Source organism: Hoplias malabaricus, chromosome Y, assembly GCF_029633855.1.
Source record: "Hoplias malabaricus isolate fHopMal1 chromosome Y, fHopMal1.hap1, whole genome shotgun sequence".
Lineage (NCBI taxonomy): Eukaryota > Metazoa > Chordata > Actinopteri > Characiformes > Erythrinidae > Hoplias > Hoplias malabaricus.
Genome location: NC_089820.1, coordinates 65966189 through 66038277, shown reverse-complemented (window position 1 = coordinate 66038277; position 72089 = coordinate 65966189). Strand labels below are relative to the sequence as shown.

Below are 72089 nucleotides of genomic sequence, written 5' to 3'. Positions count from 1 at the left end.
TGAAAGACAGCAGTAGACTTTGATGGTAAATGCAGCCATATGCTTATGTCTGGGCTTGTAAATATATTTGTTAAAGCCAGCATGTTGCGCATGAAACAAACCCACAATGCACTACAGCAGTGTACTTATGAAGCTCTTCCTCCACTAGGGGGACTTTTCAGCTAGAAATACAGCCACTCCAGTATATCATGTATGAATTGAAATGGAAATTATAATGCTTTAATAATAAGAAGAGTATGTGACTGAAACTGTTCTCTTTCAATTGTTATTCTTCTGATTTGAGAGTGATCACTCCAGTCCTGCTGCTGTGGTCCAGTGTGTTAAAGCAGTGTGTGTGTGTGTGTGTGTGTAGGTGGAGGTGGACTGGGAAAAAATCCAGGCCAAGATTGATATGGAGTTAGCCAAAGAGAGAGAGCGCGCAGCCAACCCGTCCATCAGGAGCAGCATCGCTCGCCGCTGAACATTCGCTTTCCAGAATCCATCCCAGGACTCTAGCACCTGATCTGGGACGAGAACCCGGACGCTGCCGAAGACAGAACCCAACTGAACTGGTTACTTCAGAGCAGCCTTGCACTAAATACATCCACCATGGGAATGTAAATATAAAAGGGGCGCTCATACGGTCTCTGTCTTCTCCACCTGTAGTTTACTATCCGTGGGTGTAGTTTCGATAAAGGCCCTTGTAGTTTGTTAAAGAACGAAGCAGCTAAAGGTGAGGTGGAAAATAGTTTTTAAAAACATTCCAAATTACACTACAGAGCAAAATCAGAGTCCACTTATTGTTTATTTAATTACTAGTCAAAATACCAATGAAGTCCAGTGATTCATTAATTAGTGTCAAGAAAAATGAATATTTAATATATATTTAACCAAACATTTGAGGTCTGGGTCCTGGGGTGGTCAGTCTATTGTTCTAAATACACCAGCAGCTTCTTTGTATGATTTGGAAATGTTCCTCGTTTGTTCTCAGTGAAGACTCCTTGACAGGTTCAGACCAGTAGCGCTGGGTTGGGCTCCCACAGTGGAAGACTGGACAGAAACATAACACATACCATATGTCTACACTTATCTAATGAAAAAATACTATCCTCTCCTTTAAAACTTAAATGAAATAATATTAAGTGCAGTCTGTGACTTTGGCTTAGTACAGGATACACTACTTGTTTAATACATTTCTGACACACGCCTAGTTTTTGTTTTGTTTTGTTTTTGTAAATGATCAAATGTGCATTATACATGTTATTTTTGTGAGATTTTTGCAGAACACAGCGATTTAAAGTAAACCAAAGCCTTATTTATAGAAAGTGGAAAACATATGGTGTGTAAAAGCGATAAACTAAACACACACATCAGCTTGTGTTTACAGTGGTGAAGAGAGTGAACGAACAGAAGCAGCGTCCCTTAATTCCTCTTCGCCGTGGTTGTTTGAAATGTGTTGGCCCTGCAGCCTGCCCCAAAGTCAGCCCTCCAGCCCACCATTGCACCTAATCCATCTCCACACACTTTAAATCCTCTTCTCTCCATCACTTTTTCTCCTCCTTTCATCTCTCATTCTCTCCATCTTTTGTTCTCACGTTAAATGTGCCCTTGTTTTTTTTTATTTTATTGTTTATTTCTTGAGCCCCTTCCTCTCTAAACAATGAAACAAGTTTTTTTTTACATATTTTCAGAGGAAAACCTTGTTTTGGAAAACAAAAAGATAAAAAATAAATAATTATTTACATCATAAAACTGTTTTTCTCTGTTGGAAGCCAGCGTAAAAACGTAAGTTATATTTTTACATTTGTTGCATCGTGATCAGTTGTTTCCCTCCGTGTTGTCTTCTGTTGTTATTGTTTCTGCACTAAACCAGTTTTAAAAATGGCTCCCCCATGTGGGGGACTCTATGAAGCATAAACTGGTTTCCTCAGTGACAACAAAACACTTATTGTTCTTTTTTCTTCATCGTCTGAGAATTATACTTTTATACAAAATGTGTAAAAATAAATAAACTTCATAAATGTTTGCTACATTGTACTGATAAAACTGAAGCTTTGTTCCTTTAAGTCTCGTTCATCTCCTACTACATCCTGAATGAAGATGTTGCTTTGCTGACAAGTCCTCAGATGATCTGTGACATCTAAAACGAATGGCTTCCTTCAGGATCATCGTTTCAATCGAATTACAGTGAAGCATTTGTGGTTGGTCTTGTGCTCCAGACTCACTTTCATCAAGCCCTGTCACTTCCGAGATAATCGTTAGAGATTACTTAAGCAGAGAAATGGGAGACGGAGGGGGTTATCGTCTGAATAACATCCACTGTTCTGTTGATCATGTTCAACAGCTTTGCGAAGCGTGGACGGAACATACAAGAGATGATTTAAACATGATTTCCGATGTATTTTATGCTAGCGTCTAGCGTACACTTACTGCTTACATTTGTTTATGACCAGGGTTAGTGTTTGTTCTGAATCTGTATTTCACCTCCTTTGTTGCAGTATTACCTTCTTCTGAGAAAGTGGGTACGCTAGATTTTGGAACATTGCTGTGAGGATCTGATTGCATTCAGCCACAACTTTAGTGAGGATGTTGGATGATTAGTTCTGGATCACAATCATCCTTAAGGTACTGAATAGTGCCCTATCACTAAGAGAACACATTTTCATTACTCCACAACTTAATGCTGTGGATTTTATACCCCTCTGGCTAACATATGTCATTGGGCATGATGTCCCTAAGCTCATGTACAGCAGCTCCAGAGCCTCCCATTGTCTGTAGGGATTATGCAAACTGCATGAGCACCGTTAAACATCTTTCCACACAATGGGTGCACTTAAAATAGCACTTAAAGGTTTTATGTGAGGGTACCAGGAAGAATGCTGGATAAGCTGTGTCTTCAAATGGCTGGTCATATCATTCATTCATTATCTGTAACCCTTATCCAGTTCAGGGTCGCAGTGGGTCCAGAGCCTACCTGGAATCATTGGGCGTGAGGCAGGAATACACCCTGGAGGGGGCCAGTCCTTCACAGGGCAACACACACTCACACATTCATGCACACACTCACACCTATGGACACTTTTTGAGTTGCCAATCCACCTACAAACGTGTGTTTTTGGACTGTGGGAGGAAACCGGAGCACCCAGAGGAAACCCACGCAGACACAGGGAGAACACACCACACTCCTCACAGACTCTCACCCGGAGGAAACCCACGCAGACACAGAGAGAACACACCACACTCCTCACAGACAGTCACCCGGAGGAAACCCACGCAGACACAGGGAGAACACACCACACTCCTCACAGACAGTCACCCGGAGGAAACCCACGCAGACACAGGGAGAACACACCACACTCCTCACAGACAGTCACCCGGAGGAAACCCACGCAGACACAGAGAGAACACACCACACTCCTCAGAGACAGTCACAGAGCAGGAATCAAACCCACAACCTCCAGGACCCTGGAGCTGCCAACTGCAACACTACCTGCTGCACCACCATGCCGCCCTGGTCATATCATGTTAATTCACATTATTAATTATTATACAATCTCATGGTATGTCACTTGAAATAAAACATATTCAGACCTTCTTGTGTTTGCCTCTCGTTAAACCTGAGGCCTGTGCAGTGTCATAGAAACTTAGACCTGCATTAGACCAGAATCAACAAGAAAGCCAAGACCGGCTGGAGAATTAGTCATGGTATGGTCTTTAAATGAAATTAAATAGAGTCATTTAATGCCGGACACATGCAACAAGACTTTACAAGCAAGGGTTAGGGTCATAGACAAATCTCTAATGTCTGAATACATTTATGAGAGTTTTGCAAGAGTAGTGTCGCACCGTATGGCGTGAAGTCGTCAGGACCGCTGTTCGTCAGGTCAGTCTGTTTCTCTTCTTCATGTTCCGACAACGCCCCAGTCTCTGCAAAATCAGTTCTTGTCTTTAGATGTGAGAGCGGGTCAGGCGTTTCAGAGCTATATGGTGTGTGTGTTGTAATGTAATTGCAATTTACCATACAACAGAAGACCCTCTGACATGTAAATGCAATGAGTTTTAAGTCGCAGCTCATGATTTTGAAAAGATTTGTTGCAGAAGAGGATTGTCTTTGAGTTGTGAGTAATGGTGAAGTGAGCACGAGCCTGGCAGCTGATGTCTCTCTGATCCGCAGGGTTAGTGATATTTTAAAACACCTTTAAAAGCACTTTTTAGGGCTGTCTCCAGCCTTCGGATCAGCTGTTCCACCTCTGGCAGAAATAGGTCCTCTAATGGGTCGTAATGCCCATTGATCCGAGCTCTCTTTTTGTTTGGTTTGGCCGGGGAAAGGCATATTAAATAACTGCAGTGTGGGCACAAACTGGGAAGTTTGATATGGATCGGCTCGTTTATTCGCAAAGACAATTTTAAACTCGATAACATCCACAGGTCTCGTAACCTGATCCCTGTATTTCTGAGTAATGCATTACTGTTGCATCGTGCGTTGCTTCCTTGTTTTCTTGAATGATTCATTGCAAAAATGTGCTAGAGCAACGTGATACAGAGACCTGGAAATTACAGTTGACTGAACTACAGCAGGTGGGTGACATCAAGGGGAATTCCGGCCATTTTTTAAAAGATTTCAACATTATTCAGTGGGAACCCAGTCCATGTGTCATTTAGAGAAACACTTGAGCTACTTCCAAAGGCAACAAACTCCCTTTAAATCGCCATATTTTCAGATGAAAGAGGCATTGATAGACATTTGTATGAACGTTGTAATTCTTTGGGATATTTTTACATAAAACCTTTACACGTAAATATGTGATGACGATTAAACTCGGAACCATCTGAAACGTTCTCCTTAACTATGCAGAGTCCATCTGTGCAATGAGAATAACAGTTTCCTCCGTCTGCTACAGAGCGGCGTCTCTTTTAGAGAGCCCTCTGTTTTTGAGAGAGGGACCCTAACAGTTAGTGAGGAGGGAATCCTCTTGGGAAAGACCTGTCTCCTTTTAGTAGACGGACCAGAAGAATTCTTAATTCTGTTTATTGAAGTCCCTTCTGAGTTGGACACACCAGCTCCTTTTTCGTCTGTCCTTTGCTTCCCATTAAACAAAAGCTGGTTTGATTCCATTGTTTTTATTCTCTCTGTGGCATCTGCATCTGTTTGGGATCCAGAGCTAATCATCTAACAGTGCCTTGAAAGTCCTCACAAGAGTGTTTCATCATTTAGTGTAGAGCCTTCCACGGAGGAGATGAAGCTGCTGCTTCGGCAAGTGGTGGCACACTCTTTATAGTCGTGTGTTCAGATTAAATTCTAGAAAAGTAGTTGTCCACAAACCTTTGGTTGCTTCATGTTTTGTGTTTTCCTGAAACTCCTAGAATCTACAAACAGAACTGGGGAAAACAATGATCCCTGCTGTAAAACAATCACTGAAAGCTGTGATAAAATAGCCACATGCTGTTTTGTGATTTATATGTTGCCCACGAAGATAATTAATTCTTAAACTTAAAAAGGTCCGAGAGGGACCCTGTCCAATACGTTATAGGTTCCTTGAAGGAGCCTTGCATTACTATGAAGAGCTCATTCATTCATTATCTGTAACCCTTATCCAGTTCAGGGTCGCGGTGGGTCCAGAGTCTACCTGGAATCATTGGGCGCAAGGCGGGAATACACCCTGGAGGGGGCGCCAGTCCTTCACAGGGCAACACACACTCACACACATTCACTCGCACACTCACACCTACGGACACTTTGGAGTCACCAATCCACCTACCAACATGTGTTTTTGGACTGTGGGAGGAAACCGGAGCACCCTGAGGAAACCCATGCGGACACAGGGAGAACACTACTCACAGACAGTCACCCGGAGCAGGACTCAAACCCACAACCTCCAGGTCCCTGGAGCTGTGTGACTGCGACACTACCTGCTGCACCACCGTGCTACTATGAAGAGCTTCCAGATGATATTGAACATGACAGAATTCATCAAGAGTCCAGTCTTTAACTGTTTAATAGCCACAGTTTTTCCCTTTTACAGAAAGTGAAAAAGACTGCAACATTTGTATGAAAATGAAACATCGCTGAACTGTTTGACAGAATGAAAACACGAGTTCAGTAACTTCAGCAGAGGTGGGGTTAGGCTTTAGTCCTTCAGCAAACAGCTAAGGTTTGTTATCACTGTGAGACGTGCTAATGTTATTGTTTTATTCCTCATCCATGTCTTTGTTGGTTTTATATTTGTGTTTTTAGAACGAAGCGAGCACAGCTGGGGTTAATGATCACCTAATGATGAACTCGCGTGAAGCAAATATATGTTGCCTTCAAGTCCTGTGGAGAATATCTTAATTAAGGGATGAGCGCCACCACAGTGCTATGTTTGGACTGTAAACAAACCCTAGACATTCCTAGTTGTGTGTGTGTGTGTGTGTGGTGGGGGGGGGGGGGGGGGGGGTTAATAACAAAATGTCCTGGTGCCAAAACACTCAGAAGGGGAAAACAGCAGCGGGCAGGGATCATTTTAATCCAGCCAACATCACGTAACGTTTTATTCACCTTGTTGACATCACAAACCCGAACTTATAAGCAGTGACTTCTGAGCACGACATGAAGGTAGCACTCACAACCACCCCACATCCTCCCCGTTCCTGTTATCGCCGTTCATCACAACACCATACGGTTCAAATGAACATGATCTTGGTGGTCAACAGCAATGGGACGAGTTGTTAGTGACACCCCACCTCCTCCTCAACTCTGACAATTGGGAATCATTGAAAAATCTGTTTCCCACTTGAGAATGAATAAAAAAAACGTGCCATGCTCATTGTAAAACAAAATTTGTCCTCTGCATTTAACCTGTGGCAGTAAACACACACACACACAAGGGATTAAGCGCAGTGAACGCACACAACCAAGGCACCAAGGGCACTTCAGTCGTGGATGTTACTGCAGGTTGTGGGAATCACACAGGGGACGGTCTGATCCCAGGCCTGCTCCTTTAATCTTTTGGCCGTAGCTGCCACCATGGCGTCTTGATGTTGTTGTTCTTGTGTAATGTCCTCCAGGGACCTGAAGGCAGCATTAACCACAGTGGACAGTTTTACAGTGAGCTCAGTAAACTTCATTATTGTTAATATATTTTCTCAGTTTCCTAACTTTTTTTCTACAGTTTGTTTCAGTGTATTTCCGAGGACCTGACGACCGTGGACTTCCCTCAGTCCCTCACAGACGCCTCCAGTAGCTCCTGGTTCCTCAGCTGTCAGTGGATTTCAGTAGTTAGAACCCGGCAGCTGTTTTCCAGAGGTTAGTTGTGTGTTCTCCCGTAGGTCCTCATGAATCATCCCGATTATTCTCCAATCCACGGTCTGTTTCAGTTCTGCACCCCGCAGCTTGTTTATTTTATTTTTTTATTTATTAATGTGTTTTTTTTCCTCCTCCAATTGTCCCCGTCACTGTTCACACGGAGTGCGTGGAGCTCCTGGTGTGTCTCGCGCCTCTCCGTGTTTCCTGTAGAAGGTTCTCATCCGAGCGTCCTTCCCCGAGTCCCTCGTTCTCGCGCTCCCGATGCTGCTGCTGCTGCTGCACGCTCTCCTCGTACGTCGGCGGATGTTTGAGCTCGTCGTATGTGGGAAGGCGCGGAGGCGGCGGCGGTGGCGGCGGCGGCTCGATCCACGCGGAATCAGGCGTCAGCAGCGTGTCCCGGGACTCTCGAGCTCCCTCTCGCCGCACGCGGGGCCGCGGACACAGCACGCGCTGCACGGCGTATCCCGCAGCGAAGAGCAGCAGCAGCAGAAGCACGCCCGAGAGGCGGCGCGCGAGCCAACCGGCGCCCGACACGAAGTCGCGCGCAGCCGACGCGGCCGCCGCCGATGTCGCCGCGGTGCTGTTGTTACTCGTGCGCGCGCAGCAGCTCTCTCGCTCGCTGCAGCGCGCGTCCCCGCAGTCGCGCGATGCCGATGTCTGGCACGCGCGCAGCGCGAGCGCCGCCAGCACGGCAAAGCGTGCCCCCATCGCGAGTCACGGATCCGTCTTCAGACGTCTTCCTCGCGAGCTCGCCGTCCGTCTGCTCTCGCGCTCGTCAGCAGTGTGGTGGCGGTGGTGGATCTGCTGCATCCCTCTCCGTCTCTCGCGCGGTCCCGTCCCCCCGTCCCGTCCAGAGCACAGCGCGAGGAGGGGCTACGTCACAGGCGCTGTGTTAAAAATGCATGGAGTGCACGCGCTGCCCGGCGAGTCGTGCACGAGAGGCACCTGCTAGAAACCCAGCGCATGTTCACGAGTGTGTTCTCTCTCTGCTGCACTAACAACGGACTGAACATTGCTGTGAGGACGATTGCACCACATTTAACTACATCAACATCAGTGACGTCAAGTGCTGACATGATGGTGGTGGTGGTGGTGGGGGGGGGGGTTCTGGTTTATAAACCCCCCTCAGACTCATCCCTGAGGAACTGAATGAAGCTCAGTCACTCCAGAGAACACCGTTCCACTGCCCCCCAGCACTCAGCACTTTATATTTGATATATTTGATCACATACGCAGCCAGAACCATTTATACCGACCCATCAGCCAAAACATTAACACCACCTCCTTATTTCAACACTCATTGACCACCCAGGAGCACTCTGCATACTTTCTTTTCAGTGCACCCCCTTCAGCGCTCAGGACCCCCACAGAGCAGGTGTGATGTGGTGGTGGATCATTCTCAGCGCTGCAGTGACACTGACGTGGTGGTGGTGTGTTAGTGTTTGTTGTGCTGGTGTAGAGTGGATCAGACACAGCAGTGCTGCTGGAGTTTTTAAACCCTGTGTCCACTCTCTGTCCACTCTGTGAGACACTCCTCCCTCGTTGGTCCACCTTGTAGATGTAGAGTCAGAGACAGTAGCTCATCTGTCGCTGCACAGTGTGTGTCGCTCGTCCTCTAGTCCTTCATCAGTGACACAGGACGCTGTCGGCTGGATGTTTTTGGTCGGTGGACTGTTCTCAGTCCAGACACTGAGGGGTTTAAAAACTCCAGCAGCACTGCTGTGTCTGATCCACTCTACACCAGCACAACACACACTAACACACCACCACCACGTCAGTGTCACTGCAGCCCTGAGAATGATCCACCACCCAAATCAAATCATACCCGTCCTGTGAGGGTCCTGTCTAGGGAGGATCATGGAAAATGCTTGTATTACAAAGGGTACGAGACCATGATTTGAGACACAGCTAAAAGTGGCCTCTCTCTGTGTGAGAAGGATGGCCCAACCGCGTGTATAATGTTCTCCTCAGAGTGTGTTGAACCCCAGTGATGCCTTCAACTCCCATCATGCCGGGTGCCTCCATGTGAGGTGGCTCTTTGCTGTTTCCCTCGTTTCTGCTCAGAGATGCTCCAGTCGATGCTGGCTTCTCATAAACGGAGCTGATGTACAACTCGGCAAACTGGATTACAGGAGCATTACCCTGTAGAATACACTGGAACCAAATGAAAGCAGCCGCTCTGATTTGCGCCAGATCAGATTTCTCACATCTATCTTTCCCAATTAGTGAAACATGATACAGGCAGCGTCATCGTATGACCAACGAAACCGACACAACCAACACAAGTCTACGTTCTGGGCCTGAGTTGATGTAACGCCTTTAGCATCAGGACGATGGAGACTCCACCTTCCTCCGGTCAGCCCTCCTCTCTCCTTCGCTCTCACTCTGGGAGCTGACCGTACATCAGACCCTAATTGGACTGCCTTCTTTTGTTTTTGTCTTTTCCTGGAATGAAAAAAAAAAAAAAATCACCGCTCTCTCTCCTAATGGGGAAAAGCCACCAAGTGATGCTTGTGGCTTGTTTTGGAAGCAGACTCAGACAAATGTGTTCACGCCCAAGGAAAGTGGAATTAGTCTCTAAATGTGACGCTGGGGATGGATATTTAAAAAAAAGAAAAAAGGAAAAAAATGTCCTCACCTCTTTGAAGAAGTCCATCTGCTGCGCCGTGTTTGGGAAATGCTTTGGACATCGTTTTGTAACCTGAACACTTGGAGATAACCCGGGAATGGTATTTCGTGATCAAGACGCAAAGAATGAATCATCTAACACCATCCAGCATCAGTACGTGACCGCACTCGTGTTCTCACGTCAGCAAATCCCAGCGTGTCTCAGCATCAGGTGTAAAGCCTTTTCAGAAAAGTAGAAGCTCTTACTATGGTAAAACGAGCAAGTGTCCACAAACTTAAGGCCATAGTGTGTATTCGCGAACCAGTCTGAGTCTCTGCAGCATGGTTAGACAGTGACTAGCTTCCCTCTTCTTCCCTTCCTCTGTCCAGACAAAGCCAGGCTCATATCTGGACTCGGAGGGAGTGGATAGGTTTGCCGTCTAATGACAGCGGGTCGGATAAATCCTGTAACGGTTCTGCTTGACTCATTACATCAGAGCTCTTCAGTCAGATGTTCCTGTTCCTTCAGGTGGATCTGAACTGTTGAAGCAGAGGCTGTGGATGTGAGGTAACTGCAATGAAATGGAAGAAAAGGCTCTGAAACTGGAATTCAACACCATCTGAATGACCTCTGCCTTTAGTGTGTGGTCATAGTGTTTTGGTTTCATTTTCAGTGACGGTGTGGTGGTGTGTAAGTGTGTGCTGCGCTGGTTCCAGTGTAGTTCCTCTTCGGTTCACCTGGTAGATGTAAAGTCAGAGACAGTAGCTCATCTGTTACTGCACAGTTTGTGTTTGTCGTCCTTTAGTCCTTCATCAGTGACACAGGACGCTGTCGGCTGGATGTTTCTGGTTGGTGGAATATTGTCAGTGCAGCAGTGACACCGAGTTGTTTAAAAACTCCAGCAGCTACTGCTGTGTCTGATCCACTCGTTCCAGCACAACACACAGTAACACACAACCACCATGACAACGTCTTTGGCAATGTTATATGTATGATACAGTGGGGGATGCTGGTCTTTTAAGGAGGGGAAGCTCAATCTCGGCCTACATCATGAATTGTGTGGGTTTATTTATACGTAAATTCTACCCTCCGTTCCTTTTTAAGAAAATGATCTGTGACCCTGTCGTACCAACAAGGCGTCTTTTCCAGGGACTTGACTAGTGTCCTCTCTATGGCCAGCAGAGCTAGGCTGCTTAAACGGCCTTGGCCCATGTGAAGTGTGTCCGCCTGTGAGTGCTTTGTGACGGTGGAGGGGCTCAGCAGCACCCGCTGGACAGAAACTGTGATAGAAGTCAGAAAGAGTGATAGAAGTCAGTCTCCAAACACAAGCAGCTACAAAAAACCCCACCAGAAACAGAAGCTCGATTTGTCGCTAGTCGTTTTTAACAAAGAAAGAAAATGTAATGCTCCCACGGATCTTTACACCAAAGGATCGCTGATTTGCTCATTTCGCTGTCAATCAAAAAGGGATTCAGCCTCAGACAGATCATCCAATCATCATGCAGAAGCTGAGCGTCCGGGCCAGCCGAGGCCAGCCCACTGCCCCATAGACCCCCAGAGACGCTGAGCGTCCGATGGGCGGGACAAAGCCCAGCATTTATCCAATGACTCGTCTCGTTTCGCTGCACTTCGCTGCTTCACTATTGAACTCTGTGGACACTCAGCGTCCTCACTGTTTAAAGCACTGTGAAGCTGCGGGAATGATTGAGAGGAAAGCCGTGTCTTTACCAGTGATAAGAAGCTGATTCTGAACAAAAGTTGAGTGCGTTGTAGTGAATATTTATTCAATGACATGTACACAACAGTATATATTTGATCACTTATTTTTTGACATTTTAGGGGAAGCTGAGCTACCCTTGCAGTCTTAGAGCAATCACCTCTGGTATGATAGTAGCAGAGGTAGAACTGAGAGATTCAGATTCAAAGATTCATAGCCTTGAATGTTCCCAGACAAGTCGTCTTAGCAAGAGTCCAGTGATATCATCCACTGTAGTCGAGCTTGAAAGCAACTATTAAACCAACACCAAATACTGTCTTCTGACTAATGCAAAGAAAAAAAAAAGCCAGTGGTCAGAATCTCATAAGATTTAATACAGAGCCTCTGGTAGTGCTTTCTTGCCACTGCAGTCGTTAAGAAGTCATCATTGAGGTCACATCCTGCCTTCCACCCACACTGAGTCCTCTCTCTCTCGCTCGCTTTTGTGGGAAGCATTGAGTTCAGCTTATCTGGCTGTAAATCTCTCTCCTCCGCAGTGTCAGGCTCAGTGCAGGGGGATTCCCGCCCCCCAAGGGAGCCTGAGTTCAGAAGAAAGGGTAAACCTCCGGAATAGAGGATGGGTGGAGGGCAGGAGGGGGTCCGAGGATCGCCCTGAGATCACAGGGTCAGAGAGACACCGTTTCCTCTCTTCTGAATAACCCTTTGCCCAGCTGGACTCAGTGACTCAGCCAGGGATTTTATTCAGTTTCAGTGTCTGTGAATGCTTCCTCGGTCCAGTCCAGATTCACTATGTACATTTATTGCACTCACACAACATCTTCAGAAATGAAGATGTCTCTAATCTGTTTTATTTGCTTTTCTATTATATACATTTGGTCCTGTAACCGGGTTCTTTTTTTAGTCCCTGCTCTCTTGTCGAGTAGGGACTAAACCGTTGCGTGTAAACCTTGCAGAGCGCTGATCGTCCAGAGAGAGTCGTCACTCTACGCCACGCAACGCAGACGACCAGCACCAACTCTCCATCTGTAAAATCTCCAGCTGCAGCAGAGATCACGTTTGTTTTTATCCGACTCACGACGGCAGCTCGTAAAATGACGCCGTGGTCTTTTGAAGAGGTTCAAACGCTCCTTGGATCGGTGGCCGAGGAAAGAATCCAGCGAGAGCTGGACGCTGCAACAAGGAAGGAACAAACTCTACTGATCTGTGTTCAGTCCCAAACAACAACATAAACACCTGAATACACAATGAGTAAACAGCCCTTAATGTGGTTTCTAAATCCTGCTGTTCCCATTAGAGACGGGGTTTTTAGACGACACCTGTGGTAGTGGGAAACCAAAGAGAGAGCCCAGTAGAGCAGGTATTCCTGTAGCAGTAATAGTTTATGTCCTTCTAGGAAAGCATTACAATACATCCTGGAACAATTCTGTGAGAATTAGATGCCATTCGGGAACTGATGTTGGAGGATTAGTTCTGGTTTGCAACTCCAGCACATCCCAAAAGTGACTAAATAGTGCAGCGTCATTCCTGAGAATGCATTTCCACTGCTCCACAGCCCAATGACCGAGGATTTACACCCCTCTGGCCAATATTTGGCATTGGTCACGGTTACCTTACACTCATATACAGCTGCTCCAGACCATCCGGTTTCGTTTCATTACATTTCATGCTTTTTTTTATAGGGATAATACCAACTGAACCCCAAAATGCACTCTAGGAATACACAGAGAACATCAGAGTATGTGTTACTCTTTAATTACAGTAGTATATAAGCAGTATGGGTTTTTTACTACCCACATAGACCAAGCAGATTCACACTACACTGCTTGAAGGATGCAACGCCCCCCTCATCAAGACCCCCAAACGTCCCTCCAACTGTTTCAAATAACACCCTAATTACAATTCCATGTATTAAAAGACAATGGGAGTTTCTATAATGGACCGGATGGGGCACAGAAATGATGTAGCGGTAGATGCTGGTATTTTCCTGACCTTAAACATCCAGTATACTGACACCTAGGGGCCCGGATGTGTCTGAGATTCTGTAGTAAATCTATATTACACATGGCTGCCGCAAATACGGGACACGCTCTATGGACCATAAAGTGCTTCATGTAATAAAATGACAGGCTTAGTTTGGTTCTGTTCACGTTCTTTAGTTCTAGCTGATCACTGATGATTGACGATCACAGAGAGAGAGAGAGAATCCGCTGCACACTGTACGCTTCACTGAGATAGGGGAGAGATAATGTGTGTCACTGAGAGCTGCTCTGTGTTTGCAGGATATCGATCCTCAGCTCTTGATTGTCCTCGAGGTTGGAGCTCTCCCATGAGGATTCTCTGCTCTCAGCTTTTCCTCCTTATTTTCTCTCCCTCACATTTTGCTTGTAAATAGGGGTGTTTTTTTAAGGCATGGGTTTAAGAGAAGTCCCAATGGTTAAATATTCACTGTACGTTCATCAATTTGTAGATGCCCATTAACGTTTTATGAGTGCATGTGTGTGGACATGGGTTTTCAGTTGTATCTCCACCGAACTGGACCGAATCAGCTGCATATGAGTCTAAATTCACCATGCACAGTGCCTGTTGTGGGCTGCAGGGCTATAACCCCCAGCACTGGGCTGTGAAGCAGTGGAGCTGCATTCTCTGGGATGATGCATCTCCATCCTGTGTCTGTGGGATTAGTTTAAACGTCTTTGGGAGACCGAATGTGTCCCAGACTATTTCCAAAGCCAGAGAAAAGCCTTCCCCCACTTATGCCCTTGATATGATGTCATATTTCTTATTGTCATATGTTTTATTCATGTGGAAATTATGTGCATGTATTGACTATTGGCTATTGGCGTAAAAATAGCCAGCTAATAGCTTTGAATGAGTTGTAGAATTCTCTGTACTCCTCTCCAACTCTCTCTCTCTCACACACACACACACTCACATGCACACACTATACTCCCTGAGAGAGAGAAGATCCACTCCTTTTCTCTTGCCAAGTGTGTGATCGATAGGAAAGCCCTTGATCCTCTCCTTGCCCAACTCTCCCTCTCAGAACTCCTCAGAGAGAGAGAGAGAGAGAGAGAGAGAGGAAAGCAAAAAGCGAAAAGCTCAGTTATGGATTTTCTCTAGGTTTTATTTTCAACAACACTGAAGCACAGCTGCAGAAGGGGATTGTGGGTACAAAAAGCTTCAGAGTACTGTCCCCATGTGACCCCAACCAGCCTGTTGGAGTCACCGCTTCACAGAGTTGTGGATCCTGACGGGGGCTCAGCATCTACACTTCATTTACAACCCAAAACATTACGCACTGTACAATTAACCCCTTATATTAAGCCTAAACCTCATAACACATTGAAACTACATTAAACTAAGAAAACCCAGTGTTTATAAAGCTGACGTTTGTGCGATGTTTGGTCACTGTGCAGCATCTCGCTAGTCCTAATCAAAACGGGATGGCAATGGGTGAAATGTGATTCACCCTTCAAGTTTATATATTAACACTTTACAGGCCTAGTTCACAATTGTAATCAAGAGACGCTAGTGCCACCTGGCGGTAGATCGTTCGCCTGCTGGCCACATTTGTGGATCAGGCTGCATTTGTGTTTGGAGCGGGTGAAATCCGAAAAGAAAGTCTCAAAATCCAAAAACCCGCGAGAGGAAATGAACAAATAAACGTCACAAAAAAAAGGAGAGTGACTCGATTCATAAATACAACACTTTCACAAATACATTGCAAATTCGAGACTTCGACTTTACAAATATATTAAATGTAAATTTAAACAAATGTATTTACTTTCGCGTAAAATTATGATAAATCTGTGAAAAACAAAAACATATTTATGAATGTAACTGTATTTGTACAAACTGCAGACCGTGAGACAGGGATGTATTTACATTTACGCTTTTGTAAAGTATTTTGAGACTAATCTCTCTCCATAAACACTGACTTGTTTTTGCTGTTTCGAATCACTTATAAAGGCTAAGCAGCAGCTCTATGAAAGTGTCAAACAAATAAATACAGTGGAGTTTGAGTTCCTAACTTGTGTTTATTGAGAGTCAGAAAACATGTTATTTCTTACTAATTGAAGGAATAAGGTTTAAAAGACCGTTGGTCCCCCCTCCCCCCCACTGGTGTTGGGAAACTCTAATAGGCGTCTTGCCTGTGACGTAGATGGTGGACAACAACTCTAGAAGTTGCACTTAATTTAATGCAAAATGAGGAAAAGGTGTGTTGTTTTTGGCTGCAATCATTCAATGTACAGTGGGACATCTGTGCACAAATGGCCCAAAGATCCCAAAATATCCAGAAAATGGACTAAATTTGTCCACTTTAAACGGGCACTTTGGAAAGGACCATCCGCTCACTCCGTTATCTGTAGCTCATTTCACTGGCACTTTTCCAACAATATGGGCATGTAAGGACACCAACGAAAGGTGTTCAAGAGCCTCTGTAACATGGAGGTAAACAGGGTGAGGACACTCACTTCGCCTGTTTTAGTTGGTGTTAGTTAACGTTAGCTTGACTCGCTAAACTCGGTGTCTCAGATTATACTCGGCTACGTAGCTGCATTACGGAGGTTTATAGTGTCGGATGAATTCGAGTTCGACTTCGATCACATTTACAAGAATAACGGTACCTCTACATTTGAGTTTAGCTTATTGCTAGGCTATTGTCATGAATAATGTTGGTTATTTAGCTAGATACTGTCATAACAGTCGGTCATAACGGTGTTTTACCGCGGCGTTGTTCAGCTGTTGTCCACCAGTGACGTCACGGTCGCGTTCGAGAATTTCCGTAGCGAGCTCGGGTTTTTCCGTCAATTTAATAAAATTGTCAGTTTTAAAGCAAATTAAGCTGCTATTTTCATTTTAATTCATACTTATATCTGTCAGTAACTACAACAATGTGGAATATTCACGGAGGTCCATTAAGTGGTGCTTAGCCTTTAAGGTGGAAATGTCTCCAAACTCAGGAGACGGCTACCTGTATTACAGAACATTACATTACAACTTCAGTTACAAAGGGGTTTCTGTGGTAATTCAGACAGTGAATAACAGACAAGTTATACTTCAGCCATAAACAAACAACTGTAGGCATTCACCCTCAAACATACCGTTCCACCTTAAAAGACGCGCAGTTTAAAGCTGCGTTTCCCCACAGTCGTAGACGTAGTACTTAATTTACTCCACAGATTGTTTTACTTCAGTTAAGCTACAGGTTGTGGTGTGGCGACACCTGGTGTTCAAAACTGACTGATTAAAGTAGGCCTTAAGTCAAGTTCCCCTCAGAAGTGAACCTGACAGATGCAGGCCAGGGCTATAGTTGTCCAACTCTTGTCTTCAGATAACCACAGGCAATATGACCGTTTAACAGAGCCCCATGGTTTAATATAAATGTAAACATACACTTACAGTATTTATTACAGGCTCTTAGTCATTGTTAGTTACAGTGCTGTTCACATTAGAGAAGGGAGAATAGGAATAGCACAAAGGACTGATTCTTATGGTGTGGTGTGCGCACCCTGAGGTGAACTGAGCATTTGTTTGCTACACTGTATTCAGTGTACATCTACGGAAGCATGGAACCCCCAGCTCTACCATCATTAACAAGTTTGTCAAAGACACCGATGGTAGACTGCAGTAAGCAGCAGGAGAGTAGCTTCCACCCTGTGTACATTAACAGAGCTGTGGTGGAAAGAGCGGATAGCTTCAAGCAGAACCTGCCCCTGAAATCTGCAGCTTCAAAAGCGTCCTCATGGGGAACATCACAGTCTGGTTTGGGAACGTCAGGACAGGGTGGGGGTCTCCCATGGGCGGGACATTCAGCTGAGCATGTCGTCATTACTGGGGGTCATAAACTGCAGATCATCTGCAAAAAACAGTGCTGGACCAAGGCCCAGAGGATTGTGAAAGACCCCATTCATCATCCCAACAGTGGACCCTTCTCTGTTGCGTGCTTTAGCTCCCTGAATTTCAAATAGAAATTCTTTAAACTATGGACAATAAAATTTGAAAGTAAAATCAGAACCACCCCATCCAACCATCAGACTCATTACATGGGGCATTTTTATTGGACATTGATAACTCACACTACAAGCTACTTCCCGCTCAATGTTGCACACACTTTTGCAGACTTTGCCTTCACTCTTATTGTTCTTTTACATTTCTCTGAATATATGTGTTATTTAATGTTTATTTGACCATTTAATATTTTCCACTTATATATTTTTAATCTCCTTAACACTGTTTTGAAGAATTAACCTTAACTGACCCTGAAGATCTGAATGGCTGGTGTTTACGGGAGAGAGGAGCCCTGTTGGATAGAAAAGCGCGGGCTTTTAACCCCGCCCCCGTTCTTCAGAGCAGGCAACATTGTTCTGATTGGCGGAGGCCGGTGAGCGCTGATCAGTGGGTCATACGGATAGACTGGTGTCACCTATCAACATTTAATGGCGTTAATCCGAGTGTCATTGAGATCTTAATGTGTTCACGATGCGGTTGTAAGTTGCGAACGTCGTGCGGGGAGCTGTGTTTTTGAAAACCTCTCTGATTTTCAAACGTATTCTTCAAACCTGTTCCTTCGGAGTGAGTATAGAAAAGCCAGAGTGAGTGGGGCGAGATTAAACGATAGTTAAGATGCACGTAAAAGCGAACAGACGAAGTTAAGCGTTTGAACGAGGAGCTTTATCGCGGGAGGTGGATGCTGAGGTAAAAAGCTCACCTTGCCGGGGTTTTCCCACATTTCTTCCACAGGTATGGTACCACACCACAATTCTAGAGCTATTTCTCCTCATATTTATCTCCAAATGGGAAAATAAACATCTCCACGTATTAAAACCAGCCTCTTCTTGTTCGGACGATGGTCGCAGACATGGCCAATTTCGGCGAAACAAAGGAAGCTGAAGATGGGTAAGTTGAGCTGTTATCTTTCCGATGTTTATATCTTTTTCCCTTGTGTGTGACCTAATAAATAATTAGTAACACTTCAGCAGTTGTTATTAAGATGTAAATATCGCTAAAATCCAAGAGCTCGCGCGTTCCTTTATGTTCTGACGTACATTTTTGTTGCCCATACTTAAAAAATCCGAATTTAGGGCTTATTTTTTAGCAATTTTCTGCAATGTTTACTTCTGTTTAAACTCACATTTATCTTCTAATACTCCAGTGCTGCTATTCGGTTGATGGTAAACAGCCACATACAATCCAACTGACCTTAAATCGGTTATTTCCTTCTTGAGGTGAAGGTACTCAAAGAAATTAGCACCAAATGTGTAATAGCGCGCTTATAATTGCGTTTAATATGTTTATGTACGCCATGTTGTTTTTGACTGTCACCTTGCACTTCCATCATCCTCAGCACAGTCTGCTGTACCCTCCTCTGTGTGGATTATTGAGGTTCAGTAACACACTATTATCTTGTAATTACCGAGAAATCCCGGCACTGTCTATTTTGCAAGAACGTGCTCTTTTTGGTTTGTCTTGGAATAGTGGAATTTAGAGACTCTTAGAGCTAGGACACCTAGTCGGGGTGATGTAAGTTCATGATGAGTTTGTAATTATAATAAAAATAAACTTTCATACATTTTATTGAAGAAACATGCATTATAATTTCCCTTTATTCACACAGCCATTTAAACAATGCTCTGGTGTTTTTAATAGTTATGTTTTAATTGGCACTGTAATAATAATATCCCTGGATAGTGTGACCAGACGTCCTCTTTTACCCGGACATGTCCTCTTTTTCAGAATTTCACAAACGTCCGGGATTTTGTTTTTCTAGAGCTTACATAGAACTTCGAGAAGCGTTTCGTTCACAAACTAGCCCCGCCCTCCCCTACTCCGATTGGTTCGCTTGAGTGAGAAGGGGGCGTGGTGAAGTAGCCTAGAATCTTCTGATTGGACGGTCTGACTGTAGAGCTACCGTTATTGGTCGATAACCTTCTCTGTAAACATTTAATTGGTCAGTCTGCACGTCAGTAGTCCTTTTTTACGTCAGGCAAAGCTCATGTACCTACCCTCATCTCCAGCAGCTATGCCGAAACGTAAATGTAAGTTCTCGGATGAATTAAAAAAGAAATTCCCATGTGTAGCAAATAAAGGTGTAAAGGACATAAAAGCACACATAGGTTCAGCTAAGAATACAACGGCAGCGACCAGACGTGTCCTCTTTTTCACCATCTCAGATCTGGTCACCCTATCCTTGGGTTTAATAAGAAATAAGACCATAATATCTAGTATTAGTTGAATAGAATTTATTTTTTGCTCTGGAAAACTGGAAAAAATATTCAAAATTGAATAAAAATAGGAATCTATAATGTGCTTATTTTCTTGAAGCTTTTTTTGTACCATGTTTAATGACAAAACTCCAGTGGCTGAACGACTCGATTTTATTTTATAAACATAAACACATTTAGAATTTGATACCTACATCACACACAAGGCTCATTAACACGGTTGAATATGTGTGATCTTCAAGCCCTCAGACGGCACTGCATGTGAAAAAGCTGTAGTGCTGTGGTAAATATAGCCACATGAGCTTGGGAGTAGAAGAAGTCCTTGGTTCTTGCAGCAAGACGAATCCAGGCCTCGTTCTGCACACGCTACCGCAGCATAGCGTCATAGACACAGTGTGAGCGTGGCCTTGACTTGGTCCTGTGGTCCAGATTTGTCCCCAGGACATTGTGAAGAGGACACGGTGGAGATGTCTTGTATCAAGTGAGAACTTGAATAAATTCCCCTCTCAAAAAGACAGACATTATTCTGCTGATCCAGAATACACAGTTAAACAGTGTCATTAAAAGGAAGGGTGATGAAACACTGTAAACTTAATTGGAGCATGTTGCAGGCATCGGAAACTAAATATATACAAAATACACGCAGATTGCTCAGTGATAACATAGGGAATATTGTTACTTTATATAAGGAAATATATTTCTTTGTTGTTAAATAAAGCATCGAGAGAATGAACACATAACAGCTTCTTATTTATATCACATTTATTTACATTATTAAATGCTCCAGTGTTTGTAGTAAAGGCGTAGTTGTGATTATTGAATCGTTTTACGTATTGAGTTTATGTATTTGGCTTTATGTATGAGTAGCTTTAACAAACAAACAATTATTTTACCCACCCCCTGTAGTTACTCAATAATAAATCTTAGGATTAATCACTGGGTTTAACAGATTATAATAAGTGTATTGACTGACAGACCAGTCCAAAAATAGACTCCTTGTCTGTCGTATTGAACAACAATCCTCTCTGACTCACCTGTGCTGCAGGTAGATGGAAACCTGAGAGCATGTGACATCACATATTCAAATACACACGCACCTGACATTGTAACTCCAGCTGATATTGGACACCTTTGTGTGTTCTCTGTATTGTGTCCTGTGCCCCGTGTGGCTTTGGGTTTACGTTTACATTTACGTCTAGGGCATTTCGGCAGATGCTCTTATTCAGGATGCTATGTGGTTGAATCACAGAATACCTCAGGGGGGCGCCAGTCCTTCGCAGGGTGACACACTCACACACATTCACTCACACCTTTCACACCTATGGACACTTTTTTTTTAGTAGCCAGTCCATCTACCATCGTGTGTTTTTGGACCTTTGGAGGGAACCCACTCGGACACAAGGGGAAGACACAGTGGAAACAAAAATATCATAATGGAAATGTGATTAAAAATGAGTAAAAGTCCACAGATGCTGAATTTGTTTGAATATCTTCCTCAATTTTTGTTTTATAAGTAAAAAGGTAAAAAAGCCTGGTATCTACTGACTCTTCACTACAAGCTAAACACAGTAGGGGTGGAAGAGGTAAGAATGTGAGAGACGTTAGGGAGAGCAAAGGAGAAATATATATGAAGAAAAAAGGATAAAAAACTCGATGCTCCACATTGTTTAATGTGTCATTTAACGCCAAAATCTGAAGACTCCAAAGGGCTGTCATAGAGTACACGATTACATAAGTGCAGAGTATCATATACAAGGAACTAGACCAGTATTACATTCACATTACACCAACAATGGGTAGTCGGGTTGTTATGTTTATTCGCTGTAGGCTGTGTACTGTATCTCAGGCTCCAACGGCCTGTGGTTTTATCTTCCTTTGACAGAGACTAGTGAAACAGGAGGTCCATGCAAATACTCTGGTCAGATCTGACTCATACTTCTCACACGGCAGTTCAGGTCTCCTTCACAAAAGAACAGTCTAGTTGTACGCTGTAGTGAAGGTTTAGTTCCTTATTGGTGTTGTGTTTAGGCCTTTCACAGTTGTTAAAAATGTAGTTTATCGGTAATAAACAGGTGAAGAGTTGTGTTTGGTTGCGTGTGTGACCCTGTGCTCTTGGGGTAATGTAGGAGGCATGGGGCAGAACACCTGTGCGGAGCAGATTTATTAGAAGCAAACACTCAGAGTCTTCATCATCAGGTCAGAACACAGACGGACAGAAACACAGGCAAATCCGAGATCCAAACCGCAGACACACAGCACTCAGAATTCACAGGTAGGATCAGGTGGGAAACAGACCATATTCTTTATTTATTCACTGCGTAGATGATTAGCACGGGAAGTCAGAGAGAGTATTTTAGTGGTTGTTAGTTGTCACAAATCATACACGGATATTTTCTGAATGGAAATAGCTGAAAATGTCTTCTGCAGAGAAAAAGCAACAAACATTTTCTGATTTTTTTATAATAGAAAAACATAAAATATGGCAAATTATTTGCACAGGCCACTATTGAAGGAACAGTAGGTAGCATTTTAAACTCAGCTCTGTCGTTGCTAATCTGGGCTCAGCACTGCAGAAAATTCACTGTGTAACTTTTGGAGGAGGGTCGGAAATCACCTGCTCTTCCCTCCTCCTCTTCCTTGATTTCATGACTATAAAAATGAATTAAGCTACATTCTACAGATGTAGCAGGACTCCAGGAGCAAAAAAACTAAATACAGTGGAGCCTCTACTAACGAACTTTCCAAGATACAAACCGGGCATTTGAATATTTTTTGCCTCCACCAACGAACCACGACTCTAGAAACGAACCCGAGCCTCCTCCGAGCCGGCGGCTGGAAATGGCCCCTGACCCCAATAGGCGAGTCTCCCAGCGCCCCCCAGACTTGAGTGAGATTTTAAGATTAGCACATTGTAGCTTTAGCAATTTAGCATTAGTGTAAATAGCAGACATCGAAATTCGTGCTCAGTTACGCCGTATCTACACTTCGTCTCCCCACATTCACCGCCTACTCTCCGTTATTCCCCCCACCCCCCACCTCCCGTCATACAGCCAGTGCCTGTGTTACTCCTCCAGCCAGTCGTCACGTCTCCAAGGTAGCGATGTGTAACCACTTACAACTTTATTATTTCTTTTTTATCACTGTTTCCACTGTGTTTCTCTTTTATTCTTAGTAACACTACATGTATTTTTTTACTAATTTGAGAGTGTTGTAAACATATATCAGTGCAAAAAGGGTGACTTCCGGGGTGGGGTCTGGAACCCATTCAATGCTTTTCCATTATTTTAAATGGGGAAAACTGACTCGAGAAACGAACTTTTCTACTTACGAACCGCGTCACGGAACGGATCAAGTTCGTAGGTAGAGGTTCCACTGTAATGTTCCTTTAATTATTAGCATTAACTTCTTTGTAGATGTTATTTTGACCAGGGACATGCCGCTGACTTGATGTCTTAGAGGATGTCTTTTTTTCTCTTTTAACTTACTCTGTTTTTCATGTAATAGAACACATTTACATTTATGCTTTTGGCAGATGCTTTTATCCAAAGCGACTTACAAAAGATGATCCAACATTCAAACTACAGCACAATTTATACAAATGACCTTACACTGAGTGCAATACGCCAGGAAATAATAAGTGCATTAAAGAAAGACATTCAGTGCATGCCCCCTCCCACACATACACACACACACACACACACACACACACACATAACTTGCATAAACTTCACCCACTAAACAGGCTAGACCTGATAACACTATAGTAATCAGGATAAAACATTAACCAAAAAACATTTATGTAACTTGATATGGAACCCATTCCTCCAATCAGTTGAAGGTAAAAATGAAACGGACTCTGTCTGGCTGTGTTTTCTTTCTTCTCCAGCTGCACATTTTTACAACCGTTGGAAGAAAGAGCAAATGAAAGCTTAAAAAAAACAAAACAAAAACAACCAAAAGCCAAACAAAAAAGCGTGGCCTACTTCTGCCACGAGGTAAACTTGTTCTGCCTGTGTACTATTTTTGCCATGACACACACACACACTCTCACTCTCTCTCTCTCTCTCTCTCACTCTCTCTGACATAAACTGTCTTCTCTCACAGTCTCCACTCTAAGGCTTCAGGCCTTTTCTTGTTTTCTCTTCCGCAACCTGACATGTGTGAACACATCTGAAAGTGCTGTCGACAGCAAGTCCCAGTCGAGCTGAAGCCCACGTGGTGTGTGGTGTGGTGCATTTTCAAGTCTGTGAGACAGACACCTTGACTTGTTTACTTAAACGAGACACAATCACTCACACTCGACCCTCTGATCACCAGCTGACGCGGAGCGTGAAAGCAGTCGTTTGTGCACAAACGTCCTGTTACGTGAGATGGAGTCGATAAGCCAAGGCCTGTCTGAAGTTGCTTGTTTGGTTTTTTGCACTGGAGCTTATAAAACAAGTACTTTTAGTGCTTATTATTGGCTTGTCTTGTGCTTAAATCATCACACACTCACCTCAATGTGCTAAGTCACTTTTAAATGGCTTGCCTGAAACTTTAATACAGCTGCAGAAGCTAATTCAACTCATACTTAGTCACTTATACCTTCTTTGTGATTGATTTTATTTTGTTTTGATGAGGTGCTCTGTGATTAGGTCACAGCACATTATTCGTATCTTCAGCCTTTTATTATAGACCAAATAACATGAAATTAAGAAGAATAGAGTCATTCTGACCACTTTAGTTGTTGTAGCTACCACTTTAGTTGTTGTAGCTACCACTTTAGTTGTTGTAGCTACCACTTTAGTTGTTATAGCTACCACTTTAGTTGTTGTAGCTACCACTTTGTTGTAGCTACCACTTTAATTGTTGTAGCTACCACTTTAATTGTTGTAGCTACCACTTTAGTTGTTGTGTCTACCACTTTGTTGTAGCTACCACTTTAATTGTTGTAGCTACCACTTTAGTTGTTGTGTCTACCAGTTTGTTGCAGCTACCACTTTAGTTGTTGTAGCTACCACTTTAATTGTTGTAGCTACAACTTTAGTTGTTGTGTCTACCACTTTAGTTGTTGTGGCTACCACTTTGTTGTAGCTACCACTTTAATTGTTGTAGCTACCATTTTAATTGTTGTAGCTACCACTTTAGTTGTTGTGGCTACCACTTTATTTGTTATAGCTACCACTTTATTTGTTATAGCTACCACTTTAGTTGTTGTAGCTACCACTTTAGTTGTTGTAGCTACCACTTTGTTGTAGCTACCACTTTAATTGTTGTAGCTACCACTTTAGTTGTTGTGTCTACCACTTTGTTGTAGCTACCACTTTAGTTGTTGTAGCTACCACTTTAGTTGTTGTGTCTACCACTTTGTTGCAGCTACCTCTTTAGTTGTTGTAGCTACCACTTTAATTGTTGTAGCTACTACTTTAGTTGTTGTGTCTACCACTTTGTTGTAGCTACCACTTTAGTTGTTGTAGCTACCACTTTAGTTGTTGTGTCTACCACTTTGTTGCAGCTATCACTTTAATTGTTGTAGCTATAACTTTAGTTGTTGTGTCTACAACTTTAGTTGTTGTGTCTACCACTTTGTTGTAGCTACCACTTTAATTGTTGTAGCTACCACTTTAATTGTTGTAGCTACCACTTTAGTTGTTGTGTCTACCACTTTAATTGTTGTAGCTACCACTTTAGTTGTTGTGTCTACCAGTTTGTTGCAGCTACCACTTTAGTTGTTGTAGCTACCACTTTAATTGTTGTAGCTACAACTTTAGTTGTTGTGTCTACCACTTTAGTTGTTGTGGCTACCACTTTGTTGTAGCTACCACTTTAATTGTTGTAGCTACCATTTTAATTGTTGTAGCTACCACTTTAGTTGTTGTGGCTACCACTTTATTTGTTATAGCTACCACTTTATTTGTTATAGCTACCACTTTAGTTGTTGTAGCTACCACTTTAGTTGTTGTAGCTACCACTTTGTTGTAGCTACCACTTTAATTGTTGTAGCTACCACTTTAGTTGTTGTGTCTACCACTTTGTTGTAGCTACCACTTTAGTTGTTGTAGCTACCACTTTAGTTGTTGTGTCTACCACTTTGTTGCAGCTACCTCTTTAGTTGTTGTAGCTACCACTTTAATTGTTGTAGCTACTACTTTAGTTGTTGTGTCTACCACTTTGTTGCAGCTATCACTTTAATTGTTGTAGCTATAACTTTAGTTGTTGTGTCTACAACTTTAGTTGTTGTGTCTACCACTTTGTTGTAGCTACCACTTTAATTGTTGTAGCTACCATTTTAATTGTTGTAGCTACCACTTTAGTTGTTGTGGCTACCACTTTATTTGTTATAGCTACCACTTTAGTTGTTGTGGCTACCACTTTAGTTGTTGTGGCTACCACTTTAGTTGTTGTAGCTACCACTTTAGTTGTTGTGGCTACCTCTTTAGTTGTTATAGCTACCACTTTAGTTGTTATAGCTACCACTTTAATTGTTGTAGCTACCACTTCAATTGTTGTAGCTACCACTTTAGTTGTTGTAGCTACCACTTTAGTTGTTGTCTACCACTTTGTTGTAGATACCACTTTAATTGTTGTAGCTACCACTTTAGTTGTTGTGTCTACCACTTTAGTTGTTGTAGCTACCTAGTTGTTGTAGCTACCACTTTGTTGTACCTACCACTTTAGTTGTTGTAGCTACCACTTTAGTTGTTGTAGCTACCACTTTAGTTGTTGTGACTACCACTTTAGTTGTTGTGGCTACCACTTTAGTTGTTGTGGCTACCACTTTAGTTGTTGTGGCTACCACTTTAATTGTTGTAGCTACCACTTTAGTTGTTGTAGCTACCATTTTAATTGTTGTGACTACCACTTTAATAGTTGTAGCTACCACTTTAGTTTTTGTAGCTACCACTTTAGTTGTTGTAGCTACCATTTTAATTGTTGTGGCTACCACTTTAATTGTTGTAGCTACCACTTTAGTTGTTGTAGCTACCATTTTAATTGTTGTGGCTACCACTTTAATTGTTGTAGCTACCACTTTAGTTGTTGTAGCTACCACTTTAGTTGTTGTGGCTACCCAAAATGTTTCTGAGAGCTACATGTACTTTAACCACAGACATTATTTTAACTAAATATCAACACGTCTACCAGAGCAGGAAGCAGGGTAAGTTTGTTTCGTGGCAGAGCTGTTGCTCTGATGCTGGTTGTATTTTAAAGTGCCCTCCGGTGAATTCAGGCTTTGGCTCATTTGGTGAGGTTTAATGATCATACAGGGTTTTCAGACAATGCCCTGCCTGAGGTCAGTTCAGGTCCTCTCAGGTTGGGCCATGCAGCTGTTGTGGAAGTGGGTCAGAGCTCTGAAGCCAAGAGATATTGGCAGCACCCCACTTCCTGTTATTGTGCCTCAACTGACAGAACGAGAAGTGTGCAGATGAGAGTGTGAAAAGAAAGTTTGCCCTTCGTTTTCAGTGTATTTCACAGCTTTGTGAAGATATACACAACACAATAGAGAGAGAGAGAGAGAGAGGAGTGAGAGAGCATGAGACCTGGAGGGACTGTGAGAGTGAAGTATAGAGCGGAAACAGCTGAGTGCTCTTTATCCTCTGTTTTGTTCATCCCTCTCTCCTCCCTTGCTTTCGTAAACGGTCTGCCCTCCGGCTGTTTCCTTTCTTTTTTGTTCATGTTTCTCATTTCCTTTCCTTTCTTTTCCTTTCTGCACACTATCAAATACACATCAGGGAGTGTGTGATAAGGACTGGTTTGATGATATTTTACCTTATCTAAAATACCATATGGCTGTGGAAATTAGTAAATTAAAATAAATTCCTTAATTAATATATACATTATGCAGTGAAAAATATGTGGACAACTGTTCATTCAACATGTATTCAAAAACCATGGGAATAAAATTGGGGGTATTTCTCTTCCACATTGCATAATACTTCATTATGTTAAATTGAGTGTGCTGTTGATTTACCAAATCCATATGACAAAACGGGGGTGGAATGGTGGTGCAGCAGATAGTGTCGCAGTCACACAGCACAAGGTACCTGGAGGTTGTGGATCCAACTCCCACTCCACTGTCTGTGAGGAATGTGGTGTGTTCTCCCTGTGTCTGCGTGGGTTTCCTCCGGGTGACTGTCTGTGAGGAGTGTGGTGTGTTCTCCCTGTGTCCACGTGGGTTTCCTCCGGGTGACTGTCTGTGAGGAGTGTGGTGTGTTCTCCCTGTGTCTGCGTGGGTTTCCTCCGGGTGACTGTCTGTGAGGAGTGTGGTGTGTTCTCTCTGTGTCTGCATGGGTTTCCTCCGGGTGACTGTCTGTGAGGAGTGTGGTGTGTTCTCCCTGTGTCTGCGTGGGTTTCCTCCGGGTGACTGTCTGTGAGGAGTGTGGTGTGTTCTCCCTGCGTCTGCGTGGGTTTCCTCCGGGTGACTGTCTGTGAGGAGTGTGGTGTGTTCTCCCTGCGTCTGCGTGGGTTTCCTCCGGGTGACTGTCTGTGAGGAGTGTGGTGGGTTCTCCCTGTGTCTGTGTGGGTTTCCTCCGGGTGACTGTCTGTGAGGAGTGTGGTGTGTTCTCCCTGTGTCTGTGTGGGTTTCCTCCGGGTGACTGTCTGTGAGGAGTGTGGTGTGTTCTCCCTGCGTCTGCGTGGGTTTCCTCCGGGTGACTGTCTGTGAGGAGTGTGGTGTGTTCTCCCTGCGTCTGCGTGGGTTTCCTCCGGGTGACTGTCTGTGAGGAGTGTGGTGTGTTCTCCCTGCGTCTGCGTGGGTTTCCTCCGGGTGACTGTCTGTGAGGAGTGTGGTGGGTTCTCCCTGTGTCTGTGTGGGTTTCCTCCGGGTGACTGTCTGTGAGGAGTGTGGTGTGTTCTCTCTGTGTCTGCATGGGTTTCCTCCCACAGTCCAAAAACACACGTTGGTCGGTGGATTGGTGACTCAAAAAGTGTCCACAGGTTTGTGTGAATGTGTCTTCTTGCCTTGCGCCTAGTGATTCCATGTAGGCTCCACCAAGCTCCACCGGACCCACCAAAGAAAACTGCATATGGATTTAATTTGTGGGGAGATCATCTCCATGGAAACATTGCAGCTGCATTTTTTGTCCTGTGCACAGATGTAGGTGGGTATATAAAGATGGAGAGCATGTGTAAGCTGTTTCTAGAGAGATGTCGATTCTTTAATCAGTTTGAGGTTTACCATTTTCCCTGCGTGGCTGACACACCCAACAGACTGATACTGTTCAACCAGTGGTGTCCAGAACTCATCCAGAACTGAGAATGAAGAATTTGAGATTTAACCCCTAGCACTGTGGGTTGGGTTCTGTGATAATTAATACGTAACTGTATTTTGCAGATGTACATTGGGAACATATATTTTTGGGACAGGGTTTTTCAGTCACTCTGGCGGTCCGTATTCTGGGAGATTAATTGGTTTGTAATGTGCTGTAAGTTGACCTGGGTCATTGAAATCCAACAAAACATTTGACTCAGGAAAATTAGTAGTAAACATGTAGTGTTTTCATTCATTCATTCAGTCATTCATTCATTGTCTGTAAGCACGTGTCACGTTCACGTTTGCAGTGTGTTCGTAGCCTACCCGGTATCTCTGGGCACAAGGCAGGAACACACCCAGCAGGGGGTGCCAGTCCTTCATCAGGTGACACACACTCACACATTCACTCACACCTATGGACACTTTTGAGTCGCCAATCCATGTACCAACGTGTGTTTTTACACCTGGAGCACCCAGAGGAAACCCATGCAGACACAGGGAGAATGTTTAACATTTATAGTTTATTAAAAACCATGATAAAATGATTGTTTTATGCGGTATATGACATATATGAGCTTTCATGCTTTGAGGAGGACACGGCTGAGGAATGAAGACTGAATCTTATTGCCATATTTAAGAAGCAAGTTTACACTAATTAGCAGCAGAAGACTAATTAGACCATTTAATTGTTGTAGCTACCACTTTAGTTGTTGTGTCTACCACTTTAGTTGTTGTAGCTACCATTTTAATTGTTGTAGCTACCACTTTAATTGTTGTAGCTACCATTTTAATTGTTGTAGCTACCACTTTAGTTGTTGTGTCTACCACTTTAGTTGATGTAGCTACCACTTTAGTTGTTGTAGCTACCACTTTAGTTGTTGTAGCTACCACTTTAGTTGTTGTGTCTACCACTTTAGTTGTTGTAGCTACCACTTTAGTTGTTGTAGCTACCATTTTAATTGTTGTAGCTACCACTTTAATTGTTGTAGCTACCACTTTAATTGTTGTAGCTACCACTTTAGTTGTTGTAGCTACCACTTTAGTTGATGTAGCTACCACTTTAGTTGTTGTAGCTACCACTTTAGTTGTTGTGTCTACCACTTTAGTTGTTGTAGCTACCATTTTAATTGTTGTAGCTACCACTTTAGTTGTTATAGCTACCACTTTAATTATTGTAGCTACCACTTTAGTTGTTGTGTGTACCACTTTGTTGTAGATACCAATTTAATTGTTGTAGCTACCACTTTAGTTGTTGTGGCTACCACTTTAGTTGTTGTGGCTACCACTTTAGTTGTTGTGGCTACCACTTTAATTATTGTAGCTACCACTTTAGTTGTTGTGTCTACCACTTTGTTGTAGATACCAATTTAATTGTTGTAGCTACCACTTTAGTTGTTGTAGCTACCACTTTAGTTGTTGTGGCTACCACTTTAGTTGTTGTGGCTACCACTTTAATTATTGTAGCTACCACTTTAGTTGTTAGTAAATTGTTTTTGCATGTAATTGTAGACGGTATGTAGCAGTTTGCCCTAAAGATTGACGTCACAAGGCTGGGATCCCTTCTGAGTTCTTGTCACATCCAGAAATAACTGTCCTCCTTTCACGAGCGACCGTGGTTGTAGTTTAAATATTAGCTGTGACTGGCTGGTGTTTGGCCAGGATGTGGGCTGGGCATTGACATTCAGGACTTTATTTTATTTTGCACAAATTAATTCAGTATCCAAGTTTCAAACATTTAATTTAAAACGAAATATCAATGTCCACGACGGTACACCCTCAGAAAAACTCTCACTGCCATGGCACCCTCCTGGACACATTATTCAGTACTTTGAGTTAAAGAAGTTAAATGTACTATATCCTATATTAATTGTGTGTCCCATTTCATCTCCAGGATGTATGCAGCTCAATAATAAAAGCTTATAAATATTCACATCAATTGAATTTACATTTAGGGAACACAACTAGTCATTCAAAGCAGTCTTGTACCTTTAAAGGTGCCTGTACAGTGCCTTTGTTTCTGACTGTATTTTCAGCCTTGAAGGCCACGGCGTTCGTTTCTGGTTTGTACAAACTTCACTGTACATTGAAAGAAGTATTACTCCAAAATCAGCATCAGATTCATCAGTATTGGGTTGGAAAGTGTTGAATGAGGTGTGTCAGAGCAGGGAAACTCATGGAATACACTGTTTAATGCCTTCTATGTCCAGTGAACTTACGCTTGAATTTCTCTTTACAGAAATGGAGAAATCCCCCCCTCAGATCTGAAAGGTAAGGCATGTTTACAATGCAGCAGCTCGGTTTGTCCAGCAGAGAGCGCTGTAAGCTCAATTATACACTCAAATCCATCTCAATTTGGAGTCTGAATTTTAGGTCTACACCATTCATACCATTTAAACACTTTGATTGAAGTAGCGCTTCTGAAAAATAACCCTGACGCTCTAGTTTTCTTGGATCTGTGGGTTTATGGTTTTTGACCTCTGGTCATATGACTTATAAACGTCTGATTAAAATGCAATACACGTGAGATTACTTCTAAACACAGACATGCGGAAACATTGATTTAATGTCACTGTCTCCTACCAGAAAAAAACAATACGTGTCAATTTCCATTTAAAGAATAAAATGCTGAATTCGTGTCAGAATTGAACACAAACCTCATAAAAATGCAATCATCCATCCATCCATTATCCACCGCTTATCCGGGGGAAGCAGTCGGAGCAAAGAAACCCAGACCTCCCTCTCCCCAGCCACCGCCTCCAGCTCCTCCGGGGGTATACAGAGGCGTTCTCAGGCCAGTCGAGACATGTGGTCTCTCCAGCGTGTTCTTGGTCTGCCCCGGGGCCTCCTCCCTTTTGGACATACCCGGAACACCTCTCCAGGAAGGCGTCCAGGAGGCATCCCAACCACCTCAACTGGCTCCTCTCAACGTGGAGGAGCAGCGGCTCCACTCCGAGTCTCTCGCGGACGTCCGAGCTCCTAACCCTGTCTCTAAGGGAGAGTCCAGACACCCTGCGGAGAAAACTCATTTCAGCCGCTTGTACCCGCGATCTCGTTCTTTCGGTCACTACCCAAAGCTCGTGACCATAGGTGAGGGTCGGGACGTAGATCGAATGGTAAATCGAGAGCTTTGCTTTTCTGCTCAGCTCTCTCTTCACCACAACGGACCGGTACCGAGCCCGCATTACTGCTGACGCTGCACCGATCCGCCTGTCAATCTCACGCTCCACCTTTCCCTCACTCGTGGACAAGACCCCGAGGTATTTAAACTCCTCCACTTGAGGCAGGATCTCACTTCCAACCTGGAGAGAGCACTCCAACCCCTTTCCGACTGAGTACCAGGGACTCGGACTTGGAGGTACTGATCCTCATCCCTACCGCTTCACACTCGGCTGCAAACTGGACGTCCGGGCTCGATGAAGCCAACAAGACCACATCATCCGCAAAAAGCAGACATGGAATCCTCAGACCACCGAACCAATCAGCTCAACTGTATTGTATTCCAATGTGTGGCACTGTGAAAGAGCCAAAGCAAAATATAAAGCAGGGATTACATTTCAGCTGAGAGCAGTGCTGTATTCGTGCCACGTTTTGAAAAACCATCACTATCCGATCACAGTCCTCTACCGAATCTGGGGCGTGGTTCTTCAAGGGTTCTTTAATAAAGGCCGTAGTTCATGGATGCCGTTGTGTACTGGTTACATTTCGAGGTGACTGTATCCAATTTTGACACTAATTCGGGATGTAACTCGTGTATTGTTTTTTAGTAAAGAGTTCAAGCGACGTGAAAACAGTGTAATAGCTTTTAACTTTGGCATGTATTCTTCACGTTAGTTTGGAAAAGGAATCACAAGTGACTGCTTTTCATTTTGGCACTGATTCCTCTCCATACTCCAGCTACACTTCTGGAGGTCAGAAATAAAAAGTAGTAATATGAATGAACAAGAACTGCTTTGTTTGGTTTTATCTTGTTGTTATTTTTTAATGAACAAAGTTATTCAAGGTTTATCAGGTCCCTTTATCAGTTTCAATACAGTCAGATCCTCACAGCAATGCGGATGTCTGTTAAAACTGTGTATTATTCCTCAGATAGGGGTTTTACTTCAAACTTCTATTAAATCACAGTATATTTATTAATTAACCGAAAGCAACATGACATCACCATCCACCAACAACCTCTTGGCTTTGTCCGTATTAATATTTTTTAATATTTTTAGCAGTGATCTGATGGCCGAGCACTCAGTCAGTGACATATGCTGTGAATAATGAATATTGAATAATGAAACTATTAAAAATGGGTTTAAAGATCAAGTCATTGTCATTGTTTATATTGTAATAAATACCGATATTGAATTATCGTCCAGCCCTGACTGTATGTGTCTGTTATGGATTAATGGGTTGGGTTTTCAGAACAAACACCACATGGAGGTGGAGCCCTGTTATTGTGGTGCTTTTGAAGAAAGTGGGACATGTTTGAAAGGTTAAAAGTGGTTTCTTTTTAGCCAATCGACCACAGCGGCTTGATGAATTCTGGTGCACTTCTTCGTGAATGAATTCCTTTGTGAATGGTGTTCACCACCAGAGTGAAATTGGTCTGAACCCAGAGATCACTGTTCTTTTGACTTAAAAGTAAAAGGCATTCTCATTTCCCAAACGGAGGGTTCTCAGATTAGTGTATAAGGACGGGGGACTGGACACAGATGAGCTCATGAAGAGCGAGATTAGTCGAGTAACCATACAGTGGACTGTTCTTACTAACCTGGCCAGAGAAAAATGGGACAGCTGTGTGTGTGTATCACTGCACAGTAATAACAACCCTGGGGAGGAATGAGTGAGACAAGGATGGTTTCCTGGATTCTATCTTTTTGAAGTGTAAAGAAACTAATTTTAAGAAATACACTGTATGTCCTGATTTTTGTGAAGACTACTTCGTCCAGTGTGGCTCCTGAAATGAATAGAACAGCCTCTAGCCTTCTGCAAAGGGTTTAAAGGCTAAGCACCACTTAATGGACCTCCATGAATATTCCACATTATTGTAGTTACTGACAGATATAAGTATGAATTAAAATGAAAATAGCAGCTTAATTTGCTTTAAAACTGACAATTTTATTAAATTGACAGAAAAACCCGAGCTCGCTACGGAAATTCTTGAACGCGACCGTGACGTCACTGGTGGACAACAGCTGAACAACGCCGCGGTAAAACACCGTTATGACTGACTGTTATGACAGTATCTAGCTAAATAACCAACATTATTCATGACAATAGCCTAGCAATAAGCTAAACTCAAATGTAGAGGTACCGTTATTCTTGTAAATGTGATCGAAGTCGAACTCGAATTCCTCCGACACTATAAACCTCCGTAATGCAGCTACGTAGCCGAGTATAATCTGAGACACCGAGTTTAGCGAGTCAAGCTAACGTTAACTAACACCAACTAAAACAGGCGAAGTGAGTGTCCTCACCCTGTTTACCTCCATGTTACAGAGGCTCTTGAACACCTTTCGTTGGTGTCCTTACATGCCCATATTGTTGGACAAGCGCCAGTGAAATGAGCTACAGATAACGGAGTGAGCGGATGGTCCTTTCCAAAGTGCCCGTTTAAAGTGGACAAATTTAGTCCATTTTCTGGATATTTTGGGATCTTTGGGCCATTTGTTCACAGATGTCCCACTGTACATTGAATGACTGCAGCCAAAAACAACACACCTTTTCCTCATTTTGCATTAAATTAAGTGCAGCTTCTAGAGTTGTTGTCCACCATCTACGTATTTATTTGTTTGACACTTTCATATCGCTGCTGCTTAGCCTTTAAGATTGATGTTGGATCATTTCTGTGAGGATTTGATAGCAAGAAGTTTTATGAGGTCTGGTTGTAATGAATCAGATCATTAGTTCTTGATCACAAACACCAATCTTAACTCATCCTAAAAGTTTTGGAAAGGATTGGATAGGAGTTTCACTGCTCCACAGCCCAGTGTTGGGGGCTGGGGAGCTTTATGACATGTGGCATTGGGCATGGTTACCTTCAGTGGAGAAGAAGATGGTTACAAGCTGGCAGTGCAATCAACACACCAAATCTGACCACATTACAAAAGCTGTTATCAGTTATTAGAAGTGGTTACTGCAGTTTTTTCAACTTACACTCTACAAGAACATTCCCACACCCAGCAAAACATCCACCCCCACCCCAGTTCTGTTTAATTCTGCCTCACCCACCCTCCCCCTTCTTTTCAGGGAAATCCTTTTGTATGACTCTGCATGTGTGAGGGCTCTGTGGCGCAATGGATAGCGCATTGGACTTCTAGCTGCTTGAGTGAGGCCATTCAAAGGTTGTGGGTTCGAGTCCCACCAGAGTCGTTCTTTTTCACTCACCGCGAAAGTGTGTCTGTGGTGTGGAAATCTGTGTCAGGGCAGTTACCTTCATACTGTTGTTGCTTGACTAAACTCATGACTCTTTAGATTTCCGATGCTAGGACTCAAATGACTCAAATAAGTTCCTGAAGGTCTCGGTAATGATCTGAAATACCTGTGTTCGATTACAGAAAACAGAACTGTTTCCAGAACAGTTGGAAAGCAGTGTTTTCCAGGACGCACATGCTGTTACTGACATGAGTCTGGATTTTTAAATTAAAACGTTATAATAATGCGTTATGTTTATATATCACTTTTTAATTCCTCAAAGATGCTTACAGTAGTCAATGTATAATAAACATTGAAGTATATTATAAGGGAGAAAATATATTTTTTGAGGTTTTATTTTAATTTTGAGAATTGAAAACTGAGAGATATAGGAAAATGAATCTGTTACTTTAGAATATGTTTTAATTATATTGTATATCATTAATTTAGAAATGTATGGAAGCCTGTTTCCACCACATAAAATAATACAAAAAAGGCCCCAGTTTTTATTTTTCATTAATATGCAAGTTGCTATCTCAATATTTCGAGATACTATCTCATTACTTTAAAATACTAAGTCAATATGTTGAGATTGTATACTATCTCAATATATTGGCATATCTAAAATAATGAGATACTGTCTTAAAATAATAAGTTAGTATCTCAATATATTGACTTAGTATCTCAAAATAATGAGTTAGTATCTCAGTATATTGACTTAGTGTCTCAAAATAATGAGTTAGTATCTCAGTATATTGACTTAGTGTCTCAAAATAATGAGTTAGTATCTCAATATATTGACTTAGTATCTCAAAATAATGAGATAGTATCTCGAAATATTGAGATAGCAGAAAAATAAAAATTAGTGTCTTTTTTATTATTTTATGCGGCTTCCATAGAAATGTATATATTTCTGAAGCTTGCTATTTGGAGTAGATTGATTCAGTGAATCAAATAGCGCGTTCCATTAGATTGATTCAGTGAATCAAATAGCGCGTTCCATTAGATTGATTCAGTGAATCAAATAGCGAGTTCCATTAAATTGATACAGTGAATCAAATAGCGCGTTCTATTAGATTGATTCAGTGAATCAAATAGCGCGTTGAGCCGCGCGCTTCACTCAACTCGAGCACAGAGGAAGCAGTAGTGTAGATGTGTGTCTACAACCCACGTTATAAATCCCTTCTCTGCAAAACAAGTAACACCAGCAACTTAAACACCCTGAGCTCTACAGAGAGGTGATCAGTGTACAGCTAATGCTCATATTATAAATGTTGTAGTTAGTAGTCATAGACTATTTTCTTTTGCAAAGAGACTATACAGCCTGTAGTATACGTCATTTTGTCTTAGAACCTTAAAACCTTATTTTCCATTTCAACTACTCTTTAACTATTTGAATATCATTAACATTTAACATTGAGTAGAACATCACTGACTCTTCTTTCTGTAAAATCTGTCCAAGTTTATCAACTGACCTCAACATTTGACTGAATTCAGACTGAAAGACTAATGTGTAGCAGATTTGTTTTTGGATTTTCGGTATTGAGAATCCTGCTGCTAGGAATCGCTATGGAGTTAGAAAAGTGTGTAATAATTCGATCAAAATTTAAATAAATAAAACATGGGTTGTATAGATTAAATATTAAACAATGGCTTTGTTAAACGGGTTTGAGGCTCTATTTCCTACATCACACAGAGCTGGTATAAGGGCTAATCTCCAAACTGTTGTACATCCAAACACGATTAATTTTGGAGTTAAACTAGTCATCAAATCCCCAACGTCTCAAAATACATATCACAATGTTTCTAGGCGATCCTGTAATTAGTGAATTAAGTTAAGCACAAATAAATGATGAGAAAATGCCTTATTGAGGCACTCTAACTCTAGGAAATTGCAGAAATGAACGACTCTGGTGGGACTCGAACCCACAACCTTTGAATTGCCTCACTCATGCAGCTAGAAGTCCAATGCGCTATCCATTGCGCCACAGAGCCACTGTAGACACCGGCACTGTCCCTGAGTGTTAGCCCGTGGAAAGATACTAATGCACACTCAGTATAATCTTTGTATAATCTCCACAGAATGTTATGAGGCCCTCTGAGCACCTAACACTTCCAGTCTAAATCTATTGAGTGAGATCTGGAAACTACCCTGGAGACGTAGAAATGCTTTGGTTCATCTCCATCACTCAGTTACTGATTCTTAGTTCCACTCTAATCTCATGGCTCCTTCTGTGATTCACACAGTCATTGTGGGTTGTGGTGGAGATAGTACTTTAGATATGAACCAATTTTGTGCTTGAAGAGTACGGTAATGACTCTACTGTAACAGTAACGTCTTTCACTGGGCAGCTTTCTGTAGAACATGGCAATACCCCAGCGGTGCCTGGGAAAGCCGTTTTGATTGAATTTACCATCATTTGTATAACACTGCACTGTCATTGCTGCATAAAAACCTTTTATTCTGACCTCTGTTTCTTGGGCATTGTGTTATTTTTAGGAATATATCTGGTTACATTATCATTTCAAGTCTTTGCAAAATGCTTGTTTTGGAGATGGTTTTTGTTCCATGAGCAATGATATGGAGCAGTAAATAATTGTGTATGTCTTCATTTTTCAAAAAGACCTCACTTACAGGAGCCCTAAGATGATTGGGATACATATTTACAAGTAAAATTAACTGTCAAACCTGGACTTTTATTTTAAACGGATCATCACAGTACTATGCTGCATGTACAATTCATAATTAGGGTTGTACATAGGGCTGGACAATAATTCAATATCAATATATATCACAATATAAAATGTTTCAATAACAATGATATGATTTTTATACACATTTTCAATATTTCAATATACATTACTTACCACATTTGTCACCGACTAATCGTTGTCGTCAGTTCAGGACACACTTAATTAACGACTTAGTTTACAAGTAATAATACTGACTAAGCCAAGAGGTTTATGTTTGATGGTGATGCCATGTTTCTTGTTTGTTTTTGGTAGTTTTTCAGTGGATTATAAACGCTTCATATCAATATTGGAATTATTTAATATTGACAAAAATTAAGAAATATATCGTGAAGTTTTCAAAATATTTAACTGATGGCAGGTCCCTGCAATAAACAGTGACAAATGTAAATGTAAATAATGTATATTTGCTACTGAATCTAAAGTGAAGTCAATATTTTGTTTCTCTGTTCTCTCTTTAAACAGGTAGTGAGATTGAAAATGGAAATGCAAGCTCAGGTACGGTCTCCAGTCCGTTAGATTGTTGAAGCAGATATAAAACCATTGTTCTTTAGTTATTGTGAGACTGAAACCGTGTGAAATTATGATGGGTATGATGATAAACCTCATTTAAGAACAGGCGGGTGTTCTCAAGGCTTTATCTGGTTTTGTTTACAGACAGCGCAGAATCATCTTCTGGTGAGAGCTCAGAGGAAGATGCTGAGGAAGTGGAGGAAGAGGAAAGAGAGTCGGGTTAGTAGGAAGAGGCTCCATATCTTCTCGTTGAAGAGCTGGTTTCTTGCATCCTTCTCCATCCAGTGCCATTGGGATGAGTCAGACTGGTCTTTATGATCCAAAACTGGTGTACATTGCTTTTTTTCAGCATAGTAAGCTACCATGTATTATTCATATTTCAGATACCATCTATTCTTCTTAGAGAGGGTCTCTTGCTTGTTCTTTTACGCTCATATTTTAGTTGTTCTCAGTCTGATTCAAGAAATTCACAAGCTGCAATATAAGGCACCGCTGGGATTCGAACCCAGGATCTCCTGTTTACTAGACAGGCGCTTTAACCAACTAAGCCACGGCGCCACACCTGTCTGTGGCACTTCAGCTTTAAAAATGACTGGAACATGTGCTCCGGTCTTTCACTGGGAGTCGAAGGGTGGAGACGCCTGTGACAGCAGGACAAACAAGTTTCTGTTTGCTTTTGCTCTGCCCGTGAAAACGCATCCACATTGAGCTTTAAACAACCGAACGGTTTGATTTTTCCAGATTGGAAAACTAGCCCCCCAACCCCCACTGACACACACTGGTCGAGATGTAAATGGCCACTGTGTGTATGCAACGGTCGGCTCCAATCATCTCATTAGTCCAGGATTTTAATTGTGTATTATTAACTGGCTGCAAAATAAAATAAGAGCTTCTGTCCTTTTCTGCTCATATGAACAGAACACACGCTCCTGCCCTTGGGGGGATTTCTCTCATCAAGGGGTCCATCAGCTGCCCTTCGTTCCTGACACTGATGTTTACTCTTTATTATAGAAAAAAGAAAATGCCATGAAAATAAGTCCGCCTAGGTACAATTGGTTTATTTTCTTTACTGCAGAAAGTACACAAATAGTTTTGGCGTAATGTGGGGATCTGGGGATCTAAATCTGTTCTCACTGCTTTAAAACATATTCAGATATGCTCATAGTTTTTAATATACGTTAAATAGACTTCTGTGTTATTAGAATTAGAGCATGTGGTAAAGTAGTTGTTAGAAATGAAGTGGGAAGTGTACGTTGCTGTAGACGTGTGTATGTTTTTGCTCATTCCTGTGTTTTTCCGTTCTCTTACAGAAAATGAGTCATGTGACAAGGAATTAAATCGGGGTGAGAACAAAATACCCTTATACGTCACGTTGACTTTAGTCTTTATTTTTATGATCACAGTTACACTGGAAGTTTGATCACATTTAACAGAGTCACTGTGTTTTTCTCCCCATCCAGAATCAGACGAGGAGCCCAGAGCCACAAGTGAGGGTAAATATAAGGAAATCAGATCACCCCTGGTCAAATGTAAACAAATATGTCTATATTTTTGGGGCCTAAGATCACACATGAGTCTAAAGTCACCATGCTCAATGCCAAGCATGAGCTGGAAGGCTATAAAGTCGCCCAGGTATTGAAGTGTAGAGCAGGGAAAGGTTGTTTGTAGAGATACGCTGCTCCACCCAGTACACATCAGAACCTGATTTCACTTGTGTCCTTGTGGCCGAATGCCATCAAATCTTTACATCAGTATTCCAGCGTATAGTGTAAAACGTTCTCAGAAGAGTAGAATCTGTTCCTGCAGCAGAGGAGAACAAACTCCCTGTTATTACCCTTCTTTTCATAATAAAGCTTGGACAGTCCCGTAAAGTTTTCAACATGTAGAATACAAGTTTTCTAGGAGAGTATAAGTGTGTACATACTGTTGAAAAACTATGGCCCATTTTGTATTTTGTGTAATCATTTTCATTAATAAGTTAGGGCTAAAAAAAATCACAAAAAAACGAATCAATATAAAGTAAAACTAATGGTCTCTGAATGTTTGAGTTAATAATTCCACGCTGTTGGAGTTGTGAAGTGAGGAGTTGTAGCCGGTATGTCGTAAAGCTCTTGTGAGTTCCTGGGAACACAGCAGCTGTGCCGACCTCGTGGCGCAACGGTAGCGCGTCTGACTCCAGATCAGAAGGTTGCGTGTTCAAATCACGTCGGGGTCAAGCCTCACCTTTTAACCTTCTCTTTGAGACACGAGCCTTCAATAAAACGCTAGAATGGTGGAGAACACAGGGAGATTTGGCGGGGCTCTGTTTGGAGAATGTGCTGTTGCTCATGTTCTGATAACAGCACTGTTACTCTGATAGTTATGTTTCCGTTGTCCTGTGTGTTTTTAGGAAATCCACTGAAGCACTGCTGTGAAAAGTGTGAAGGTCTCCAGGTGTGTATGTCGTTTTAAAGTTTTTGTAAGTTGTTGTTTATTTCTGTTCGTTTATCTAGTTCATTTGTAAATCATTGTATGTAATAAGAAGGATGCTTGACGATACAAGAATCATATCAGTACTAGCAGAGAACTTCTTAGAACAGATATACCTGGACTGATATTTATTTAAATCATAATGGATCATGAATTGAGTGTACTACACAATACTAGGTGTCTGCAATATATTTATTTTACTGCCTTTAAAACCGTAACAAAACAAATGACCAAACAAACTATGCTTTTTTTCTGTCTAGATCTAATTCTTTCTTAAATTGAACGTATTTTGACAAACTCCAGTGTCCAGTGCTTGCGCCCAAACATATATATATCTGCAGTCCCTCCCCAACCACAGACTTGGAAACAATACAACATAGGCCCTTTTTGGTGGACTGACTAAATCAGAGAACACAGGATTCAACAAAACGTTCAGTTCTGGCTCCCTTTCTGACGTTAGGAGCAGGAGTAACTGAATAACTTCACCCACAGCCCCAGACCTGCCTATGGAAGGCTGCATAGAAGGGGTTAAATCATGTAAAACGTACTCACTGAGAGCAGAGGGATAAGAATCTCATGCAAACATGAGTGCTTTTGTCCATTCGTTCCTCGCTGCTTTGCTCTGAACAGAGAATCACTCATTGGTCATTTTTAAAGAAACAGGTGCTGAAAGTAGTGAAAGTAGTGAAAGTGGTGAACAGGGCTGTTTTAGAGAGGGGCGAAATTCCTTGTGGTATTTTGAGCAAAACAGGTCATATTTCAATAAGACCATAAGAGTGAACTGTTTATTTTTTAAAGGTTCATTTGTCTGTATAATTAATGGCAGGCATGAAATAATGCAAAATATTGGATATCAGCGTCAGCCCATGATTCACACAGTAGTGCATCCTTATGTAGAACTGCCAGTCTGGCTCATATAATGATGTAAGTCTTCACATGCTCAGTAGAGGGATGAGCAGGTTTAGTAATGCAGCAGATGGTAAATGGTGATTAAACAGAATCAGATGGTATTGATATGATCAGATTTTATAGGTGTGTAGATTGTGTAATTTGTTGAGGAATGTAGTTTTTGCCTTGAAACGGTGTTGATTTGTTTTTTTACAGAGGCCTTGCTATGATCTTGTGACACCCAGAAAAATCTCTAGAGACAGACTAATGTGAGTCCCCCTCTCAACTGCTTCTTCCGTCTTTGTACTATACTGGTGCATGTTTGGTACAAACAGTGTAAATGTATCCTCAGAGGTACAATATTAAATCTATACTTTTCCCAGTTAAAGGGAAAAGTAGATATTCCATGGGACCATGTCATTCTCTTTTGAAATAGCAGAAATACAAAAGAAAAAGTTACTAAGAGTAATGCCTCCTAACTTAAAGGCTCCTGAAGGTGTAGTGATGAGGATTCTACCTCTGTGACATGATGGCCTCATCCATCCATCCATCCATCCATTATCTGTAACAGCTTATCCAATTCAGGGTCACAGTGGGTCCAGAGCCTACCTGGAATCATTGGGCGCAAGGCGGGAATACACCCTGGAGGGGGCGCCAGTCCTTCACAGGGCAACACAGACACACACACACATTCACTTACACACTCACACCTACAGACACTTTTGAGTCTTCAATCCACCGACCAACGTGTGTTTTTGACTGTGGGAAGAAGCCGGAGCACCCAGAGGAAACCCACGCAGACACAGGGAGAACACACCAACTCCTCACAGACAGTCACCCGGAGGAAACCCACGCAGACACAGGGAGAACACACCACACTCCTCACAGACAGTCACCCGGAGGAAACGCACACAGACACAGGGAGAACACACCACACTCCTCACAGACAGTCACCCGGAGGAAACCCACGCAGACACAGGGAGAACACACCACACTCCTCACAGACAGTCACCCGGAGGAAACCCACACAGACACAGGGAGAACACACCACACTCCTCACGGACAGTCACCCGGAGGAAACGCACACAGACACAGGGAGAACACACCACACTCCTCACAGACAGTCACCCGGAGGAAACCCACGCAGACACAGGGAGAACACACCACACTCCTCACAGACAGTCACCCGGAGCGGGAATCCAACCCGCAACCTCCAGGTCCCTGGAGCTGTGTGACTGCGACACCTACCTGCTGCACCTCCGTGCCTCATGGGCTCATCAGTTTAGTTTTATTTTTAATGACAGTGTGGCTGTAAGAGTGGTACCTCTGAGAGGGTTTGATACCCAACTCGGGCAGGAGGACCAAGCTGTACCTATGATAGTCCATGGGCAAGACTCCAAAGTCTGCATCCGCCTTTTTTCTAGTATGATTGAAATGGAAGTGGCTCTGGATAAGAGCATCTGCAATGATGCCATGTAAATTTGATGAGCAGAAATTGTGTTGACTTGACCTTGACCTCTGTGTGTTTTCTCTACAGGCTGATGCTGGAGGACGAGGGCATTTACGAATGCTCAGAAACAGGCCTGGTTTTTGAGGTCTCTCAGAAAGTGTGCATTCGTTACTGCATCCTGTCCTGGAGCAAGTATGGGACGTACCTGAATGAATCCTGGAAGTTCGCAGGGCCCATTTTTGATGTGGAGTGCGACCCAACCATCCTCAAGTCTATCCAGTTCCCTCACTCTCTCTGCCTCGCAGGTACACACTGATCAGTCACAGACTACTGTACATTCTGAAGGAGTTATTTATTATTAAATTATATGAGAGTTCCTGAAAGAAGCTGATAAAACAAGTTATTGTTCCAGAATAAATATATTTCTCTATTTTTGTTACTTCTGTAAAACATTAGTATTTAAAAATAGACTTTTTTTGCAGTTGTAACATCGTTATTCTTACAGGAAATGTTCTGTTTGCTTCTGTGGATTTTAGACCACGACAATGAGGTGAAATTTAGCGTTCTTCACGTGAAGAATAATCAGGGTCTTATTGAGCCTTCGGTGGACCACTCCCGGAACCACATTAAATGGAGCGTATCCTCCCTGTCCCCTGTTGGCCCCATCGTTCAGACGTCTAAACCTGCAGAGCACCACGGTGTCGTCCTGGTCTACAAATTAGTGGGTCAGGCCAACTCATACTCATTCAGAGTTTACCTGGCTACTAACAACCACTCCGACATCAAGGTGAGGCAGCAGGCTCTACATTAGCGTGCAGTATGGAGTGTGTAGGACACCTGCTCAGTCAGTGTTCTTTTTTTTAGGTTTATGATATTAATATATAGTTTGTCCCCCCCTTTGGCCGGCACGGTGGCTCAGCAGGTAGGTGTCGCAGTCACACAGCTCCAGGGACCTGGAGGTTGTGGGTTTGATTCCCACTCCGGGTGACTGTCTATGAGGAGTTGGTGTGTTCTCCCTGTGTCTGCGTGGGTTTCCTCTGGGTGACTGTCTGTGAGGAGTTGGTGTGTTCTCCCTGTGTCTGTGTGGGTTTCCTCCAGGTGACTGTCTGTGAGGAGTGTGGTGTGTTCTCCCTGTGTCTGCGTGGGTTTCCTCCAGGTGACTCTCTGTGAGGAGTGTGGTTTGTTCTCCCTGTGTCTGAGTGGGTTTCCTCCGGGTGACTGTCTGTGAGGAGTGTGGTGTGTTCTCCCTGTGTCTGTGTGGGTTTCCTCCGGGTGACTGTCTGTGAGGAGTGTGGTGTGTTCTCTCTGTGTCTGCGTGGGTTTCCTCCGGGTGACTGTCTGTGAGGAGTTGGTGTGTTCTCCCTGTGTCCGCGTGGGTTTCCTCCCACAGTCCAAAAACAATCGTTGGTAGGTGGATTGGCGACTCAAAAGTGTCCGTAGGTGTGAGTGAGTGTGTGTGGTGCCCCCTCCAGGGTGTATTCCCGCCTTGCGCCCAATGATTCCAGGTAGACTCTGGACCCACCGCGACCCTGAACTGGATAAGGGCTACAGATAATGAATGAATGAATGTCCCCCTCTGCCCTCCCTAACTCTTGGCTTTGAGTTTAAGTTTTAACTTTGAGTTTTAGTAAAACTTTAAACTCATCCCATTTGCTGGGGCTGTCCTCAAGCATTCAGTTATTCAGTGATTGACGCAAAAGGCACACAGCAACATTAATAAGCCAAGTCTCCAGTCTAAATTCATGATGATGTAATAGTACTACATCACTGACACTACTATGGAACATGTGATGATGACCCGATGAGTTTTAGGTCTCAAGTATAGGAGAAGTGCTACTCTTGTGGTTGTCCTCAAAGGCACTTGTCTTCACTGATGTCTGTGTCATCCATGACTGAGAGTAGGTCTGCGTGATTAATCGCTTTGTAGTTTCATTACAGAACGGTTAATGTAAGAGAGATGTTGTTTGATTGGCAGAGGAGTGGCCCGAGGAGCTGTGCGTAATGATACAGCACTGGTGCACTGGCTTAATTGGAGTTTTTTTAGACAGGAGAGACAGGAATGAGGATTGCTCTACCCCTGCTTCATATGTGGCCAATATTTACTTATTTCTGTGGTGGCGGATTACTTGGTTGACCTTTACCTGTGGGGGCAGCTGTGGCCTTGAGGTTGGAGACGTGAGCTAGAGGTCGTGGGGTCGCTGGTTAAATTGCAGGGAATGGCAAGAGAACATTAATTCATGGCTAAAGTGCCCTAACTGCTTCCTGGGCGCTGAGGTAGTTGGCAGCCTCCTGCTCCGGTTGTGTGTGTGTGTCCACTGCCCCTAGTGTGTGTGAAGGTTTGCTCACTAGTGTGTGTTCATTTTTTCTTTATAGTGCTATGAGTATATTAAAATATAGTAAGGTAAATTAAAAAACAAACGTGTTAATTAACTATGTTGTAATGCTGGCTAGTATTTAAAACACTTTTTAAATTATAAAAAAAAAAGTACACACACACACACGAGGGGGGGCACATGCTTTTAGTATAATTTTTTTTATTGTGGTGGACATGTGGTTTATTCATAATCAGAATTGTTAATAATGTTATTATAATCTGCCTGTAATTCACCTGCTAAATGTCATGAGGCTTTCATTCATTCATCCATTGTCACATTATGATGCAGCGCGCTTTCACTTGAGCGTAATTTTTTTCTGAGTTAGTCCTGTAACCACACACTGCTGCAGATGTATAATGCTGCGCTCTGTGTGGTTTTCACACCTACAAACCTCTGTATTAAGAGCAGTGTCACAGATCGGAGCGTGTCGATGGGCAGTGACGAGAGTCTGGTTGGTTATTTTTACGCGGTCACTGTCATCACTCAAAGTTCAGATGTTTCTGAAACATTCACACCAAATTTACTGACATTACCACATTAACACTCACATGAAAACTCCCTAGCCGGAATTCAAACATAGACGATAGAAGAACAGTGCAATGTTATAATAGCTTATATAGTATTTTTCAGCTAATAATAAGATCTGATGGAATTTTAATATAAAAATATAATAGGTTTTTAATCTTTTATTCTCAGTACATTAAAAAAATCATTTTTAAGTTCCATTGAAATATTCATTTTAAAATTCTCACGTAAAATAAATACAACTAAACTAGTATCAAAAGTAATGAGCTACTAACATTATAACTAAACTTATACATCACTAACATCATTATATTTGTTAACACTTTAAATATATTTTTATATTTTAACTCTTCAAACCATCTGCATGGCCAAGACATTGTTGTCTTTCTGTCGGTCAGCTTCTTATTCAGATTTCCCGTTCCACCTTAAACGGTTCAGATGTGCAGCTAGAACTACAAGAAGACTGTAGTGGGCTTCTTTTGCCAGTCCACCTTACACGATTCCGCAGCTGCTCCAGAGCATCCCAGCGTACTGTTCTGTGCTTTTCTGTGGCGAGTGTTTAAACATGATCTTCATTCTTAATGTAGGACATTCAGAAGGAGGTGAGAAGCTCGAAAATGCGGTACATGAAGATAGAGAAGCCTCCCACATGCCAGAAGCTGCTGGAGGAGAACAGAAAGTACAGACTGATAAGTGACTCCCAGGGGGACATCACTCCAGAGGTGACTATGTAACTGCAAACATACTACTACTGCTACTACTACTATTAGTAATACAACTAATACTCCTGCTACCAGGGCTGTAAACCTGAGCTCGCCATGATTTGTGTTGCTCAGTGTGCTGCGTTAATGTTGCATCAGGTTTTTGTTTGTATTAATCTGAGGCTGATTTCATAGATCTTTGTTCAGATGTGAATAACACATACGATGTGTACGTTCTCAGACGTTGTCTTGCTTTTAAAACATGTGTGTGTTTGTGTGCACAGGACATCCAGTTCACCCTGGCGGTGGTGAAGATGAAGGGATATTTTGAGGCCTTCTTTGAGCAACATCCACCGTTCAAGCTCTCCCTGATAGAGGCTGACTCGGACCAAACCGTGTGGTCTGCCACCATTCGAGAGGGTGGGCGTTAATAGCATTTAATGTTAATAGCTTTTTACACATCTGTTTAGTGATTAAATAGGAAGGACTTATATGTGCCATACTTCAACATACTTGAGTCTCGGTTCTTTCATTTTTATGGCATGAATGAATGTGTGAGTCCTGGTAAAAGTCTGTATAAGAATGCATGGGTGAGTGAAGCTAAGGCCTAACATTAATAGGAAGGTTAACCTGGTAAAGTTGTCTGTAATCCATTTGTTGTTTATTCTCAGGAGACTGTGTGGACAATGCTGCAGAGAGACCCCGGAAACGCTCAGAGAGTAAGTATAGATTGTGCGGACACGCTTGATATGCTCTGAACTCACCATTCCTCGTGTGGAAATTATACAATAGACCTTCAAAATGAAAGTGAGCCTTAAAAGTAATTTTATTCTGGATGTTTTTAGTTCTTATTTTCTCTTTATTCGCTGAAACATCCACATTTGAGGCTTTATATTTTCCCCAAAAATGTACACAGCAAATAGAACTTGTGCATTAAAATGTACAGAAGTCTGTTCTCTGTGTGCGACGTGTTAAACTCAACAGCACACATTGCTTGCGCAGGGCTGCCTACTCTATTCCATGTGATATTCCTGTTGACTCTTAGTTACTGTAGAGTATCTGACACATACCTGTTATCCCCTGAAAGGTCGAAAACGAAGCAGCAGCACTTCGGAGGAGGAGTTCACCAATAAGAAAGCTCGATGGGGCGATGAGCCAGGTGACCTCTTTAATGTGTATTTGTTAATTCAACCCTAACCCTGAATATCTCTGGACTTTCAGAGGCAGTGACTTAACGTGCGCTTTCAGTTATTCATTAATTCAAGAGGATTTCTACCAGCGTTTGTGTTTGTGAAAAACAACCCTCACATTTTGTGTTGTCTACATTTGCATATTTCTGTCAAAGACCAATTATCTCTAGGATTTTTTTCCATATTCATAGGCACTTTACTGTGCTCTGGTGGATAGTGTAAGAGTGCCAGAGGAAATTTAAGAATGCAAATTGTAGCCTTAAAATTAGAATGACAGATTGAGCTTATTAAAATCCTGATTAATATCCTCAGTGGTAATAAACACTTCACGCTGGAACCCAGGGCCCAGACCTCATATCTCATTTCATTACTGACTTTAAGATCATTAACTGCAGGATGAATGGGTGTTTGTTTAACTGTGAGGGAGGGAAAAAAAGACCTCAATAGATACACTAAATCTTCACTGTTCACATTTAAACATATACCTCCAAAAATAACTTTTATTCCAAGTGCTTTTGGAGCGTTTCTATTGGTCCGTTCATCGTGAAATCTTCACACAGAGTGAATGACAGCTGCTGTGTTCAAATGATGTAGTAAAATGCATAGCAACAAAAATGGAGATATGTGTTTTTCTGTGGACAGCGACAGTATGTGCAAAGGCTGTTAGTCGTTCAATTGTGCACCCATTCTGTTTAAGGAGCCTAAGGTCACCATGTTCAATGCTAATGGTCAACCAGAGGGGTATAATCCGCTAGCACCACACTGTGGAGCAGAGGAGCTATTTTCACTGGAGCGATGGGGCTTCATCCAGTATTTTTGTACGAGTTAGAACGTTTTTTGTGACCATCCATCATCATTTTCCGTCCCCCGAGATCAGTTGAGGCTGTCTGTGAAGCCCAAAGGACAAACAGCTGGACAAATAGTGTCCTCAAACCTTTGGACATATAGTGGCGTTATTTTAAATTATGTACTGAACCCCTCCCCCACTTCTCCCCAGATGGCCCCAGAGCCCCCAAAGACATGACCGACCAGCAGCTGATGCTGGTGGCTAAACGCATGGGGAAAGAGTGGAAGTCAGTTGTCATCTGTTACCTGGACCTGACCAAGGATGACCTGGACAGGACCGAGGCCAAAGAACAGGACCTGACTATGACCAAGTTCCATGTGCTGGACCTGTGGAGGAGACGACAGCCCAAAGGCAAAGCTGGAGTCCTGGACCTCCTCGAGAAACTCAAGCATGACGACGTGCCCAACGAGGTCATCAACTGCCTTCAGGGTGAGTGCGGCACTAACGGACTTCATATTTATTTCATTTCATTGGATTACAAGACCGTATGTGCCAAGTGGATACAATAAAATAATAGCTAGGACACTTCTGAAGTAATATTCTGAGGTAAATTTGCCTGACTGTTTGATAGAAGCTAAATATCCCCAATTAAAACCTGTTAAGACACTGTTCTTGATAACAGTCTATAAATAAAGCTGCAGCTTGTGATTTAAAAAACTGCCCTCCTTCAAACTGCAATTTCCATATAAACATGATTCATCATTCCATCCTACGTTTGGTCATCTTCTGGTATTGCGCATATTTCTCCAGATTCTTCCCGTTTTTCAAAGGAAACTGTCACGCTTTTCGTGTGTTCTTTTGGTCTGTGTTTATGTTTTGGTTCCTGTCTCATCCCTTAGCTCCGCCCTAGCCCCGCCTTAAGCCCTGCCCTGCAATTAGTGTTCCACCTGTGCCTCCTGCCCTCTCATTTTCCTTCCCAGGTGTTCCATGTCTGTGCTCCTCAGATAGATGTACAGGGGTTGGACAATGAAAGTGAAAGTGACCTGGTTTTAGACCACAATAATTTATTAGTGTGGTGTAGGGCCTCCTTTTGCGGCCGATACAGCGTCAGTTGGTCTTGGGAATGACATACACAAGTCCTGCACAGTGGTCAGAGGGATCTGAAGCCATTCTTCTTGTAGGATAGTGGCCAGGTCTCTACGTGATGCTGGTGGAGGAAAACGTTTCCTGACTCGCTCCTCCAAAACACCCCAAAGTGGCTCAATAATATTTAGATCTGGTGACTGTGCAGGCCATGGGAGATGTTCAACTTCACTTTCATGTTCATCAAACCAGTCTCTCACCAGTCTCGCTGTGTGTATTGGTGCGTTGTCGTCCCGATACACGGCACCGCCTTCAGGACACAATGTTTGAACCATTGGATGCACATGGTCTTACTGGTGCAATGTGGAGTTAATGAAGATTGTCCACCAGGCTGCTCCAATTTAGCCATGAAACCTCCCACACTACAATGACAGGGGTTTCACTTTCACTGTCCAACACACACCCCCCTTTTTCAGGTTTCAGTGCTCCCTTGTCTGGTGTTGTCTACACTGCTTCTCTGTCGTTTTCTGCTTGTTTCTCTTCAGTCTCTTTGTTTTAGTATTTTCTAGTTTCCAGTGTCCTGCTTCTGATGTGTTGTGTTTGGTTTGGTTTCTGTTAAATAAACATTCCTTGCATGTGCATCCACCTCCTCGTCCTCCCTGCAGCCGCGACAGAGACATGGTCCATCATGGTGTCCGATGGTTTCTCGTGGACTTTTGTGTGCAACATAAAATGCTTCTATAAAATGACACCTGTTCTGTTCAAACTGAAATAATTTTCACTTCTCTCTTCCCTCCTCAGATATGCTGGAAAATAATTAACCCCCAATGAGACCAGTATATTTTCTAGAGTGGATGCAACAAGTGGACACCACAGAAACTGCTCTGAGGTCACTTCAGTCCGGTCCTTGTGCCTCGAACTCGAAGCCTGTTTACGTCTTACGCAGCAGACACTCTACCACTGGTGCACGGCCTATTTCAAAACGGTCCACTCTTATTCTGACAATATCTCATTTCATTTTGACCACTACCTGTGGAAGGTCAGTTCAGTCAGTCTTTAACATTAGGGTTTGACTGATATGAAGTTCTTGTGGCTGAAGACCAAACCTAGGGCTGAAACGGTTGAGCTTTAGATTTCACTAGAATCAGAACCTGTACGGGGCGGCAGTTCTAAATATGTGCACTACATGGCAATAAAGAGTAGACACCTTATTAAACATATTTTTTGTGGAGGTGTTGCACAGTTAAGGGCCATAAATGACCTACTGCTGTATTTGGGGCTGGCTCTGAATATGCAGGTGTTTGTTCATTAGTTAGGTATTCGGTTTATTACGTTTTTATTTTGGTTTTGAGACACTTAGGCTGTCAATAAAAAGTGTGATAAGAAATGTAAAGTGGGCATCGAACGCAAAAATTCAGCATAAATCCAGATGCGATGCCCCCAACAACAACCACCTCGCTCCCCCTGGGTAATTGAATATTCATGACTGAAGCTCCAAAGCCTTAAGAATAGCAATTGTTTTATCCCAGATGGTACGAGGTCCATATCACACATATCAGTTGAGCCCTAGATAAGACTGACCCTGTCGTCCTGTGTATAAGCTTGAATACTTTCATTTACAGCCAGTAAATATCCGAGCCTTGTCCGCTAACTTTGCAGATACAGAAAAAACTGTGGGATTCTTCAGTTTGGTATTTTCAGCCGTCCACTATATCAGTCTGGTCCGATAATAAAAATTCCAGAGCCAGGTTAGTTGCATACTGTTGCTGTTCAAGAAAAAACATGTATCTCCATGTGTGTGGGTGTTTAGTTTAAAACATCACTGTGTGAAAAACTTCATGTTCCAAAAGGATTTGGAATAAAACCTTTTTAAATTGACTTCCATTGACAGTTAAGAAGTTTCATTTTGGAGATACATTTTTGTTTTTGGACCGTAACACTACAGGGCAGCTAAACTATCCCAGTCTGATGCGGTGCTGCAAACCAGTCCTTTGAGCTGAGCTCAGTAGCTACTTGAGTGTATAGTTTCTTACTTTTTTACTTTGTTTTTATTCTGTGGATTTGTAGTGAGTATGAACATTCCATCGTGTCGTCTGTGTTTTTTACACTTCGTTTTGTATTTCTTTCTCTTCTTTGGATAAGTGAAGCTCTGTATTTGTTGGAGCTGACTCACAGAGAACCGTAATCATGTTTACTCATTTCACTTGGGTTAGATTTCCAGATTCTGAATTGGAAAATTACCTCAAGAAAAACTTAATCTCAAGGACCAACCTTTGCCACTCGGTGGCACCAACAGAGCACTGGTAGCACTCAGCCTTTTTTATGTTTTCTTAAGAAAGGTCCCTTTAAACACTCTCAAAATGGATGTGTAAATGTGACGTTCTCCACAATGCTGACATGTTTGATGAGGGAAGGACAGCGTTAAATCAGAACAAATTCAGCTCCTAGAGTCAAAACGCAGACGACAGAATTGCAGTTTTTGTTAAAATTCAGAACAAAGTTAAAGACTGAGTCTTTTGTTTGAGTTTGAACTCAATGAGAAAAGGAAATAGATACAAAAGAAGACTATTTGATATTTGATATTATGTTATATCACTAGGACAGAAGAACTGAATATCTGGGATACGCATCTTATGTATTTCTGTTAAAAAAAAACACCAGCAAAACAGTGTTTCTTTAAAAAACATAAGACAAAGCATCACATTTCAGTCACAATCAAATATGTCCAATAGATTTAGGACCTAGCGTAGAATCCCTTTAAGCTAACATAGTTCTGCGTATTTGAGTGAAATATAATGATGGAATAATGAAAGTAAAATAACAGCACACTTCAGTTTATCACCGACCACAGCTGTGATGAAGGTAACAGAACAAATTGGCACCAGGTCCTTCCCTGGGCTCTGTGCACTACCTGTTGTTTTTAACACATCTGTTTTGAGAGTGAAGAGGCCTACGGGGAAAGTGCTGCCTTTTATAAGCAGGTGTTTATATTTCTGTTTTCTGTATTTTATTTTGTTCTAAAAAAATTTTAAAGGAACACTAGGTAGCATTTTTACCTTAAAATTCAGTTTTAGAATCATTGTGATGCTCCACTGACCTGCAGCACTGCAGAAACTGCACTGTGTAACATTTGGAGGAGGGTGGAAAACCATCCAAGCATCCACCCCCTTTGATTTCAGGACAATGCTGTAAAAGAGAATTACACTCTGCAACTGTAGGGGGAGCCCAGGAGCAACATCCCAGATCTTACCTAGTGTTCCTTTAAGTGTAAAACAGAGGGAAGGCAGTGTGTTTCTAGAATCCAAAGGGAGCGTATCGATGGAGTGTACTCTGCTGTGCAGAACATGATGTGATTTGTGTGAGAGTAGCATGTCAAATGTGGTAAAACTTTACTGTGTCCGTCTGTCGTAGGTCTTACTACGTGACATCACCCCGCGTAAACGTTTATAAAGGCTGGCTTTAGCAAGTGTCTATTGTTATTAAGACTCTTTTAGTCACTTACTTTATTTTATGACCACTTCAGCCTTTAAATATGTTTATGTCGCTCTGTGTCACGTTTCATTACAAACTTATGAACGATGACTTCAGTAAAGTATTAACTGGACTTTTATCACGTTTTTGTCTTGAAATATATCTCAGAATATCAGTAGAATAGAGTTCTCTCTGTCTTCACCTTCATGTTGTTGTTAAACTAAATTCTCAAATGTGATCAACGCCACCTTCATTCGTTTTAGCACCTTGCTACACATCAATTGTAGGGCATTCCTTTATTCCTAATATTATCATAAAGTAGGGATCAACAGAACTGTAGAAGCTCTTAAAGGGCCCATGTAGAAAGATACTGCACCTTTTTGTGATGTCACAAATTGCCTGTGTCTGCCCATGCCATGATCACTTAAAATGATAAAGTCTGCCAATCGGAACAGAGATCATTTGCATACAGCAGTTAGTGAAATAGCCTGTTTGATTGTGAAGGATGTGGACAGGGTGGGAGATACAATTCATGTAAAAATTTATGGGTTTTTTTGTATATAAGCACTCAGACATCAAAAGTGGACCTCAGGAAAATATGAAATGATTGAAAATATATATATAATATGGGCCCTTTAATGGTTCTCTGGTTTGTTGAGTACAGAATCATGTAACGGTGTGTAAAGCTGTGTGTGACCTGTCTATTTCTATCCTGTTCCAAAGGTGTAAGGTCCAAAGCTTTAAATCTGGGCCCGTGGTTCACTGGAAAGCTCAGGTGTAGTTGTTTGGACTCTCGATCTGTGACTATGCGACTGAACTCTTTTGTAAAAATAAAATCATTGATGCGGTTCACTGTGTCCTGTAAATGTGGTGTGAAACTGATGGAGTCTTTGGTGGCACACGTTCATCTTTGTCTTGAATAATCTTTCAGTAATGTTCTTATTAAGCATTAATAAACCAGGTGCAATTAGCAGAACGAATCACGTTTTTATATACAGTTAACTACTGTAAATATAGTATATGTTTATTATGATGCTGTACAGGATTCACAGCTGTAGTAGCTGCTTAATAAGATAGTTATCAATTTACAGTGAATCTTGTACAGCATCCTAATAAAGCTAGAGTGAATTAAGCAAATTCCACAGCGCTAACAATCGTCAGCTTCTATGACGCATCGTTAACAGCTGTTTTCTGAGAAGTCAGTGTTGTACAGAGCACTTTGTTCTGAAGAGTCTCTCACAAAAATCTGACTCATTTAAATTACTGCAAACAATGTTTATTTATTAAAAATTCTCAATAAATATTGTACCATATGGCACCATTTAAAATAAATAGTTGGAAATAAATAAAAAATAATTTAAATAACCACATATGGAAAAACACAAGTACATCAGGGCACCACATGGTATCCATCTCCGCGGAGACGTACCTAGCTTATATGATTGGTGATTCTGGAGCATCATGGACCTGAAGTGGATGTAGGAGGTGTAGAGATCTTGTAAACAGTAGTGCAGTGTTGGATCTTTCCCATAGTCATGGTTAGAAGAGCGTTAAAAAAAGGTATGAGCTGAGATTTAGGTGGAGAATGAGGGTGATTGATGAAGACGATGGTAGTGAAAAGCCTTATTTCTTGTACTCTCCGGCACTGATGTAACCCAGTGCTCTGTTGATGGTGATGGCACGGACGTGGAAACCCTTCAGATGTTTACACAGATTCATGCGGTCGTCGAACGGGTCTCCTCCCCAGCTCTAACACAGAGAAACACAGCAGTTTATGCTTCGGCACGTTTATACATCATCACACTTGTACCTCAACAGTCTTCAAACATCTCATGTAAAGCCTTCCCAGAAAAGCAGAAGCACTTATTAAAGCACCAAGGGGGGGACACACCCCTATTAATACCCTTCATTTCTGAAGAAATATTGTTGAGGTCATGTCACATAAACACTAACTGTTTACTTAATGAAGACAGAGGGATGCGTACCATTTTTGGACGTGTCACTGTTTCCTGCAGCAGTGGACATTCCTGTCAGGAGAAGAAGGTAAATGGGTCATTGTCATGAAACCGTTGTCTGTGGTCATTGACTGTTATATATTTTATAAGACCACACACTGTCACTGAATATATACATTAAAATTATTTCCATGCTAATAGCTCCCTCTGGTGGAGGAATGTAAGCCTGCTAAACATGAGAGAGTGAGTACATTGCAAGCTGGTTAATAACATGCTCTAAACTTTTCTTGATTCAGATTATACACTAGTTCCAGCTTATATTCTACATATTATACAATTCCTACTAAACAAAAATAAAGTGAATAATGTTGTGTACTTATATTTAATTAATTTCATTCATTCATTAATTGTAACCGTTTCAGACCCAGTTCAGGGTCGCGGTAATTCATTATATTATTCTAAACATAATGTCACACAATTCCAGTCAGTGCCGATCCCACCCATTTGCTAGGTGCTGCTAAGCTACTTGTGTAAAAACAAGCACATGGTTCCTCTGAAACATATGAAGATCTGCTGCTAAAATAGTGTGATTCGCGGCCCAGATCTGACAGGTTCGGTTATGGTCAGTGGAAGACACAAAGCAGTGTAATGTGATAATGAAGCGGCACAGGGACTTGCCGTCTGCAGGGTTATGATAGATTCTGAGATGGAGTTGACCACAGCGATGGCTTGAGATTTCTGATCCCGATTCAGAGTCTCCACATAGTCTCCTAGCATGATCAGATAATACTGCAGGTCTCCTCTGATGTTCTTCAGACATTTGGGCTACAGAGATATCAAAAGAAGCATGGAAACAACAGCAAATTATATAGACTTCCTATTGACCTCAGGACTGTACTGAGTTTAATCATATGTTTATTATGAACATCAAGAGCTATTGTCTTACCTCGCTGAATGAAGAACTGCTTTGGCCAGAGCATGTACCATCCTGTGGACATCAAACAGTACAGTATATTGAATATATCAAACATTTCAAACAAATATAGACATAACACTCACATAAAAATGGCTACATCTCCCAGGAATAGCGATGTACCTCAAATAAGACTATGTTGCTAAAGGCTAAAGTTACCTTTACATAAGACATCTTTAAAGCAACACTAGGTAAGGTTAGTTCATTTTGCTCATGGGCTCCCTCTACAGATGCAGAGTGTAATTCACTACTATAGGACTGTCCTAAAATGAAGGCAGAGGGAGGTTTCCTACCCTCCTCCCAACTTTACATAGTGCCATTTCTGCAGTGCTGAGCCCAGAGTAGCAATGACAGAAACTCTTTTCTCCCTAGTACAGGTCCGAGCATCTTAATGCTTTTAAAACTAAAAAATTTTAAAGTAAAAATTCTACCTAGTGTTTCTTTAACTTGTATAATTACTAAAACCTGTGTCACAGAATGCAACATCACACAGTTGTATCACCCTATCACTAAAAGTGAGCAGCACTATTCATATAACTCAAATATAACTACAGCTCAAAGACTCAGAGATAGTTACACCACTATCAGACTTATATATCCCACAAAGAAGACTGTTATATAACTATATTTCTCAAAAGATGTGTCACAGAAGGAAACAAATAACTAGAAGACAAGATGCTGATGGATACCACACAGGAAAAAGGCCTTTGAGATTTCTAACATCCACAGAGACACAGTACTAGACAGGTTCCAGCAGGACCTGAGGAACGGTGTTAAAGGTACATTAGTGGGGTGTTGTTACCTGAGTGGGCTGACACGCAGTGACCGTTTGGCTGTTAGGGGTCACTTCAGCAGGCAGCTCTGTGCAGTTAAATCCGTGAAATAACGTGTTACTTATGCTGTCCTTCTCCAGAGCCTGAGTCCAGGAAACAAACGTTTAATTCTCATTTTTAAAAGTGTTCGCATATTGTTGCTGTACAATGAAAAACATCCATGTTTCACTAAGTCCATCTTTTTCCGTTTGTAGTTCACTACCTCAACTGAATGCAGCACGTCGTGTGAACGTTTCATGATGAATGGACGACTAGAAGTGCCATGACATTTGTAAGAATATATATAATAACGCAGTAAGTCATAACAATTATAGCTTTCCCCATATTATCAACTCTCAGAGGAATGAGACGTTATCTCATTTAAATATTTGTAACTATTCCACAACTCAGCGCGGAAACCCACAGAAAGAGAGTGAGAAGACCTTAGAAACTGATTTTAAAATGAGTCGAAGTGGCTAAAGTACTCACAGTGTCCAGGACGCTCTTTTTTAACGTGTCCAGAAGAGATTTGGCGTGTTTTGTGCAGTGGTCAGTGGAGGTTCCCTGCGGAGCAGAGGCTCGTAACGGATTCGCCAGTGCGCCTGCGCACAAGAGCGCGGTCATAACCAAACACAGCGTAGTCCCTGAGAGAGCAAAACAATAAACAACATTTAGCTGCTAATAAACAGCACAAATACTCACTTTTACAGCCACCCAAAAGACTTTTACCTCAACCTCAATATTTTATACCTTAAAAATGTAATATCTCAGCGATTTAAAACTTTTAGTACCTCAGCACTTTTATATTATATTCACAGTTTTATATCTCAGCTCAAATCAATCTCAACACACTTTACATTAACAGTGGTTATCCTCAGCCAGGTCCAATAACATTAACCTGAGAGGGAAGGTAAACAAACTGAAGGCACTAGCTGCTTATAAACACAATTGATTCATCCAACATTAAATAATATTTATATATTATTACATATATATATATATATATTATATAATTTATTGTTTTATTAATTTTACGTTAAAAGTAAGCCTTTAAAATATTTAGTTTAAAAAAAGGCTCTAAAATGGCTTTTTAAAATGTCCTCCAATACATTTCTCATTGCCAAAATAAAGGTCATTTTAGATTGTTTTTAAAAAATTTTTTTCACAATCTGAATGGTATAAATGATTTAATAAAATAAACTAATTTCGATTTCATTTAGAAACACGCAACAAAACCTATGTTTTGACCAGATCTGTTGTTTAAGGTGCCATTTAAGGTGGACTGGATAGTGCGAGGATTCCATATACTCACTGTCCATTGAGTGTGAGCGCGGGGTTCCTCTGGTGCCGAGCGGTGTTGCACTTGTCGGTGACACGGACTCTTTTATATCATCTATGGGATGGAGGATGGGAAATCCCATCCTCCATCACTGACACTGACACTGAAACTGAAACTGAAACTCTCTCTCTCTCTCTCTCTCTCTCTCTTTTCACACACTACCATTATGAGGACTCGCCTTCCAGCTGGTACCCACCGAGTAATCATTACGTCTTAAGGTGAAGGGCATGTTAAAGGTTACGTGATGTTGTAAAGTTATCTGGTAGGACTTACTGAGAAATTTAAATGTTAAACTTTCCAAAACATGAATGGTAGTCTATGCAGTGTTTCCAGAGTTCACAGATACTATACTTTGTGTGTTTGTATGAAGGTGTGGAATAATAACCACAGGGGAATAAAATACAAAATATAGCATCTCTGATTTTTGGGAACATGGCATAGACTACCATTCATATTGTGGAGACTGAACCTAAACCAGTGAGCCTTTTACTAGGAGTTAAATAAATACACTCACAAACACAGTCAAATTAACTAATTTTTGAAAGAATAATAACTTTAAAAATCATATTACAATCAGATCCCAGACCCCAGGTCTCCCCTGCTGTAGGATGTCTGTTGTTGACAGTGGCACAGTGAATAGACCAGCTTTATTACAGAAATAAAAATGAATTTATCATCACCCATTTCAGAATCTCCATTCATTCAAAAGTGCTCCTTTAAAATAAACCGTATTAAAGTACAAGATCTGATCTGTAAAATAATAATAAACTCTAGAGGGCGCAGTGTAACACCAGCACAAACTCACTTTCACTAGGCTCTGCTTTATTTGTGTTATGATTATTCACTATAATTTGTCTGGCTCTGTGATTGGTTACTTTTATGAGTCCTGCACTGTAATTGGTCACTGTAATATGTCTTGTGTTGTGTGGCTGCTCACTTTAACAAATCCTGTGCTGTGTTTGGTCAGTATTAATGAGTCTTGTAGTGTGATTGGTCACTGCATAATGCTGTGATTTGATTTGTCACTATAATGAGTCCTGCAGGTGGTTCGGTAATGAGTCGTGTGATATGATTGGTCAGTATAATGAATCCTGTACTGTGATTGGTCAGTAATCAAAGAAATACAATAAAATATAATTAAATTCAGGGGTCTGTCTGAGTGGGAAATGGAACTTTCTCAGATCACCCCATTCATTCATTCATTCATTCATTCATTATCTGTAACCCTTATCCAGTTCAGGGTCACGGTGGGTCCAGAGCCTACCTGGAATCATTGGGCACAAGGCGGGAACACACCCTGGAGGAGTGGTCCTTCACAGGGCAACACACACACATTCATACACACACACTCACACCTATGGACACTTTTGAGTCACCAATCCACCTACCAACATGTGTTTTTGGACTGTGGCAACCATAAGAAATTGTGTTATCGACCCAGAGTTGGTTCTGATTGGTCAGCGCTGATGAAAGGTGTCATGTTATTCACTCTCTGGTTGTAGGTCCACAGCTCTGATGCCGTTGCGGCTGTTAGGATTACAGTAACCCAGCACATAAGGGGTTACTTTGATGATAGATTTTTTAAAATTTAATTTAAGATTAATTACAAACTATTCCCAGAATAAGTAAATGTTTCTGATTGATACACTATGGCCAATATTTTGTGGACACATGTTCATCTATGTTTATCCGGGATGATATCACTCCCAGATGCTTCTGGAACCAGTCATTCATCCATCCATCCATCCATTTGTTTATTCATTCAACTGTTTACATTCTGTAGGCATTTCATCCTGGACGGCAGCGGGACCTCAGCGTACATAGAATCATTGGGTGAATGACAGGAACACACACCTCGGTCAGTTTCACACACTCATCCAGTCACTCACACACACTCATAACTGTATACAATTTTAGGCACTCACCCAGACACTCACACCTGTGGATAGTTTCTCACACTCACCCTGTTTCTCACACCTGTGGATAGTTTCTCACACTCACCCTGTTTCTCACACCTGTGGATAGTTTCTCACACTCACCCTGTTTCTCACACCTGTGGATAGTTTCTCACACTCCCCCAGTCACTCACACCTGTGGATAGTTTCTCACACTGACCCTGTTTCTCACACCTGTGGATAGTTTCTCACACTCACCCTGTTTCTCACACCTGTGGATAGTTTCTCACACTCCCCCAGTCACTCACACCTGTGGATAGTTTCTCACACTCACCCTGTTTCTCACACCTGTGGATAGTTTCTCACACTCACTCTGTTTCTCACACCTGTGGATAGTTTCTCACACTCACCCTGTTTCTCACACCTGTGGATAGTTTCTCACTCTCACCCTGTTTCTCACACCTGTGGATAGTTTCTCACACTCCCCCAGTCACTCACACCTGTGGATAGTTTCTCACACTCACCCTGTTTCTCACACCTGTGGATAGTTTCTCACTCTCTCCCTGTTTCTCACACCTGTGGATAGTTTCTCACACTCACCCTGTTTCTCACACCTGTGGATAGTTTCTCACTCTCACCCTGTTTCTCACACCTGTGGATAGTTTCTCACTCTCACCCTGTTTCTCACACCTGTGGATAGTTTCTCACACTCCCCCAGTCACTCACACCTGTGGATAGTTTCTCACACTCACTCTGTTTCTCACACCTGTGGATAGTTTCTCACACTCACTCTGTTTCTCACACCTGTGGATAGTTTCTCACACTCACCCTGTTTCTCAAACCTGTGGATAGTTTCTCACTCTCACCCTGTTTCTCACACCTGTGGATAGTTTCTCACACTCACCCTGTTTCTCACACCTGTGGATAGTTTCTCACACTCACCCTGTTTCTCACACCTGTGGATAGTTTCTCACACTCACCCTGTTTCTCACACCTGTGGATAGTTTCTCACACTCACCCTGTTTCTCACACCTGTGGATAGTTTCTCACACTCACCCTGTTTCTCACACCTGTGGATAGTTTCTCACACTCCTCCAGTCACTCACACCTGTGGATAGTTTCTCACACTCACCCTGTTTCTCACACCTGTGGATAGTTTCTCACACTCACTCTGTTTCTCACACCTGTGGATAGTTTCTCACACTCACCCTGTTTCTCACACCTGTGGATAGTTTCTCACTCTCACCCTGTTTCTCACACTCACCCTGTTTCTCACACCTGTGGATAGTTTCTCGCACTCCCCCAGTCACTCACACCTGTGGATAGTTTCTCACACTCACCCTGTTTCTCACACCTGTGAATAGTTTCTCACACTCACCCTGTTTCTCACACCTGTGGATAGTTTCTCACACTCCCCCAGTCACTCACACCTGTGGATAGTTTCTCACACTGACCCTGTTTCTCACACCTGTGGATAGTTTCTCACACTCACCCTGTTTCTCACACCTGTGGATAGTTTCTCACACTCACCCTGTTTCTCACACCTGTGGATAGTTTCTCACACTCCCCCAGTCACTCACACCTGTGGATAGTTTCTCACACTCACCCTGTTTCTCACACCTGTGGATAGTTTCTCACACTCACTCTGTTTCTCACACCTGTGGATAGTTTCTCACACTCACCCTGTTTCTCACACCTGTGGATAGTTTCTCACTCTCACCCTGTTTCTCACACCTGTGGATAGTTTCTCACACTCACCCTGTTTCTCACACCTGTGGATAGTTTCTCACACTCACCCTGTTTCTCACACCTGTGGATAGTTTCTCACACTCACCCTGTTTCTCACACCTGTGGATAGTTTCTCACACTCACCCTGTTTCTCACACCTGTGGATAGTTTCTCACACTCACCCTGTTTCTCACACCTGTGGATAGTTTCTCACACTCCTCCAGTCACTCACACCTGTGGATAGTTTCTCACACTCACCCTGTTTCTCACACCTGTGGATAGTTTCTCACACTCACTCTGTTTCTCACACCTGTGGATAGTTTCTCACACTCACCCTGTTTCTCACACCTGTGGATAGTTTCTCACTCTCACCCTGTTTCTCACACTCACCCTGTTTCTCACACCTGTGGATAGTTTCTCGCACTCCCCCAGTCACTCACACCTGTGGATAGTTTCTCACACTCACCCTGTTTCTCACACCTGTGAATAGTTTCTCACACTCACCCTGTTTCTCACACCTGTGGATAGTTTCTCACACTCCCCCAGTCACTCACACCTGTGGATAGTTTCTCACACTCACTCTGTTTCTCACACCTGTGGATAGTTTCTCACACTCACTCTGTTTCTCACACCTGTGGATAGTTTCTCACACTCACCCTGTTTCTCACACCTGTGGATAGTTTCTCACTCTCACCCTGTTTCTCACACCTGTGGATAGTTTCTCACTCTCACCCTGTTTCTCACACCTGTGGATAGTTTCTCACACTCACCCTGTTTCTCACACCTCTGGATAGTTTCTCACACTCACCCTGTTTCTCACACCTGTGGATAGTTTCTCACTCTCACCCTGTTTCTCACACTTGTGGATAGTTTCTCACACTCACCCTGTTTCTCACACCTGTGGATAGTTTCTCACACTCCCCCAGTCACTCACACCTGTGAATAGTTTCTCACACTCACCCTGTTTCTCACACCTGTGGATAGTTTCTCACACTCACCCTGTTTCTCACACCTGTGGATAGTTTCTCACACTCCCCCAGTCACTCACACCTGTGGATAGTTTCTCACACTCACTCTGTTTCTCACACCTGTGGATAGTTTCTCACACTCACTCTGTTTCTCACACCTGTGGATAGTTTCTCACACTCACCCTGTTTCTCACACCTGTGGATAGTTTCTCACACTCCCCCAGTCACTCACACCTGTGGACAGTTTCTCACACTCACCCTGTTTCTCACACCTGTGGATAGTTTCTCACACTCACTCTGTTTCTCACACCTGTGGATAGTTTCTCACACTCACCCTGTTTCTCACACCTGTGGATAGTTTCTCACTCTCACCCTGTTTCTCACACCTGTGGATAGTTTCTCACACTCACCCTGTTTCTCACACCTGTGGATAGTTTCTCACACTCACCCTGTTTCTCACACCTGTGGATAGTTTCTCACACTCACCCTGTTTCTCACACCTGTGGATAGTTTCTCACACTCACCCTGTTTCTCACACCTGTGGATAGTTTCTCACACTCACCCTGTTTCTCACACCTGTGGATAGTTTCTCACACTCCTCCAGTCACTCACACCTGTGGATAGTTTCTCACACTCACCCTGTTTCTCACACCTGTGGATAGTTTCTCACACTCACTCTGTTTCTCACACCTGTGGATAGTTTCTCACACTCACCCTGTTTCTCACACCTGTGGATAGTTTCTCACTCTCACCCTGTTTCTCACACTCACCCTGTTTCTCACACCTGTGGATAGTTTCTCGCACTCCCCCAGTCACTCACACCTGTGGATAGTTTCTCACACTCACCCTGTTTCTCACACCTGTGAATAGTTTCTCACACTCACCCTGTTTCTCACACCTGTGGATAGTTTCTCGCACTCCCCCAGTCACTCACACCTGTGGATAGTTTCTCACACTCACTCTGTTTCTCACACCTGTGGATAGTTTCTCACACTCACTCTGTTTCTCACACCTGTGGATAGTTTCTCACACTCACCCTGTTTCTCACACCTGTGGATAGTTTCTCACTCTCACCCTGTTTCTCACACCTGTGGATAGTTTCTCACTCTCACCCTGTTTCTCACACCTGTGGATAGTTTCTCACACTCACCCTGTTTCTCACACCTCTGGATAGTTTCTCACACTCACCCTGTTTCTCACACCTGTGGATAGTTTCTCACTCTCACCCTGTTTCTCACACTTGTGGATAGTTTCTCACACTCACCCTGTTTCTCACACCTGTGGATAGTTTCTCACACTCCCCCAGTCACTCACACCTGTGAATAGTTTCTCACACTCACCCTGTTTCTCACACCTGTGGATAGTTTCTCACACTCACCCTGTTTCTCACACCTGTGGATAGTTTCTCACACTCCCCCAGTCACTCACACCTGTGGATAGTTTCTCACACTCACTCTGTTTCTCACACCTGTGGATAGTTTCTCACACTCACTCTGTTTCTCACACCTGTGGATAGTTTCTCACACTCACCCTGTTTCTCACACCTGTGGATAGTTTCTCACACTCCCCCAGTCACTCACACCTGTGGACAGTTTCTCACACTCACCCTGTTTCTCACACCTGTGGATAGTTTCTCACACTCACTCTGTTTCTCACACCTGTGGATAGTTTCTCACACTCACCCTGTTTCTCACACCTGTGGATAGTTTCTCACTCTCACCCTGTTTCTCACACCTGTGGATAGTTTCTCACACTCACCCTGTTTCTCACACCTGTGGATAGTTTCTCACACTCACCCTGTTTCTCACACCTGTGGATAGTTTCTCACACTCACCCTGTTTCTCACACCTGTGGATAGTTTCTCACACTCACCCTGTTTCTCACACCTGTGGATAGTTTCTCACACTCACCCTGTTTCTCACACCTGTGGATAGTTTCTCACACTCCTCCAGTCACTCACACCTGTGGATAGTTTCTCACACTCACCCTGTTTCTCACACCTGTGGATAGTTTCTCACACTCACTCTGTTTCTCACACCTGTGGATAGTTTCTCACACTCACCCTGTTTCTCACACCTGTGGATAGTTTCTCACTCTCACCCTGTTTCTCACACTCACCCTGTTTCTCACACCTGTGGATAGTTTCTCGCACTCCCCCAGTCACTCACACCTGTGGATAGTTTCTCACACTCACCCTGTTTCTCACACCTGTGAATAGTTTCTCACACTCACCCTGTTTCTCACACCTGTGGATAGTTTCTCACACTCCCCCAGTCACTCACACCTGTGGATAGTTTCTCACACTCACTCTGTTTCTCACACCTGTGGATAGTTTCTCACACTCACTCTGTTTCTCACACCTGTGGATAGTTTCTCACACTCACCCTGTTTCTCACACCTGTGGATAGTTTCTCACTCTCACCCTGTTTCTCACACCTGTGGATAGTTTCTCACACTCCCCCAGTCACTCACACCTGTGGATAGTTTCTCACACTCACCCTGTTTCTCACACCTGTGGATAGTTTCTCACACTCACTCTGTTTCTCACACCTGTGGATAGTTTCTCACACTCACCCTGTTTCTCACACCTGTGGATAGTTTCTCACTCTCACCCTGTTTCTCACACCTGTGGATAGTTTCTCACACTCCCCCAGTCACTCACACCTGTGGATAGTTTCTCACACTCACCCTGTTTCTCACACCTGTGGATAGTTTCTCACACTCACCCTGTTTCTCACACCTGTGGATAGTTTCTCACACTCCCCCAGTCACTCACACCTGTGGATAGTTTCTCACACTCACTCTGTTTCTCACACCTGTGGATAGTTTCTCACACTCACTCTGTTTCTCACACCTGTGGATAGTTTCTCACACTCACCCTGTTTCTCACACCTGTGGATAGTTTCTCACACTCCCCCAGTCACTCACACCTGTGGATAGTTTCTCACACTCACCCTGTTTCTCACACCTGTGAATAGTTTCTCACACTCACCCTGTTTCTCACACCTGTGGATAGTTTCTCACACTCACTCTGTTTCTCACACCTGTGGATAGTTTCTCACACTCACCCTGTTTCTCACACCTGTGGATAGTTTCTCACACTCACCCTGTTTCTCACACCTGTGGATAGTTTCTCACACTCACCCTGTTTCTCACACCTGTGGATAGTTTCTCACACTCACTCTGTTTCTCACACCTGTGGATAGTTTCTCACACTCACCCTGTTTCTCACACCTGTGAATAGTTTCTCACACTCACCCTGTTTCTCACACCTGTGGATAGTTTCTCACACTCACCCTGTTTCTCACACCTGTGGATAGTTTCTCACTCTCACCCTGTTTCTCACACCTGTGGATAGTTTCTCACACTCACCCTGTTTCTCACACCTGTGGATAGTTTCTCACACTCACCCTGTTTCTCACACCTGTGGATAGTTTCTCACACTCACCCTGTTTCTCACACCTGTGGATAGTTTCTCACACTCACCCTGTTTCTCACACCTGTGGATAGTTTCTCACACTCACCCTGTTTCTCACACCTGTGGATAGTTTCTCACACTCCTCCAGTCACTCACACCTGTGGATAGTTTCTCACACTAACCCTGTTTCTCACACCTGTGGATAGTTTCTCACACTCACTCTGTTTCTCACACCTGTGGATAGTTTCTCACACTCACCCTGTTTCTCACACCTGTGGATAGTTTCTCACTCTCACCCTGTTTCTCACACTCACCCTGTTTCTCACACCTGTGGATAGTTTCTCGCACTCCCCCAGTCACTCACACCTGTGGATAGTTTCTCACACTCACCCTGTTTCTCACACCTGTGAATAGTTTCTCACACTCACCCTGTTTCTCACACCTGTGGATAGTTTCTCACACTCCCCCAGTCACTCACACCTGTGGATAGTTTCTCACACTCACTCTGTTTCTCACACCTGTGGCTAGTTTCTCACACTCACTCTGTTTCTCACACCTGTGGATAGTTTCTCACACTCACCCTGTTTCTCACACCTGTGGATAGTTTCTCACTCTCACCCTGTTTCTCACACCTGTGGATAGTTTCTCACTCTCACCCTGTTTCTCACACCTGTGGATAGTTTCTCACACTCACCCTGTTTCTCACACCTCTGGATAGTTTCTCACACTCACCCTGTTTCTCACACCTGTGGATAGTTTCTCACTCTCACCCTGTTTCTCACACTTGTGGATAGTTTCTCACACTCACCCTGTTTCTCACACCTGTGGATAGTTTCTCACACTCCCCCAGTCACTCACACCTGTGAATAGTTTCTCACACTCACCCTGTTTCTCACACCTGTGGATAGTTTCTCACACTCACCCTGTTTCTCACACCTGTGGATAGTTTCTCACACTCCCCCAGTCACTCACACCTGTGGATAGTTTCTCACACTCACTCTGTTTCTCACACCTGTGGATAGTTTCTCACACTCACTCTGTTTCTCACACCTGTGGATAGTTTCTCACACTCACCCTGTTTCTCACACCTGTGGATAGTTTCTCACACTCCCCCAGTCACTCACACCTGTGGACAGTTTCTCACACTCACCCTGTTTCTCACACCTGTGGATAGTTTCTCACACTCACTCTGTTTCTCACACCTGTGGATAGTTTCTCACACTCACCCTGTTTCTCACACCTGTGGATAGTTTCTCACTCTCACCCTGTTTCTCACACCTGTGGATAGTTTCTCACACTCACCCTGTTTCTCACACCTGTGGATAGTTTCTCACACTCACCCTGTTTCTCACACCTGTGGATAGTTTCTCACACTCACCCTGTTTCTCACACCTGTGGATAGTTTCTCACACTCACCCTGTTTCTCACACCTGTGGATAGTTTCTCACACTCACCCTGTTTCTCACACCTGTGGATAGTTTCTCACACTCCTCCAGTCACTCACACCTGTGGATAGTTTCTCACACTCACCCTGTTTCTCACACCTGTGGATAGTTTCTCACACTCACTCTGTTTCTCACACCTGTGGATAGTTTCTCACACTCACCCTGTTTCTCACACCTGTGGATAGTTTCTCACTCTCACCCTGTTTCTCACACTCACCCTGTTTCTCACACCTGTGGATAGTTTCTCGCACTCCCCCAGTCACTCACACCTGTGGATAGTTTCTCACACTCACCCTGTTTCTCACACCTGTGAATAGTTTCTCACACTCACCCTGTTTCTCACACCTGTGGATAGTTTCTCACACTCCCCCAGTCACTCACACCTGTGGATAGTTTCTCACACTCACTCTGTTTCTCACACCTGTGGATAGTTTCTCACACTCACTCTGTTTCTCACACCTGTGGATAGTTTCTCACACTCACCCTGTTTCTCACACCTGTGGATAGTTTCTCACTCTCACCCTGTTTCTCACACCTGTGGATAGTTTCTCACTCTCACCCTGTTTCTCACACCTGTGGATAGTTTCTCACACTCACCCTGTTTCTCACACCTGTGGATAGTTTCTCACACTCACCCTGTTTCTCACACCTGTGGATAGTTTCTCACTCTCACCCTGTTTCTCACACCTGTGGATAGTTTCTCACACTCACCCTGTTTCTCACACCTGTGGATAGTTTCTCACACTCCCCCAGTCACTCACACCTGTGAATAGTTTCTCACACTCACCCTGTTTCTCACACCTGTGGATAGTTTCTCACACTCACCCTGTTTCTCACACCTGTGGATAGTTTCTCACACTCCCCCAGTCACTCACACCTGTGGATAGTTTCTCACACTCACTCTGTTTCTCACACCTGTGGATAGTTTCTCACACTCACTCTGTTTCTCACACCTGTGGATAGTTTCTCACACTCACCCTGTTTCTCACACCTGTGGATAGTTTCTCACACTCCCCCAGTCACTCACACCTGTGGATAGTTTCTCACACTCACCCTGTTTCTCACACCTGTGAATAGTTTCTCACACTCACCCTGTTTCTCACACCTGTGGATAGTTTCTCACACTCACTCTGTTTCTCACACCTGTGGATAGTTTCTCACACTCACCCTGTTTCTCACACCTGTGGATAGTTTCTCACACTCACCCTGTTTCTCACACCTGTGGATAGTTTCTCACACTCACCCTGTTTCTCACACCTGTGGATAGTTTCTCACACTCACTCTGTTTCTCACACCTGTGGATAGTTTCTCACACTCACCCTGTTTCTCACACCTGTGAATAGTTTCTCACACTCATCCTGTTTCTCACACCTGTGGATAGTTTCTCACACTCACCCTGTTTCTCACACCTGTGGATAGTTTCTCACACTCACCCTGTTTCTCACACCTGTGGATAGTTTCTCACACTCACTCTGTTTCTCACACCTGTGGATAGTTTCTCGCACTCCCCCAGTCACTCACACCTGTGGATAGTTTCTCACACTCACCCTGTTTCTCACACCTGTGAATAGTTTCTCACACTCACCCTGTTTCTCACACCTGTGGATAGTTTCTCACACTCCCCCAGTCACTCACACCTGTGGATAGTTTCTCACACTCACTCTGTTTCTCACACCTGTGGATAGTTTCTCACACTCACTCTGTTTCTCACACCTGTGGATAGTTTCTCACACTCACCCTGTTTCTCACACCTGTGGATAGTTTCTCACACTCACTCTGTTTCTCACACCTGTGGATAGTTTCTCACACTCCCCCAGTCACTCACACCTGTGGATAGTTTCTCACACTCACTCTGTTTCTCACACCTGTGGATAGTTTCTCACACTCACTCTGTTTCTCACACCTGTGGATAGTTTCTCACACTCACCCTGTTTCTCACACCTGTGGATAGTTTCTCACACTCCCCCAGTCACTCACACCTGTGGACAGTTTCTCACACTCACCCTGTTTCTCACACCTGTGGATAGTTTCTCACACTCACTCTGTTTCTCACACCTGTGGATAGTTTCTCACACTCACCCTGTTTCTCACACCTGTGGATAGTTTCTCACTCTCACCCTGTTTCTCACACCTGTGGATAGTTTCTCACACTCACCCTGTTTCTCACACCTGTGGATAGTTTCTCACACTCACCCTGTTTCTCACACCTGTGGATAGTTTCTCACACTCACCCTGTTTCTCACACCTGTGGATAGTTTCTCACACTCACCCTGTTTCTCACACCTGTGGATAGTTTCTCACACTCACCCTGTTTCTCACACCTGTGGATAGTTTCTCACACTCCTCCAGTCACTCACACCTGTGGATAGTTTCTCACACTCACCCTGTTTCTCACACCTGTGGATAGTTTCTCACACTCACTCTGTTTCTCACACCTGTGGATAGTTTCTCACACTCACCCTGTTTCTCACACCTGTGGATAGTTTCTCACTCTCACCCTGTTTCTCACACTCACCCTGTTTCTCACACCTGTGGATAGTTTCTCGCACTCCCCCAGTCACTCACACCTGTGGATAGTTTCTCACACTCACCCTGTTTCTCACACCTGTGAATAGTTTCTCACACTCACCCTGTTTCTCACACCTGTGGATAGTTTCTCACACTCCCCCAGTCACTCACACCTGTGGATAGTTTCTCACACTCACTCTGTTTCTCACACCTGTGGATAGTTTCTCACACTCACTCTGTTTCTCACACCTGTGGATAGTTTCTCACACTCACCCTGTTTCTCACACCTGTGGATAGTTTCTCACTCTCACCCTGTTTCTCACACCTGTGGATAGTTTCTCACACTCCCCCAGTCACTCACACCTGTGGATAGTTTCTCACACTCACCCTGTTTCTCACACCTGTGGATAGTTTCTCACACTCACTCTGTTTCTCACACCTGTGGATAGTTTCTCACACTCACCCTGTTTCTCACACCTGTGGATAGTTTCTCACTCTCACCCTGTTTCTCACACCTGTGGATAGTTTCTCACACTCCCCCAGTCACTCACACCTGTGGATAGTTTCTCACACTCACCCTGTTTCTCACACCTGTGGATAGTTTCTCACACTCACCCTGTTTCTCACACCTGTGGATAGTTTCTCACACTCCCCCAGTCACTCACACCTGTGGATAGTTTCTCACACTCACTCTGTTTCTCACACCTGTGGATAGTTTCTCACACTCACTCTGTTTCTCACACCTGTGGATAGTTTCTCACACTCACCCTGTTTCTCACACCTGTGGATAGTTTCTCACACTCCCCCAGTCACTCACACCTGTGGATAGTTTCTCACACTCACCCTGTTTCTCACACCTGTGAATAGTTTCTCACACTCACCCTGTTTCTCACACCTGTGGATAGTTTCTCACACTCACTCTGTTTCTCACACCTGTGGATAGTTTCTCACACTCACCCTGTTTCTCACACCTGTGGATAGTTTCTCACACTCACCCTGTTTCTCACACCTGTGGATAGTTTCTCACACTCACCCTGTTTCTCACACCTGTGGATAGTTTCTCACACTCACTCTGTTTCTCACACCTGTGGATAGTTTCTCACACTCACCCTGTTTCTCACACCTGTGAATAGTTTCTCACACTCACCCTGTTTCTCACACCTGTGGATAGTTTCTCACACTCACCCTGTTTCTCACACCTGTGGATAGTTTCTCACTCTCACCCTGTTTCTCACACCTGTGGATAGTTTCTCACACTCACCCTGTTTCTCACACCTGTGGATAGTTTCTCACACTCACCCTGTTTCTCACACCTGTGGATAGTTTCTCACACTCACCCTGTTTCTCACACCTGTGGATAGTTTCTCACACTCACCCTGTTTCTCACACCTGTGGATAGTTTC

General features: G+C 43.0%; 3 protein-coding genes and 4 non-coding genes across 12 annotated transcripts in view; 4 read left to right on the top strand and 3 right to left on the bottom strand.

Moving 5' to 3' along the window:
* Positions 1-1975, top strand: part of LOC136678117 (intraflagellar transport protein 80 homolog) — a 101129-nt gene extending 99154 nt beyond the window's left edge. For 4 of the 5 annotated variants that reach the window (XM_066655978.1, XM_066655977.1, XM_066655975.1 and 1 more), the window contains exon 20: positions 353-1974. In XM_066655978.1, coding sequence (XP_066512075.1) covers positions 353-460 — 108 coding nt within the window. In that variant the 3' untranslated portion in view covers positions 461-1974. Of the gene's footprint in view, positions 1-352 lie in introns of all 5 variants that reach the window. The other variant, XM_066655974.1, reaches the window with a different exon arrangement.
* A 16213-nt stretch (positions 1976-18188) lies between these two features.
* Positions 18189-54488, top strand: LOC136678961 (NACHT, LRR and PYD domains-containing protein 1b allele 2-like). Of its 2 annotated transcripts, none has more exons than XM_066657175.1 (17): positions 18189-18333; positions 18450-18489; positions 31280-31311; positions 38659-38691; positions 38851-38925; positions 40017-40049; positions 40167-40199; positions 41096-41139; positions 42280-42332; positions 43601-43818; positions 44050-44300; positions 47001-47135; positions 47399-47534; positions 47786-47833; positions 48202-48273; positions 49302-49580; positions 50976-54488. In XM_066657175.1, exons 2-17 carry the CDS (start codon positions 18452-18454, stop codon positions 50993-50995), a joined length of 1500 nt encoding a protein of 499 aa, XP_066513272.1. In that variant the 5' UTR covers positions 18189-18333; positions 18450-18451; the 3' UTR covers positions 50996-54488. The 2 variants fall into 2 exon arrangements, with proteins under 2 accessions (XP_066513272.1, XP_066513271.1); XM_066657174.1 differs by having other exon boundaries at positions 18422-18489.
* Positions 35311-35400, top strand: trnar-ucu (transfer RNA arginine (anticodon UCU)). The gene is given in 2 exon segments: positions 35311-35347; positions 35365-35400. It is a non-coding gene; the product is annotated as a tRNA-Arg (tRNA).
* Positions 37348-37437, bottom strand: trnar-ucu (transfer RNA arginine (anticodon UCU)). The gene is given in 2 exon segments: positions 37348-37383; positions 37401-37437. It is a non-coding gene; the product is annotated as a tRNA-Arg (tRNA).
* trnat-agu (transfer RNA threonine (anticodon AGU)) lies at positions 39191-39264 on the bottom strand. The gene has a single exon. It is a non-coding gene; the product is annotated as a tRNA-Thr (tRNA).
* Positions 40850-40921, top strand: trnaw-cca (transfer RNA tryptophan (anticodon CCA)). The gene has a single exon. It is a non-coding gene; the product is annotated as a tRNA-Trp (tRNA).
* Positions 54489-54943: 455 nt separating the features above from the next.
* On the bottom strand, positions 54944-58953 carry LOC136678498 (interleukin-12 subunit alpha-like). Its single transcript, XM_066656547.1, has 7 exons — positions 58903-58953; positions 57875-58063; positions 57376-57489; positions 56547-56588; positions 56279-56425; positions 55631-55672; positions 54944-55394 (listed from the first exon to the last, which is right to left on the bottom strand). The coding sequence occupies exons 1-7, from the start codon at positions 58951-58953 to the stop codon at positions 55269-55271; spliced, it is 711 nt and encodes a 236-aa protein (XP_066512644.1). The 3' UTR covers positions 54944-55268.
* Between the last annotated feature and the right edge of the window lie 13136 nt (positions 58954-72089).

Bases quoted from the DNA above. Each gene is read 5' to 3' on its own strand.
- LOC136678961 (XM_066657174.1), top strand. From the start codon at position 18,440: ATGGTCGCAGACATGGCCAATTTCGGCGAAACAAAGGAAGCTGAAGAT. The intron at 38,692-38,850 runs GTACGGTCTCCA...TTTTGTTTACAG, and splicing joins AAATGGAAATGCAAGCTCAG to ACAGCGCAGAATCATCTTCT. The intron at 43,819-44,049 runs GTACACACTGAT...TGTGGATTTTAG, and splicing joins TCACTCTCTCTGCCTCGCAG to ACCACGACAATGAGGTGAAA.
- LOC136678498 (XM_066656547.1), bottom strand. From the start codon at position 58,953: ATGCCCTTCACCTTAAGACGTAATGATTACTCGGTGGGTACCAGCTGG. The intron at 56,426-56,546 runs GTAAGACAATAG...ATATCTCTGTAG, and splicing joins GCAGTTCTTCATTCAGCGAG to CCCAAATGTCTGAAGAACAT. The intron at 55,673-56,278 runs GCAAGTCCCTGT...TTCTCCTGACAG, and splicing joins CTATCATAACCCTGCAGACG to GAATGTCCACTGCTGCAGGA.